This window comes from Gopherus evgoodei, unplaced genomic scaffold (assembly GCF_007399415.2).
Source record: "Gopherus evgoodei ecotype Sinaloan lineage unplaced genomic scaffold, rGopEvg1_v1.p scaffold_46_arrow_ctg1, whole genome shotgun sequence".
Classification (NCBI taxonomy): Eukaryota; Metazoa; Chordata; order Testudines; family Testudinidae; genus Gopherus; species Gopherus evgoodei.
This window is the reverse complement of record NW_022060067.1, coordinates 1,845,875-1,917,963: the sequence shown is the minus strand read 5'-3', so window position 1 is coordinate 1,917,963 and position 72,089 is coordinate 1,845,875. Positions and strand designations below refer to the sequence as shown.

General features: G+C 48.1%; 2 non-coding genes across 2 annotated transcripts; both read right to left on the bottom strand.

Moving 5' to 3' along the window:
* Positions 1-21,551: 21,551 nt before the first annotated feature.
* On the bottom strand, positions 21,552-21,624 carry TRNAF-GAA. Its single transcript has one exon. It is a non-coding gene; the product is annotated as a tRNA-Phe (tRNA).
* A 26,125-nt stretch (positions 21,625-47,749) lies between these two features.
* TRNAI-UAU lies at positions 47,750-47,823 on the bottom strand. The gene has a single exon. It is a non-coding gene; the product is annotated as a tRNA-Ile (tRNA).
* Between the last annotated feature and the right edge of the window lie 24,266 nt (positions 47,824-72,089).

Genomic DNA, 72,089 nt, shown 5'->3' with positions numbered 1-72,089 from the left:
TCCTTTGTAAATTCTGCGGAGCCTGATTCGGGATAAGAACTTTCATCTTCTGGTCAAACAGATTGGCAAGCCTAAAACCCATATTAATAATATTAATAATTAATTCATATTAATATTACTAATTAAATTAAATACAATTAAAATTAAACTAATAAATTAAATTTCCACCATATTATCCTAATTAATATTATTAGTATACCCTAAATCAAGCTATATGGGGCAGAGAGTTGGGGTGCAGGGGGATGAGGGCACTGGCTCTGGAGGTGCAGTTCCAGGGTGGGGTTGGAATGAAAGGTTTGGGGTGCAAGAAAGGGCTCAGGGTTAGGGCAGAGAGTTGGGCTGAGGGGGGTGAGGGTTCTGGTTGGGGGTGCGGGTTCTGGAGTGAGGTCAGGGAGGAGGGGATTGAGGTACGAGAGGGGAGTCAGGCTAGGGCAGAGGGTTGTGGTGGGGGAGTGAGGGGTTGGGGTGCAGGCTGCCCCAGGGCTGCAGTGGGGAGAGAGGACTTCTCCCATCCCCCTCTCACCAGAGCAGCTAGGGGCCAGGTGAGAGGCACCTCTCCCCCCCTGCAGGAGCTCCGGTGGGCCTGGGCTGAGGGAGGGGCTCCTCTGGAGGGCCCGGGCTGGGCCAGGCTGGGCCATGGACTCCTCTCTCCCACAGCTCTGGTGTGGCTGGGCTGGGACAGGGGAGGGGCTCCTCTCCCAGCCTGCACTGCCCTGGAGAGCCTGCTGCATGGCCGAGCAGTTACAGGGAACTGAGGTCTTAAACCCAGACAGGTTGAGATCCACTGGTCTAATCTGGAGATGGCTCCTTTCTGAGCTCTCTGCAGTGTCCAGCTCAGAGAGGAGCAGCTAGTAGGAAGGCTCGTGGAGAGGAGCGGCTAGCTGGATGGCTGGTGGAGAGGAGCGGCTAGCTGGATGGCTGGTGGAGAAGAGCAGCCGGTGGTGGAGGCTGCAGCAGAACCCCATGGAGAGGTGTGGCAATCAGCCGTCAACACAAGCAGCAGAACATGTAAAATGCCTCCCCATGCCTCCCCCCGCTTCCAGTCAGGCTGGGAGGTAAAGTCTGCAGATGAACTTCTGAACTCTGGGGCTGCACTGACCAAGGACAGAAACTGTGGGTGGGGTGACTGTTGGTTTGCTGGACTTAAGACCCTGAGGGGAAAAGGACACTGACAAACTTACTTGGGGTGGATCTTTTGCTCATGGTTTTTGTTATGGAGCCTGTTTGTGGCATTTCCCCACATAATGCCACATTGTTTCCCTCCTTTATTAAAAGGCTTTTGCTACACTCAGACTCTGTGCTTGTGAGAGGAGAAGTATTGCCTCTTAGACGCATCCAGGGGGTGGTCTATAATTGTCCCGAGTCAGTGGGTGGAGGCTCACGCTAGTTTTGCATTGTGTTATTGAAACAGAACCCCTAGATACTGACCCCGGTCCTTGTTGCTGTCAATCTGATGGGCAGAAGGGTTCCATTTTGGGGGGCTCGCCCGTGATCCCTGGGTCAGTATCCCTGTCAAGCACCTGTTGAGTGATCCACTACATTGGGAAACTATCGTGTTTCTATTTTGAGGAAATGACTGTTTGTATAATGGCTAATATGTCAGGTTTGTTGGGCCCTGGCTCAACAGCCTCTAGCTCAGGAGCCGCAGTAGTATGTTCAGGTTATTTGCTGGTGAAGAGGAGTTTGAAGCCTGGTTAGAGCACACCATTGAAATGCCGCAGGAGTGGGCTGGACCCGATGCAGATGCCCAATGCAGAAAAGCACAGATGTCTACTAGAGAGCCCTATGGGCCCAGCATTAGATGTGATTTGCACCCTGAAGCTCATTGACCCTGGGGTCAGTGTGAAAGACTGCCTAGAGGCTCTTGATCACACCTTTGGGAGCATAGAGGGCTCTGAAGACAGCTACTGTAAGTTCCTTAATTCTCAGTAGCTAAGGGGTGAGAAAGCTTCTGCCTATATACAGAGGCCGGAGAGATTGCTTCCGAGAGCTGTCATGAGGTGAGCAGTGACTGCTGAGCAGATGGATGAGAAAAGACTGGCTCAAATTGTAAGAGGAACTCAGTATCAGAACCAGATTCTACTTCATCTCCAGCTAAGGGAACAACAGTAACATTCCCCAAGCTGATAAAAGAGGTCAGAGAGGAGGAAGAAAGGCAGGCTGCCAGTGGATTTTAGGAAGCCCAAACATCATAGCCAGCTAGTACAAGACCACTGCAAATGGCCAGTGTACTGATGGTGAGCACCAGAGAGGAACTTGCCTAACAAATGCAGGTTCTGACAGAACTGATAGCTGAACTGCAAAGCATCATTGACCGAGCTAAGACTTCCAGGAATAAGGAGCCTCAGGCTGTTGCAATGCAGAAGTCAGTATCTAGAGCCACCATCCCACGCAGGCAAAGGGAGAAAGGACAATTCTTCTGCTACCAATGTGGTCAGGATGGGTACAGTGCGGCCAAGTGGCATAATGAAGAAAATCCCTCCTTAGTGTATGGAAAGCTGAGGATTAGTTGGGAAAGATCCAGTAACTGTCAGAGGGTCTGGGGATGGGGACAGGCCTGCATGATTTGAAGATTCTCCCAGAAAAGACTGTTCAGCTGGGATTCCCTCCGGACTGATAGGGCCTCAAGCAGAGGTCATGGTGAGGATTGAAGGGGCGGAGTGTAAAGCCGTGCTTGACACTGGATCTCAAGTAACTATTATATTTCAGTCATTCTACCAACAGATGCTTAGGCACCTGCCTATACAGCCACTGACCGGCCTTGGTCAATGTGACCTCATCATGGATGAATACCTCTACCAAGGGTATGTCATAGCGCACCTGGAATTCCCCGAGGAGGTTGCTGGGGTAAGCGAAGAGGTAGACACAGCTGCCCTAATATGCCCTGACCCTAAAGGGACCTCTGATGTGTCTGTGCCGATAGGGACCGATTCCAGTTTCTTCAAGGTATTTGCGGATTATTGCAGATGATGGCTGGGGACCAGTATGTGAAAACCTCTGAATAATCTTATCTCGGGATACCAGCAAGAACAAATCTAAGACTAAGAATAAGGCGAGATCCCCAAAGCCTCCTATGCAGAAACACTATGGTCCCTTTAAATCATTTGGGACAAGACGGGATGAGAGATGTGAAAGGGCTTTTCGGGAAATCATGATTTGCCTGATTCATGTGCCAGTCCTAGTCCTTGCTGACCCAAACAAACCATTTATCCTGCATGCTGATGCCAGTTTGGAGGGTCTGGGAGCAGTCCTGTACCAGGAAGTGGGTGGCAAACGTAAACCTGTAGCCTTTGCCAGCTGAGGACTGTCTGATAGGAAGACTCACTATCCCATCCACAAGCTGGAGTTCTTGGCCTTGAAATGGGCCATCACTGAGAAATTTCGAGACTACTTATATGGTGCTTAGTTTCAAATATGGACAGACAACAGACAACAATCCACTGACTTACATGTTAACAAGTGCTAAGCTGGATGCTGCAGGGCAGAGATGGGTGGCCACTTTTGCTAGCTGTGACTTCAGCATTCAATACCAAGGAGATGGTATAATACAGAGTGTGATTTGTCGGAACCACAAATTCTTGGCTGAGGAGAGGATGTAAGCGGGGTCAGTTTGAACTCTTCCCTGACATCTGTTGGTGATCTGTTGTAAAGGACTTTTGGGGCTGATGTAATTTGCATGGTCACATCCACCCTGCATTGCATGATTGCTTGTCCAAACCATCACTTTGGCTGCTGTGGGATCCCAGTCTCTTTGTTATTAGGGCAGGAGTAATAAAGTGTAGTTATACTGGTTATATGAATCAAGGAAAGTAGAACGGTACTTGGCATTTCATGACTGAGGGACTAACCCTAACCTAAATCACTCTTGCTAGGCAAGACACATGGGTCCTAAAGCATAATGAAATAAAAAAGATAGAATGTAGCTAGTTTTATCTGATTGTATGGGTTTTTTTAAAGAATCCTAAGCATTGAATTCCTTTAATCTCTTCTTAGTGTATAAATAGAGTTAATTTTGATTCTATTAGGTATGAGCTAAAGTTAACTATAAGTTGTTTTTTTCATGTATCTAAGGCTGTGATCAAGTGTATTAATGTTTTTGGTCTTAAAATGAAAACCTTGTCTGTGTCTCTGAGACCTTGAGGTAAAAATATTAGTCCAGTTACATCTTTTCTATGCCACAGAGCTATGTTCACTGATGCTTGGTTCAAGTCTTAAACATATTTTTGGTAACTGGCTCTGTTCTCATATACCCACTGAGAAATGCAAAAATATAGTTATCTGTAAAACTGTTGGGGCTGGGATGTGGCATTCAGCCACAGTTTTACACTCAATTTTGCAGATTAACTTCTAGACTTTAGGGGGCTAAGTAACTTGGGGGGCAAACGAGAACGTTTCAAGCATCACTTCCCATGCTTTTTTCCTTATCTCTCAGCACAGTTATGCTCCTTTTACCTGTCAATACAAAAAAGGAAATCTAAGGTTAAAGCATATTACCAAGTACTACTACAAAAATTCTCACATTCAAAAAATTTTGTCTTTACATACCAGATACAGGAAAGACAGACCACTTAAACTAATAAAAACAAATGTCTGTTCCTTCCCCATTCTCTGGCGGACACCAGACACACCCCCTGCTCTCCAGCAGTCTCTGCCACTGAGGGACAACTTCCCTGACTCTCAACAGACCCCCACCACTGCCTCCCAGGGGCTCCAGCCACCGAGAGGCATCCCCGATGCTCCTGAGGCACAGCGACCGCTGAAAGATGCCCTCACCGCCACCAGCCATGAGCCAGAAAGCAGCCGGGAGGGCCCCAGCACCCCACGAGATGGCTGCTCAGCCCCAGACACCAACCAAAGGGACCCTATGACTCGACCTGATGTCTGCCTAGCTGGACCACCCGACCCCACCTCCCCCGGGGAGAGCAAACCAGCTGGAGAAACCTCTGGTGCCATTGGGACCCCCGCTCCACAGGGGACTGATGAGAACTCATTTACCTGAAATACACTCTTACTGCAGACGTGCTCATTTGCCCCATCTGCGAGCCACCCCAATGCTTTCATCTCCTCGGAGGGGTCACCAGGCATATGAAGAGGTACCACAACGAATCCATCACCTTCAACTATGCCCTCTGCAGCCTGCTCTTCGAATCCCGGAAGAGGTGTAAAGCACACCAGGTCAGCTGCAAGAAAGCCCATGCAGCAGCAGCTCCGGTTCCGGCTCCCAGCCCTCCAGTGCCCCTGCCTGCTACTCCTGTGTCGTGAGGAAACAGGGCGGCCCTGCAAGCTGCTGCCCAGAAGCCCACACCAGTCCCCGGGCCGGTGGACCAGGGCCCCTCTGTCGGGACAGCACATACCACAGCGGGAAAAGTCAACCGAGCCCCTGCCAGCAGGTGACCTGTTGCATCTTCCTAGGTGACCCAGAAGCTCTCTGAGCTGAGACGTCTCAGTGCCTCCTAGACACCAAACCAGTGTGACCCCATCCCAAGAAGGATCCGTGCCCCACCGTGCGTGGCCACCCGAGATTCTGCCTCCGGCAGAACCGACACCGTCCCTCAGACCACACATCGCAAGAAAAGTCAACGCGACTCTTCATCCTTCACTGCGAACCTCACCTGCCAGGGGAAAGGCCACCACACCCTAGACCGCCCCACACACTTCTACCGTCAGAGGAACCAGCGCCTTCCTGATACCCCACATAGCCTTCATCCTGAGAGGATCCGCCGTGGCAAAGGTGCCCCTCAATAAGGCGGAAAACGCTATCCGGCAGCTGGTCAAGAAATGGATGTCCCTGCCCCAGAGAGCCAGCAACGAACTCGTGTACATCACGCACAGGAACGGCGGCGCCAACGTCCCCCGCATGAGAGACTTCTGTGACATTGTGGTCATCACGCACGCCTTCCACCTCCTGTCCTTCCCAGATGCCAAGGTGAAGAACATTGACATGGCAGCCCAGCGCAGCAAATCGGCAGAGCTCCCTCCAACCAGGATGTAGCTACCTTCATGAGCGGCTCCCTGGACGGCAAATTTGCCCAGGACAGAGACGATAGTTTCTTGTCATTGCAGAAGATCAGCTGTTGGCATCCACTCTGGACACTTGATGCCTCTTATTACCTGCCAAGTGAGGGCAGGCGAGTGCACATGCAGCCAGCACTGTTTCAAGACATTCCCGCAGATCCGGTGACCGGCACCTCAGCGAACTCCAAGCATCTGAGGGGAATTACTTTGCAGCAGAGGCAAAACAAGCAGCAGGTCCAATGCTGGCTGGCACCTGGGCTGGCAGACAAGAGCTTTGGGTCTGAAGGAATAGCGCTTGCATACACTTTCTTGTCTTCCTCTAAGAGTTAGCAGGGTGAATTTCTTAGTCACAGCTCAGTGGGTGGGTTTATGCAAATTCTGGACTCTGAGACTTGGAGCTGGGGTGCACAACTTTCAGGGTGCATGCACCACCTCAGCAACTAACCTTTGCTACCTCACTGCAGAACACCCCACCCAGAGCAGCCTTTTACTCATCAGCACCAAACCGTACCAGGACACACATGTAGCTGCTTAAACCTAGGGCCCACAACTTCAGCATAAACAACAATTCAAATACATTCAAACTTGCCTCTGTCTTGACACGCCAGCAAGGCACTCAACCCGACCACAACACAAACATCCATCCTTACCTCCCACACAGTGCTGGCATTTGGGACCCATACTCCTTCATGCTGAGTACTTGCCAGGCGAGGGCAAACCTCTCAGGCCTCAAATGCCAGATACACTTATTTCTGTCCTTGATCCAAAATAAACAGGAAAATACACTTGATTACTCCTGCCCCAAGAACAAAGAGACTGGGGATCCCACAGCAGCTGAAATGACCGTTTGGACAAGCACTCCTATTATGCAATCCAGAGTGGGTGTAACCATGCAAATGAAATCAGCCCCAAAAGACCTTTATAACACATCACCAACAGATGGCAGGGGAGAGTTCATACCGACCCTGCTTAAACTAGATGGTGTGGCAAAAATTCAAAAACACTGAACGTTAAATCTCACCAAACCAGGATCAATCTATTCTCATCATCATATCCACACGTCAGACTCCACACCTGAACGTAGCCGTCATAGGAACAACATATCCTCCTACCTCAGGGCCTGTATGTTGACTGGTTAACCTTTTACCCACAGTCGGGGCTATTGCAGATTATGTGTTCCTCATGCCACCCAATCTTAACCCAACTTCGCACCTCCTCGGTAATCTGTACGTTATTTCCTGATCATCAGAAACTTTGACACCTAAATACTGTACCATAGATTTTTATTCTCTTTTTTTGAACATCATCTTAATAAAATGTTGATATTTCTTTGAGATCCAGGCTCCCGTTCCTCTGCGAGGGGTGTGTGTGTTTGCTCCGGGTTTTAGTTTGCTAACACAGCAAGGGGGCCGATTGAGCCAGACGGATCCAAGTCTGAACCTCATCCCCCACACACTGTAGGCTTAACTGAAAACAGTTTAAGAAGTGCTCCCGTCTCCGGCACTCAACTACCCAGCTCCCAATGGGGTCCAAACCCCAAACAGATCCTTTTTACCCTGTCTAAGCTGTAAAATCCTATTTACCGGGGCAGCTGCCTAGCAGCTGGTGCATCTGCCTGCCAGCACGAGAGCTTGTAAGGCGCTAATCCAAATAGTGGCAGCTGGGTGGTGGGAGGGGTGAAGAGCCAGCAAAGTGGTGCAGCGGACACAAGCTAAGTTGGTAACCCAGAGGTCAATGGGCCAAAGCCATTCCATGCTACATGAGCACTTGTCTCTTTTCCCTCTGGGCCTTCAAGCAATCAAAACTCTCTGGCTTGTCACCCCAGCTCTGTCTGCCATGCGCCTGGGCAGCAGCAGGACTGCCTCAGGAGAGCATCTCCCACCCTAATTTTGTGAGGCCATTATCTCTTGTAGTGGAAAGAAAATAGAATTGTGGTTGGACTTTTGCTATTCCTGTTCAGGGAGTCAATGGCTGTGAGGCAGGGGAAGTGTTCTTTCTTCTGCACTGATGCTGCAATTTTTTGTTGTGCCCTTTCTCCTCTGCTTCAAGGCAGGCAGGCAGGCTTGGTGGCTTGAGGAGGTAAGTCAAGCCTGGTTTCTTTTGGCAGACACCTGGTTGAGAACTGGTGCTGTACGGTTCTGTCTTAACTGACCAGGCCTAATGTCTGTTTTCTCATCTCATACTTTGGAAGCCTTTATTTACCCCTTTCCACTGCAAAAACTGATTATTTAGTCCTACTCTTTCTTTCCAAGCTGCTAACCAGTTACTTATCCATGAGAGGGCCCAAGCGTTCTGGAGTAGCTCGTGACTGCGAGTGGCAACCTCAGGGCAGACTGTTGAGAAGCAGGGCACAATCCCCAAACTGGTTGTGTGTTCTAGACTTACATTTCACCAAGTGTCAGATTAGGAATGACATCCCTTTTATGACTTTTTAAACCAAACTTGCTATTTTTGCATCATTTAAGCGTTCTATGCAGAGGACTAGAAATGTTTTTATTAACCTGTATGTTAGATCATTTTAACATTAGCTGGAATCAAAATGTTAAATTAGTTCTTATGACTTTAATAACTGATACTTCCTCTATCTCAGGACTAGCTATTAAATTGATTTTTTGACTGGGGAGATGGAATAGCAACTTCCTCCATCCACTGCACACATCAGCTTGTTATTGTGGCATTGAAACTCCAGGAGCGGTGGACCTCCCTATGGGGATAATGTCATGGTTAAAGAGCAGCAAAGAAAAGTGGTGTTGTTTGTGTTCCCGTTTGGTATGTACTGAGTATGGTTTTCAGTCATTTGTGACTCTTTCTTCAGTTATTAGTAACATCTTATTATTAGGCTTCTGAGTTGACAGGCTGCTCTTGCAGGTTTTACTTTGTCGTTGTTTGTAGGTCAAACAACTGCTTTCTTAGGCCTGGTCTACACTACGCCTTTAAACCGAATTTAGCAGCATTAAACCGAATTAACCCTGCACCAGTCCACACAACGAAGCCCTTTATATTGATATAAAGGGCTCTTTAAACCAATCTCTGTACTCCTCCCCGACGAGGGGAGTAGTGCTGAAATCGGTATTGCCATGTCGGATTAGAGTTAGTATGGCCACAATTCGACAGTATTGGCTTCCGGGTGGTATTCCACAGTGCACCCTTGTGACCGCTCTGGAAAGCAATCTGAACTCGGATGCACTGGCCAGGTAGACAGGAAAAGCCCCGCAAACTTTTGAATTTCATTTCTTGTTTGCCCGGTGTGGAGCTCTGATCAGCACGGATTGCGATGCAGTCCCAAAACCAAAAAGAGCTCCAGCATAGACCGTACAGGAGATACTGGATCTGATCGCTGTATGGGGAGACAAATCTGTTCTATCAGAGCTCCATTACAGAAGACAAAATGACAAAGCATTTGAAAAAATCTCCAGGCTACGATAGACAGAGGCCACAGCAGGGACTCAGCACAGTGCTGCATGACAAGTGTAACGGAAAGCCAAAGAATCAATTGGACGCTCATGGAGGGAGGGAGGGGGTACTAAGGACTCCAGCTATCCCACAGTCCCAGCAGTCTTCGAAAAGCATTTGCATTCTTGACTGAGCTCCCAATGCCTGAAGGGTCAAAAACATTTTCCCAGGGGATTTCTGGGTGTATGTTGTCAATTTACAACCTTCTCCTCCCCCACCCCACCCCCAAAAGAAAAAGGAAAAAAATAATTTCTCGCCTATTTTTCAATGTCATCCTATGTCCACTGCATGCTGCTGGTAGACAGGGTGCTGCAGAGCTGACTACCAGTCTCCCCTTCCTGGTGGCAGATGGTGAAAAGTGGTGGATAGTCATTGCTATCATCAGCTGGTGAGTGCTCCTGGCTGGCCTTGGTGAGGTTGGCCAGCGGTTCCTGGATAAAAATGGGAATGATTCCCAGTTGTTCCTGGCAGATGGTACAAAAGGCTTGGTAATGGTCCTCATAATAGCAGCTGGAGACTGAGCTCCATCAGACCCCCTCCCTTTCATGTCTATAGAAGATTCTGTACTCCCTGGACTATCATAGCAGCCCTCCTCTCCCCCCAACCCTTTAATGTCCTGCCTGGACTATGATAGCAGATGGAGCCTGCCTCCCCCTCATTTTATCTCACTAAAAACTCAGTGTTTCTTATTACTTCATCACACAAATGGGGGAACACTGCCACTGTAGCCCAGGAGGGTTAGGGGAGGAGGGAAGCCTCAAGTGGGGTGTTTGCACAGGCAGTTTCTAGAATGGCTTGCAGCTCATCATTTCCACAGGATCTCTGGGGCTCTGAACCCGTGCAGCTGTTCTTTCTGGTTCTCTAGTACACTTGCCCCATATTCTTGGCAGGACTGACTCTATTTTTAGACAAAAAATAAAGAAGGGAATGACCAGGGGCATCATTCCGATTTTAATCTATGCATTCCCAGCCAAGTTCAGCAAGGCCAGCCTGGAGCACCCATGACAACAGTAGACAGTACAAAAGGATTGATAACCATCATTACTAACTTCTAATGGTGCAAAATGACTGATAATCATCATTGCATTACCAACTTACAACAGCAGATAGTGCAATAGGGATGGTAACCATCTCTGCTACCTTGCAAAAGCAAATGAATGCTGCTGTGTAGCACTGCAGTACCGTGTCTGTCAGCAGCATCCAGTACACATACGGTGATAGTGACAAGGCAAAACAGGCTCCATGGTTGCCATGCTATGGAGTCTGCCAGGGCAATCCAGGGAAAAAGGGCACAAAATGATTGTCTGCTGTTGCTTTCATGGATGAAGGATTGAGTGACGATATCAATCCCAGAATCAGCTACAACACTGTTTTTGCCCCATCATGCCTTGGAATCTCAACCCACAATTCCAATGGGTGAGGGAAACTGCAGAAACTATGGAATAGCTATGGGATAGCTACCCACAGTGCAATGCTCCGGAAATTGACGCTAGCCTTGGTACATGGACACACACTGCCAAATTAATGTGCTTAGCGTAGCCGCCTGCACTTGACTTTATACAATGTTTTACAAAATTGGTTTCTGTAAAATCGGAATAATCTCGTCGTGTAGACATACCCTTAGTCTATTCTGTGTAGGTTCTTAAACCGCTCTCCTTAGTCTACCTTCCAGAATTAATTGCATGATTTGGATCATTCTTTCCCTCATCTCCCCACAGAAAAGAAATTTTCCATCCCTTTCCCGTTGGGAAAATGCCATCGTTTTAACTTAGGAAACAGTCTCTGTAAATGTTTTGCCCAGATGAGGGATAGTTCATAGGAGCAGATAAGGAGGACTGTTGTGGCCCTTTGAGTCACATTCCTAGCATTTAAGACTGGAAGGAACCAGCCGATCACCTCGGAGGGACTGGGGTGCACCAATGTCTGAGCCCTACCATGGCAAGGAATTGATTTGATGCCATTGACCATACGTTTGAGGTAGTTCTGCAGGAAAGGAGCAGAAAAGTAACTTATTGCCTTTTGGCAGCAGAAGGTGCATTATGATTGATAGCTATCATTGTCATACCTTTAGGTGCTCTTTTAGTCAATCTCGGTGAGGTCAGTTGGGGCACCTGGGCAAACATGGGAGTGACTCAGCCAGGTCATTCCCATCTTCTGTCAAGCACCCAGGAGATGATGATGACCAGCAGTCATACTGCACCGTCTTCTGGTGAGCAACCAGGAGATGACAATGGCTAGCAGTTGTACTACTAGCCTAAGATGTAAAAGCTAGATGGGTTAAAACAAGAAATTGACCTGATTTGTTCTGTGAAATCAATGGCCTGCTAAACCCAGGTTTTGAGTTCAATCCTTGAGTGGACCATTCTGTGTGACAGTTGTTTGTGTTTCTCCTTGATGCAAAGCAACCCAATTTGTTGATTTTAATTCCTTGTAAGCCATGCTATCAGTCGCCCCTCCCTCCATCAGAGCAGTGGCAGACAATTTTTTCGTGCCTTTTTTCAGCGCAGAATCAGAAGCTGAAAAAGCAAAACCAGACAAGGAGGCGACAGCAGTGCGGTGACGAGAGTGATGAGGACATAGACATGGTCATAGACTTCTCACAAAGTACGGGCCTGGCAATGTGCCCTGGCAATGTGCACATCATGCTGATGAGCTCTGCACGGTCACCTGTGCTGATCAACTCTCCATGCTGGCCAAACAGGAAATGAAATTCAAAAGTTCGCGGGCCTTTTCCTGTCTACCTGGCCAGTGCATCTGAGTTGAGAGCGCTGTCCAGAGCGGTCACAATGGAGCACTCTGGGTTAGCTCCCGGAGGCCAATACCATTGAATTGCACTCACACTACCCTAAATTCGACCTAGCAAGGCCGATTTCAGTGCTAATCCCCTAGTTGGAAGTGGAGTAAAGAAATCGATTTAAAGAGCCCTTTAAGTTGAAAAAAGGGCTTCGTCGTGTGGATGGGTCCAGCGTTAAATCGAGGTAACGCTTTTAAATTAATCCTAAAGTCATAGTGTAGACCAGGCCTCAGAGGGATTTTATAGCTACTGGCTGGCTGGGTGTCCAAAAAAGGGAGCTACTCGCCCCCACCCCCTTCCATTTATCACACTTGGTAACTATTAAATAGAAGCACAGAATCATAGATTGAATTGCTGAATCTCCTGCAGGCCTTCCTAACGGCACAGCAGGGCTGCTCTTGGTTCTGTACAATGTTGTTTTGTTTAGCAGTGACTGTGAAGGCACTTCCAGCCATTTGGCAGTGGGAACTCTGGTATTAAGTGGACACCCTATCCTGGCTGTGTATGGCTGTATTGCTTGTAGATTTATATATTCTGTATTGATGTTACCAAATGGAGTATTTTGTAGCTGTCTGCTATAATTTCTTTAACTTGTATGAAATATGAATATGCTCCCTCAGACTTAACCACCTGCCTTTCACACACGCCCTGCCCCTCACTCTCTGGGGTTGGAACAAGCCAGCGACATATGTGTCCATTGGCTTTTTTTTATTTAATTACTTCTTATTGTTAAATTATTTATAAATGTTTTTTAAATTTCATTGCACTGCATTTTCTTCCTGCCACTGTCACCTGGCAGCTAAGGGATGTGAGATTCTCCTCCAATGCATTTCTGCCCACGGAAAAAGAAGAAAAATCACACTTCAGCACCTTTGGAAATAAAAACAACCTGGAAACAAAGCAGCTGTCTCCTCAGTGTGAAGTTTGTGTCTCTTTTGGTGCAGTTGATGTGTGTGCAGCATGTGTGGTGGACAGGGGCACAGTGTGCTCCCATGGGAATTCACCACCCTTGGTGCAGGATTTGACTTATTCCTGGAGTGAATGTAGCACTGTGGAGTGTCAGGCACAGGCTGCATGACCCCCTCCATTTATCCTTGGTGCAGATACAGCCCACACAGCACTAGTGCAACCTCCTCTCCCGCTGCCCTCCACCATCATCTGCACAGCCCACCTATCAGGGCAGGAGAGAAATGTTGCTCCATGGATCCTGGTTCTCAGATGGGACTGCCCTGGGATGGGGGTGTGTGGTTGCATCCATTAGGTCACCAGACTGAGCCTTCTAATATCCTTCGTGATTGTTCCCAAGATCCAGGACTTTGTGCTCAAACATCTCCCAGCTTCCTTGGTGAAAATAAGGCCAAGGTTTCCTTGCAATATATAGGAAGAAAGTAGATTTTCACCCCAGATAGGACTCAAACCCACAATCTCTGGCTTCGGAAGCCAATGCCTTATCCATTAGGGCCCTGATGTACAGCTGTTGAAGAGATGGAAATTCCCTCTCAGAAATGCACATTCCTCATATTTGCTTTGACACCAAATAGCTCCTTTATGTGCCTTACAGAAATGTCTGCAGCCCCTGGCAGTGAGGCTACTGGGCAGGTTGCTGACACAGATGAGCACCACCTTTCAGTCAGCCATCTTTAGAGAAGAACCCCATCCTAGAGTCACCCCTCCCTCCTTCAGCACATCCACATCTGTGGCTCTGAGCGGCAGTAGGATGATTAGGGGGCAAATCCGGGGCTGGAAGGTGGGTAAGGTTGGCCTGTAAGGAGTAACCAGGTGGGGCAGACACAGGGGGAGGCTGTGAGCTGCTGGTCGGTTGCTGGGATCAGAGCTCTAGATCAAAGCTGCACAACGACCTGACACCCAGGGTTATAGGACAGATATAGTGACCCCCTTACTGGCCTTGGGGAACCCCAGACCCTTGTTACTAAGGGCATTGAGGAGTCTCTGTCCATTAATAACTTCTGGGAGCTCCCCAGCAGGCTGTGGGCGTCAGCCACCTCCTGCCTCACAGGTTAGACTCTTGGTGCTGTGCCAGCTTCTCCCTCGCTTGAGGGCCCAGTGTAGGAAGAAGGAAGCCTGGTGCTGGCAGAAAGGGGTTTTGATCGACCTCTGTGTTATGGGCACAGCACACAGACGCTGTGTCACTCTGCTGGCTTCTCTTCAGCAGCACCTAGCGGCCCTGGCTCCAGGCTAGTGCCTTGCGAGCTCTGGCACTGGCAGGAAGTGCTGCAGGGTGCTGGGCAGCGGCCCTGGCAAACAGCTGCTGGTAGGTGTCTCTGTGGTATCATGGGTCAGTGAGTACAGCTGTTAATGGAAAGGAGGAAGGGTTATGCTCCCCCAGGGATGCCACTGAAGGCTCCTCGTGGGCTCCTCAGGGTCTGCTGGGAGCCATGATGTTCCCCTTTTGCCGCCTCGAAGGCTCCCTCCTGGACACAGTGGGTTCACCTGCTGTCTACAAGAGTGTGGGGGCCGCGCTGCAAAAGCCCATCTCCCGGCAGCCATGCTGGAGGCTCGGGCTTAATCCTCAAGGCCGAGCACAAAACCTTCAGCCGGGAACGTTTCGCTCCTTCCCGCCTCCGCCCAAGGAGCAAGGGAGAAGTGGATGAGAGACGCCGGCTCAAAGAGCCTCCCTCCCACTTCCCTGTAGGCTGTGCAAAGCCCTTGACCTGCCTCATGCCTCGTCAGGAAAGCGTGGCCATGCTGCCCAAGCCTGAGTCACATCCGCAGCCTGGCCCACCTCAGGTGATGGAGCGCAGAGCCACACGAGTCAATGGCAGGTCGAGTCGGGAGCCTCGGCTCTTTCCCCTGACAGCCACACAGGGCTGCCTAGCATCCCGAGAGTCTCCCTTGTGTTCTCCTGCAGCAGCCGCCTGCCGGTGTGGATGGGAAGAGGGAACAAGGAAGCACTGTGGCCTCATTGCGGGACAGGAGGCCCTCACCCTGCCCAGGCCTGCCTCTTGCCTTCAGCCCTGGCAGCCAGAGGTGCCGGGGAGCTCCCTGGCAGGCAGTCGCCTCAGCCAGGAAATAAGGAAAATGCGATGAATAAAGAAGTCAGGAAATAACAAGGAAATGAAGAGGTTTGTCAAACGGGTTTCTGCCCGATTTACCATCTTCTCAGCTACCGCTCAAAGTTAAAGAACTAAAGTCAACCTATTGGCATAAGTACAGATGGTTAGATGGGAATTAAAAGGAGCTCCTGTCGCAAGTGTTAGGTGCCTGCAAGCAGCATGCAGACCGTTTAAAAACACTGCAATTAGAGGCTCAGATGAAACATTTGCCCTAAATCAGAAACGACAATAGGAGGACCAGCAGAACGCCACTCTAGGTAAACGTCGGAGTAATGGAGGCAGTTAGAGGCAAAAAGTCATCCCTCAAAATTTGGTAATCAAATCCTAGTGAGGATAATAGGAAGGTGCATAAACTCTGGCCTGTTAAGTGTCAAAGTGTAACAAGTCAGGCCAAGGAAGAATCTGAGAAGCAATATGTTAAAGACAGAAAAGCTAAGCATAAATCCAGTAAATGCGAGTCCTGGTCTGTCCCTGCAGAAACGTGAACCCGCTCTGTGGCTGGAGTGAGCTCCTCTAAGCTGACCTCACTACAGACCTGTGCCAGGTAGTGCTCATTGTAAAAATGTTTCCTCTGACGGTTGGAAAAATGGGACCAGCGGTCCTCAGGCCGGCTGACACAATTAAAATCCTCCCGCCAACAACAAACATCATGCAGTCCAGAGGAAGGGAGCCTATAATTTTCCCTCTCATGCATTTACTGGGGACCATACACACTAATATAGCAGTAACCAGTGCCACAGAGCACAAAGTCTACCAGTAATGCCCTCTCTGGTCGGAGCTCCACCACCTTCTGTACTCGCACCACAAATGTGAAAAACAAGACTCCAGCCCCATCATTCTTCCCTGGCCAGGAGGCCCTTCCTCCAATCACCCTCTGCCTATTGACCTACCCTAGAGTTGTTAATGTGCATTTCCTGAACACCCACCATGTCCAAGTCCAAGTCCAAGTCCAACTGCTCCAAGGCACTGAACCTCAAGCACCTCCTCCTGGGCCCCCAAATCCCTTCCCCCTTCTCACAGCAATTTTCACAGACGCTCCTTCCCTGCTACTGCACTTGCTCAGCTGCACAGAGGAGTTTTCATCCCCAATCCCTGCCTGTCACTGCCCAGCAGCCCTCTGGCACCATTCCTGAGGGTCACCTTGCCTTGCTCTCTTCCTGCCATGTTGGGAAAGACAGCTCTCATCGTTATAGATTCATAGATTCATAGATTCGAAGGTCAGAAGGGACCAATGTGATCATCTAGCCGACCCCCTGCACAAAGCAGGCCACAGAACCCTGCCCATCCACTTCTATAACAAACCCCTAACCTATGCCTGAGTTATTGAAGTCTTCAAATTGTGGTTTGAAGACCTAAAGCTGCAGAGAATGCACCAGCAAGTGACCCATGCCCCACGCTGCAGGGGAAGGTGAAAAACCTCCAGGGCCTCTGCCAATCTGCCCTGGAGGAAAATTCCCTCCCGACCCCAAATATGGCGATCAGCTAAACCCTGAGCATGTGGGCAAGACTCACCAGCCAGCACTCAGAAAAGAATTCTCTGCAGTAACTCAGATCCCATCCCATCCAACATCCCATCACCGCCCACATGGCATACTTATCTGCTGATAATCAAAGATCAATTGCCAAAATTAGGCTCTCCCATCATACCATCCCTTCCATAAACTTATCAAGCTTAATCTTAAAGCCAGATGTGTCTTTTGCCCCCACTACTCCCCTTGGAAAGATGTTCCAGAACTTCAGTCTTCTAATGGTTAGAAACCTTCGTCTAATTTCAAGTCTAAACTTCCTAGTGTCCAGTTTATACCCATTCATTCTTGTATCTACATTGGTACTAAGTTTAGGTAATTCCTCTCCCTCCCTAATATTAATCCCTCTGATATATTTATAAAGAGCAAGCAAATCCCCCCTCAGCCTTCTTTTGGCTAGACTAAACAAGCCAAGCTCTTTGAGTTTCCTTTCATGAGGCAGGTTTTCCATTCCTCGGATCATCCTAGTAACCCGTCTCTGAACCTGTTCCAGTTTGAATTCATCCTTCTTAAACATGGGAGACTAGAACTGCACACAGTATTCCAAGTGGGGTCTCACCAGCGCCTTATATAATGGTACTAACACCTCCTTATCTTTGCTGGAAATACCTCGCCTGATGCATCCTAAAACCACATTAGCTTTTTTCATGGCCATATCATATTGGCGGCTCATAGTCATCCTGTGATCTACCAATACCCCAAGGTCCTTCTCCTCCTCTGTTGCTTCCAACTGATGCATCTCCAATGTATATCTAAAATTCTTATTATTAATCCCTAAGTGCATGACCTTGCACTTTTCACTATTAAATTTCATCCTATTATTATTACTCCAGTTTACAAGGTAATCCAGATCTTCCTGTATGATATCCCGGTCCTTCTCAATGTTAGCAATACCCCCCAGCTTCGTGTCATCCACAAACTTTATTAGCACATTCCCGCTTTTTGTGCCAAAGTCGGTAATAAAAAGGTTAAATAAGATTAGTCCCAGAACCGATCCTTGAGGAACTCCACTAGTAAGCTCCTTCCAGCCTGACAGTTCACCCTTCAGTACGACCTGTTGTAGTCTCCCAGTTCCTTATCCACCTTTCAGTTCTCATATTGATCCCCATCTTTTCCAATTTGACTAATAATTCCGCATGTGGAACCGTGTCAAATGCCTTACTGAAATCGAGGTAAATTAGGTCTACCGCATTTCCTTTGTCTAAATAATCTGTCACCTTCTCAAAGACGGAGATCAGGTTGGTTTGGCACGATCTGCCTTTAGTAAAACCATGTTGTACTTTGTCCCAATTACCATTGACCTCAATGTCCTTAACTATTTTCTCCTTCAAAATTTTTTCCAAGAACTTACATACTACAGATGTCAAACTAACAGGTCTATAGTTACGTGGATCACTCTTTCTCCCTTTCTTAAAGATAGGAACTACGTTAGCAATTCTCCAGTCATATGGTACAACCCCTGAGTTTATCGATTCATTAAAAATTCTCTCTAACAGGCTTGCAATTTCATGCACCAGTTCCTTTAATATTCTCCGATGAAGATTGTCCGGGCCCTCTGATTTTGTCCAATTAAGTTGTTCAAGTATAGCTTCTACCTCAGATGTGGTAATATCCACCTCCATATCCTCATTCCCGTTTGTCATCCTTCCATTACCCCTAAGCTCCCCATTAGCCTTATTAAAGACTGAGGCAAAGAACTTATTTAGGTATTGGGCCATGCCTGGGTTATCCTTAACCTCCTTTCCATTCTCAGTGTGTAGCGGTCCCACTTCTTCTTTCTTTGTTTTCTTCTTATTTATATGGCTATAGAACCTTTTACTATTGGTTTTAATTCCCTTTGCAAGGTTCAACTCTACTTGGCTTTTAGCCTTTCTCACTTTATCCCTACGTCTTCTGACCTCACTAAGGTAGCTTTCCTTGCTAATCCCACCCTTCTTCCACTCCTTGCAGGCTTTCTGCTTTTTCTTAATCACCTCTCTGAGATGCTTGCTCATCCAGTTTGGTCTACAAATCCTGCCTATGGTTTGTTTCCCCTTTCTTGGGATGCAGGCATCTGATAGTTTCTGCAGCTGTGACTTAAAGTAATTCCAGGCCTCTTCCGCATTTAGATCCACAAGTTCTTCAGTCGAATCCACTTCCCTAACTAATTTCCTTAATTCCTTAAAGTTAGCCCTTTTGAAATAAAAAACCCTAGTCCCAGATCTATTTTTGTTTATCCTTCCATCTAGTTTGAACTGAATTAGCTCATGATCACTCGAACCAAGGCTGTCCCCTACAATCATTTCTTCTATGAGGTCCTCACTGCTCACCAAAACCAAATCTAAAATGGCATCCCCTCTTGTTGGTTCTTCAACTACTTGGTGAAGGAATAAATCAGCTATCACATCCAGAAAAATCTGATCCCTACTATTCTTGCTAGCATTTGTACTCCAGTCTATATCTGGGAAGTTAAAGTCTCCCATGATCACACATTTCCCATTAGTGTTTACTTCCTTAAAAACATTAAAGAAGTCTCTATTCATATCCAAATCAGATCCCGGCGGTCTGTAGCACACCCCAAGCACTATCTCAGGGGAGGCTCTAGTAGCTTTCTTTCCCAGTGTGACTTTTGCCCAGACAGACTCTGTCTTGTCCATTCCATCACTTCTTATTTCTTTACAGTTAACCTCCTCATTGACGTACAATGCTGCTCCACCACCTTTGCCTTTATTTCTATCTTTCCTAAACAGCACAGAGCCTTCAATACCTGTACTCCAGTCATGACTACTATTCCACCACGTTTCTTTTATCCCTATCATATCTGGTTTCACTTCCTGCACCAGTAGCTCTAGTTCCTCCATTTTGTTCCCTAGGCTCCTCGCATTAGTGTACAGACATCTTAATTTTTGCCGTTTGGCTTCACTCACATTCTGTACCCTGTTAGGCACGGACATTCTACCACCAACATCACCTGTTAGTCTTTTATCTACACTACCCTTCCTCCTTATGCCAATTCTTCTGTCCACGGCTGTATCCCCTCTTACTTTGTTTACTTCCCTCTCAAGGTTAAATTCTGGCGTGGAGATCTCCCGAACATCTCCCAACCATCTCCCCCAAATTTCTAGTTTAAAGCTCTCTTAATCAGGTCGGCAAGCCTCCATCCTAGAAGTCTATTTCCCTCCTTGCTCAGGTGAAGTCCATCCCGAGAGAACAGTCTTCTGTCTGTAAATGCTTCCCAATGGCCGTACATCCCAAAGACCTCCTTATAGCACCACTGCCTGAGCCATCTGTTGATTGCCATAATCTTGTCACACCTTTGTCGCCCTTCTCTAGGAACCGGCAGAATCCCACTGAAGATCACCTGAGCCTCGATTTCCTTAAGCGTCTTACCCAGTCTGGCATAGTCTCCCTTGATACATTCCAGAGAGTATCTAGCCGTATCATTCGCTCCCACATGAAGGACAATCAACGGATTCTTCCCTGCTCCCGCCAGTATCCTTTTCAGCCTCAGGTCCACATCCTGTATCTTAGCACCCGGCATACAGCACACCCTTCTGTTCTCCCGATCAGCTCTAGTTACAGGCCTGTCTATTCTTCTCAGTAAGGAGTCCCCAATAACGTAGACCTGCCTTTTCCTGGTGACAGTGCGCTTCTCCGGTCTCTCTCCCGCACCCACTGGCTGCAAGTCCTCTCGATTCCTATTCCCCCTTGCAATCCGCCTGGGGCTTATATTTGGTGTTGCCTCCATTGACTCCTACCCTCCTCTTGCAGGACTATCAGCTCTTCTCTTTTTCCTTGCCCTCTCTCCTTCAGCGACCACCTGCTGTGGCCCTTCTTCATTTTCCAACTCTGCAAACCTGTTCCTGTGTTCTATTTCTCCTTCACTGGCCCGTCTTTTCCTCTACCTGGTTCTCTTAGTCACATGCTTCCACCATCCACTTTCCTCCCCCAGCAGTCTCTCCTCTGAATTCTTTGGTCCTGCTTCCATCTGCACATCTGAGCTTATCTCTTCAGCCCCCTCGTGTCTGTGCTCCATTGTCTGCTCAAACCCCCTTCTGAACTCAACCAGAGTTTGCACCTGCATCTCCAGTCCTTGGATCTTCTATTCCATCAGCTCTATCAGGCGGCACTTCATGCAGACAAAGCTCTTTTCAGGCTCCCCTCCAGGATCATGTACATGCCACAGCTTCCACATCTAGTTATCCTCATTGTGTCTTTCACTGCTGCCTCTGTATCAGTCATGGCCTTCCCACCTGACGCCTGGTAGTCAACACAACACAAGCCCCCAGCAGGCACCAGACCACCACCCTATCCCTTGAGTTGCTTGTCTGTTCCTCTGTCTTAGTCTCCCCTGCAACCTCCTCCTGGAAACTCCCCTGTTTACAGCTCTGTTTGCTGGCTTCTGTGCTGCTGCCTGACTGGCTGGCTCCTTATATAGGACCCCTAATCAGGGCTCTGCTGCAGAAGCCCATTCGTTGTTTTCCTAATGCAGAGCCCAAGATCAGAGATTCACCTTCAGTGCTATCCAGAAGGGAGGCAAGTCAGGCAATTTGCCCCAGGCCCTGCAGGGGGCCCATGAGAATACAGTATTGCAACTTTTTTTTAATGCAAAGGGCCCCCAAAATTGCTTTGTCTTTGATCACTTTGGGGGCAGGTACCACTGTGCTGCCAGAGAACAAGCTGTCACTGCACAAAGAGAATGAAAGAACTTGCCAAAGCCTAGGATTGAACTAGGGACCATTAGCTCTTCAGTCTAATGCTCTCCTAACTGAGCTACTTTGGCAGCTGTATGGGGTGTTTTTTGGCCTATTGATTCTCTGTCCAGGATGTTCTTGCAGCAGTTGCACACAAAAAGGACATCATCTTGAGCGGCACATGAAGACAAGACTCGCTTTTGCCTGCCTTGCTCGACTTGACTTGCTTCCTCACTCTGTTCCTGCCCTAGTGCCCAGGTTTACCTGGTGGTGGAAAGGGACTGGGGGCCACTGGCGCAGGGAGAAAGTTGAGCTGGACTCTGAGCTAGACTAGACCCTGGCAGTGAGAGTCTGGCCACCACTTGCGGCCCCACCCTGTTGTCCCGGCTTCCCTCACTGGACGTCATTTTGGGAAAGAAGTGGGACATCTGCCTCCTCTCCCCGATTTTCACTCTGCAGAGGAGTGCAAACAGGAAAATGAACGGCTGCTCCACACCCCCTCCGGAGGAACCCGACACCATTAGCTGTGGTGAGTTAGAAGTGGCTGTTGACTGGCAGGGCCTGTCCCCAAGCAGCTGGAACAGCAGCTGACACCTCCCCCTTGGCTCCAGGCTGTGGGAAATGCTCATTGCCTGGCTGCATGGGCGGATGCTGCTCCGTGCTCTGGAGAGCGTCTGTATTGCTCTGTCAACCCCCCGTCTTCACTGAGCCAGTCTGGTAAGGTCTCAAGTGCCTCCTCCGGCCTGGCAGCTGAGAGTCTGTGCAGACATCAACCTCCTGCCAGCCCCACAGGCAGCAGCAGCGCCAGCCCCCCCAGCACCACAGGGGCACTCAATGCACTTCCTGTGGGGAAATGGCTCCTTAGTGTCCAGCTGCTAGAGTGAGAGCCAGGGGAGAGGAGTGTCTGGCTCACCTTGGGGGAGAGAAGAGACCTGATGAGTGTGGATCTCCCTCTGTCTCCCCCGCAATGCTGGTCAGTTTTATTGTCACTGTGATAGTCAGCGTTTCCCTTCAAGGCCGGCCCTAGAGGGATCTGGGGTTTGGGACAAATCCCCCCTTTCCTCCCCAGGCCCTGCCCCCACTCCACCCCTTCTCTCAAGCCCCCACCCTTGTCCCATCTATTCCCAGCTTGCATCATTCCTCTCCCTCTCCCACCTCTTCCCGTCCCTGCTCCTCCCCCTCCCCACCCAGTGCCTCCTGCATCCCACTGAACAGCTGATCACTGGCAAGTGGGAAGTGCTGAAGGGGAAGAGGAGGAGCTTTTCGGCAAGGCCTGTATTAGGGGGGAGCTGGCTGCCAGTGGGTGCTGAGAACCTATTTTTTCTCTGTTGGTTCTGCAGCCCCATAGCTCCCATGGAGTCGCTGACTTGGCTCCTTTCGCACTCTAGAGAGAGGAGCAGAACCAGGGCTATGGCTGATCTATGGGGCACCATGTGAGTGGCAGAGGCTTCAGGTGCTGAGAGTTTGCCTGATCCCTCAGGGACACAGTGTGACGTGGTGTCCCAGGGATCTCTATGAAAGGAGCAGAACAGGATTTACTTGGGGTGGGGAGAGAATTGAAAGTGTCTCAGTGCGTTGTACAGAGATATTGCCTGGGTTAGAGACTGGTTAAAACGCAGGCCTCACTGTGAGCAGGATTCGAACCTGCACAGGGGAACCCTATTGGATTTCAACTCTAATGCCTTAACCACTCAGGCATCAGTGCAAAAATGCCCCCATGCCAGAGAAACTGGTAAAGAATCACAATGTCCAGCCTTGAAGTCATCTGAACTACAGAATTCCCACAGCAAACCTGGCTCCCAAAGCGCAGGGGGGATTTGGGTTTGTTCTCTTTGCTTAGCCATGTGCAGTCTCATAGAGAGATTACTAGTTAAATTGGAAAAGATGGGGATCAATATGAAAATTGAAAGGTGCATAAGGAACTGGTTAAAGGGGAGACTACAACCGGTAGTGCTGAAGGGTGAACTGTCAGGCTGGAAGGAGGTTACTAGTGGAGTTCCTCAAGGATCGGTTTTGGGACCAATCTTATTTAACCTTTTTATTATTGACCTTGGCACAAAAAACGGGAATGTGCTAATAAAGTTTGCGGATGACACGAAGCTGGGGGGTATTGCTAACATGGAGAAGGACCAGGATATCATACAGGAAGATCTGGATGACCTTGTAAACTGGAGTAATAGTAATAGGATGAAATTTAATAGTGAAAAGTGCAAGGTCATGCACTTAGGGATTAATAATAAGAATTTTAGATATACATTGCGGACGCATCAGTTGGAAGCAACAGAGGAGGAGAAGGACCTTGGAGTATTGGTTGATCACAGGTTGACTATGAGCTGCCAGTGTGATATGGCCGTTAAAAAAGCTAATGCGGTTTTAGGATGCATCAGGTGAGGTATTTCCAGCAAAGATAAGGAGGTGTTAGTACCGTTATATAAGGCACTAGTGAGACCTCATCTGGAATACTGTGTGCAGTTCTGGCCTCCCATGTTTAAGAAGGATGAATTCAAACTGGAACAGATTCAGAGACGGGCTATTAGGATGATCCGAGGAATGGAAAACCTGTCATATGAAAGGAGACTCAAAGAGCTTGGCTTGTTTAGTCTTGCCAAAAGAAGACTTGGGGGGATATGCTTGCTCTTTATAAATATATCAGAGAGATTAATATTAGGGAGGGAGAGGAATTATTTAAACTTAGTACCAATGTAGATACAAGAACAAATGGGTATAAACTGGACACTAGGAAGTTTAGACTTGAAATTAGACGAAGGTTTCTAACCATTAGAGGAGTGAAGTTCTGGAACAGCTTTCCAAGGGGAGTAGTGGGGGCAAAAGACATATCTGGCTTTAAGACTAAGCTTGATAAGTTTATGGAAGGGATGGTATGATGGGATAGCTTAATTTTGGCAATTGATCTTTGATTATCAGCAGATAAGTATGTCATGTGGGCGGTGATGGGATGTTGGATGGGATGGGATCTGAGTTACTGCAGCGAATTCTTTCCTGCTGGCTGGTGAGTCTTGCCCGCATGCTTAGGGTTTAGCTGATCGCCATATTTGGGATCGGGAAGGAATTTTCCTCCAGGGCAGATTGGCAGAGGCCCTGGAGGTTTTTCACCTTCCCCTGCAGCATGCGGCATGGGTCACTTGCTGGTGCATTCTCTGCAGCTTGAGGTCTTCAAAACACAATTTGAAGACTTCAATAACTTGGACATAGGTTAGGGGTTTGTTATAGAAGTGGATGGGTAGGGTTCTGTGGCCTGCTTTGTGTGGGAGGTCAGACTAGATGATCACATTGGTCCCTTCTGACCTTAAAGTCTATGAGTCTATGAGAGCGCTTTTAAAAGTCTCCCCTCCCACAGAGCGGAAATGGGAAATGATTCTCAACTTGAAACTTGATGTGAATGAGGATGTTTGGACCACAGGGCCAGGGACTGATCTTTGCTAGAGAAACCAGTGACACATGGAACCAGGCTAAGGAAAATGTCTCCTGGAGTCAGTAACTGGATAAGCAGCAGTATTGTTCAGAGAAATGTCTCACAAGAAGAGTCAGCACATTAGTGGTTCGGTAGCAGAAGTCACAGCTACAGCAGAGGAGGTCTAGCTTTGGTTTGTGGCCAACAAAGGGATGAGTTTTATTGTCTCAAAATTTCAGAAGAAAAATTCAGACCCAAACTGTGTGTGGTGGGGGTTTCTCTGGTTTAGTTTGTTTTTCTCATTTTCTCTTGATCATTTTTCTGGGAAAACTATTTGGACAAGGCAAGGAAGAGTCAGAACAATTACAAATCTCCATGGGAGTGAGGGAGTCTCTCAGCGCCGCGGGAGAGGGTAGGAGATTTTCATGGAGGGGAGTTGAGGAGATAAATGAGAAACTTTTGCACTAGTAGAGGAAGCGGCTTGGCAGGTTCATTTTTACCAAGTGAACCCCCCCACACACACATACATTGCTCCCCTGCTGCTGCTGCCCCAGCTCAAAGCCCACTGTCACCCCCAGCATGTGACCTACAGCTTCCCACTGACAAAGCCCTTATTTATCAGAGACATAATCCCCTCTTCTTCCCCTTCTCCCAGATGAGCCCTCCCCCCACAGAGCCCAGGACAACCCCGACCCAGCCATACTGGGAGGTTGAGCTTAACCTTCAAGACCGAGCGCAAAACCCTCAGCCGGGCACGTTTCGCTCCCTTCTCACCTCGGCCCAAGCGACAAGGGAGAAACGGATGAGACACGCCGGCTGGAAGACGCCTCCCTCCCACTTCTCTATAGCCTTCTGTGATGTTATTAATATGAACTGGGACCGTAGAGATCATTGTTGCCACCACTGTTATATATGTGCAGCAAATATTGTGCAAAGGTTGGCGTGTGAGGTGTCTATGACAAAGTTATGATTTGCTGGTTATAATTATGCTGGCTGTTTGTGTGTCCCATTTTTGTATTTGAAGTTCTGAATATGGGCTATGTATTGTATCTCAAATGTATTTGATTCCAAGTGGGCTCAGTGTCGTCAGCCCCCAACTCCTTCAGGAGTCCATAGCAAAGAGACCCCCCCCACTGTCCTGGACTCCCTGGGAGGTGCCTCCCCCCCCCGCCCAATGGAGCACCAAGGATTAAAGTGGCAGCATCTGTGTCAGTGGGGTTCAGTGGCTCAGGCAAGACGCCTGAGCTGAGGACCTGCCCCCATAGCACTGCTCAAGGGCCTGGGCCTGGGGTGTTCACAGCCCCCTCCTCACCCCTCCCTGAGCCCAGCCTGGCTCCTCACCTGGAACAAAGCAGAACTCCATCATCCATGCTGCTGTCCAAATCCCAGGCGCAGCTGCTGTTCCATGGGGAGTGGGCCCAGCTGCTGGGGCTGGGAGAGGGATCCTCCACCTCCTGCTTTGGGAAGGCTGGAAGGTCCACACTGACCGGGCAGGGTGATGCCTCCTGCTGGAAATTGGGGCTGGGCTTCTTGGCCCACTGCTGCCCACACAACAAGCCCCAGAGCCACGCTGCCCAGTTCTGTTCCTGGTCTGGGTCCTGCCTGCCCAGCTGCATCCTGTCCCAGCTCCATTTTGACCTGGCCAGTGCCACTCCCACCTCAGCGCTTGCGCTGGGAGCAGGTTTCCTCTTCCAGAAGGCTGGGCACTTCCACCTCCTGGCCCGGCTGGGAGCTCCTTCCCCGCCAGTGGGGATGGAGGGGCCGCTCCGCTCCTGGGGAAGATGGCAGCTGCTTCTCTCAGGCTCTGGGGCCACCTGCAGAGCCTTCTTCCTGAACATCCTCAGGAGCCTGGCCATCCTGGAACCAAGCGGGGAGCAGGCGTGAGTCTGGGGTCAAGGCACCCTCTCACTAACCAGCCTGTTTGGTCCCTCCCCATCCCTGCTCCATCCAGAGCATCTCCTCCTCCCCCCACAGGGGTGCAGGGAGTGCAAGCTACACTCACTGGCAGGAGTTCATTGCATGATCTGCTCCCCCTCAACCTTCCCCCTCGTCATCCCTGGGGCTGCAAGAACCGGGGAGTCTTGTCCTTTTTGAGCACTGGGGACAGTCACAAAGACCATCGGTCACTTTGGACAAGCAGCTCCCTCCTGCCAGCCCAGGACACACTCACACCTCCTCCCTCCCAACCCCCGCCCGGGCTACAGAAGGAACAGAACCCAGGAGTCCAGACTTCTCCTGGGAAACCATTCCCCACTTCAAAGTCCCTAGACATAGCAAGGCCAGGGCCGCCTCGTTTCCCATTGATTTCCATGCTCAGCACCTCCCCGGGTCTGCCCCAGCTCAGAGACTCTCAGTCTGGGCAACAGTTTCTCAGAAGGGAAGGGCTGGGAGCCCCATTGCTGGGACCTTGCCAAACACACAGGAGACGGCTCTGGAGAAGCCCCTTCCCAGTCTGAGAGTGAGGGGCTCCTGGGGGCTGTTTGCAAATCCAATCTCCTTTGGGAGAGATCCTCTCCCCCTCTTTCTGCCTCTCCCCAGACAGACAGCGGATGCCACCAAGGAACCCTAATGCCACTCACTTGCTCTGGTGACTGATCGAAGGATGGAGGATGTTCAGTGTCATCCCTCATCCTTCTCCTCACTCTCCAAGCCCAAGGCAGGCTGGAGAGGGTGGTGGTGACCTGAGGAGTTACCCTGCCCAGCCAGCAGGCAGGGTGATGACACTGGGTGATTGGCTGGCTGGGAAAACAAGAGTCTGTCTTATTGCCAGGGGAAGGAGAAATTTGGACAGCAGCAGGGGGTGCAGAACATCACCCTAGTGCGGGGGTGACAGCGTCTCCGGGATCCTGAAATCCAAGCACTTTACACACCTTCCTGGAGCCTCCCCCTGGGCTGTCAGAACTGTGACTCCAATCCTACTGATGAGAAACAGGCCTGGGAAAGGGAAGCTACTGACTCAGGGTCACACGAAGTGTCAGAAGTATAGATGGGACCCAGAAGTCCTTCTTTCCAGGCCCCTTCGCTAACCACTACTGCACAATCCTTCCCACAGCTGGCAATTACAAGCAGGTCCTCATGGCCGCTTCCCTTGCCTTTGAGAGGGCGTGTGCTCCGCTGGAGTCACCGGACCAGGGGATTGGGAGTGAGGACTCCTGAGTTCCATTGCTGGGGATTTCATACTTTCTCTCTATTGGAAAGTGCTGGGAGAATCCCCCAGCCATAGCTGCTGTGACAGTGCTAAGCAGCATCTGACCATTCAAGGACGGAGCGCACTGCCCAGGAAGAGGAGTGTTTGGCTCAGCTCAGTCTAGAGAGAGGGGCCCAGCCATGGAGTTTGGCTCAAGGAGACCAATTCTCCAATTTGTTAAAGGTGTTTTGAATTCCAATCCTTTGCTCATTTGCAAATTTTAGAAGCATGCTCTCCAGTCCATTTTCCAAATCAGTAACGAAAATATTGAATAGTACCGGACCCCGGACTGATCCCTGCTGGACCCAACAGGTACACCCTCTTTGTTGGATAGCCAAACATGGAGAAGGGCTCTTGGAGTCTTGGTTTTCAACCAGCTCTGCACCCACATCACACTGAATGCGTTCAGACCGCATTTCACTCATTTGCTTGTGAGACTGTCCTATGGGACTGTGTCAAAAGCCTTAGGGTATGGCTACACTTTGAAGTGTGATTGTGGTCAGAGCGGCAGCGCTGGGAGAGAGCTCTCCCAGCACTGCATGTAAACCACATCCTTTACGTGTGTAGCTTGCAGCCCTGGAAGCCGCTCTCCCAGCGCTGCGGCACTGATTACACTGAGGCTTTACAGCGCTGTATCTTGCAGCACTCAGGGGAGTGTTTTTTCACACCCCTGAGTGCAAAAGTTGAATTTGAGACACTGAATGACCTAAATAAAGTGCTCTCACATGAGCTCCAGACCAACAACAGTGCACAGGAATTATTCAGCAAGTATCTGAGAACTGCAGTGTTAGAGAGAATCATGAACTGCTCAGAGACAATTAATGCAGAGAAGCAGGAAAATTTGTCAAACATATAAGTGGTTATGACTTATTTACTTGGTTTTAAAAGAGAACAAGGACCTGAGTCTCCTCCCTGTCAATAACCCCCTGCTCAGCCAATCAGGGTACAGACTGAGGACGGGAGGCTAGGGGTTCTCACCAGAGAGTCCAAATGATGGCCCAGGTCACCGGTGAGGATCACTGTCCAAGCACTATTTCAGCCCCACATTTTTGAGTGGACTTCCCACAGTGGGAGCTGCCGAGCACTCCCCTGCAACACACACACACACACACACACACACACACACACACACACACACACACACACACACACACACACACACACACACACACACACACACACACACACCTCCTGGTGTTGGCAGGGGAACAGGGGAAAGGGCAAAAGAAGCAAGATTCAAAGAGAAAAGAGGAAGGGATAGATGGAGGAAAAGGTGAAACAAAAAGGACAAACCCTAATGTCCCGAGTGATTTTAAGGGGCAAAATCCCAGATGCAGAATAAAATTCGGCCTCCTTAAGCTCGTGTTTTCCATGCCTAGAATTCAATTTTCATCAGATGGATTAGACTGAACATGTTTCCAACCTCGATGAGGCTCTTACCTTCTAAACAGGGATGGCTGTTTTCTAGTAAAATCAGGAAAAGGGAAGGGGAAGGCTCGAAAGAAGTTCCTCCTGACACTCATGAACCCGAATACTCTCTCAGTCCTCAAAGAGAGACCTGGAGAAGGAGACTTGCTGAAGCAAAGCCACAGGGGTCTCTGAGGTTTCCCCGGCCCCTTTCCCCTGTCCTGCCTAGCTGATATCAGCATCTCTCTGTGAGGTCACCACCTTCCCACCACCTTTGACCAATAGTCTGAGGTCCTGAAAAAGGCCTTTGTGAATGTCACTGCCACACCCCTCCCTTGCTGTGCTAATGTCCTGCCCCTAGCCAGACACTTTGGAGGTTTGAGCTACTCCCTGTTCATCAACCCAGTCAAGGAGCTTTCGTTCTAGGAAGCAAGCTGGCTAGACAGGAAAACATCAGATGCTGCTCCCAATGCTACACTCAGTTTTTCAGAAATTGGTCAACTTTATGGCCAGAAGAGACCATAAGAGCATGTAATCTGACCCCCTGCATAACAGAGGCCTCCTGTATGACACAAGAGCTACTTTTGGGGCAAACACATTCCAGAAAGGCATCTAGTCTTCATTAAGTGACATCAGGAGATGACTAATCCATCACTTTCCTTGGTAGCTTGTTCCTGTAGTGAATCATCCTTGCTGTTGAATATTTGTGTCTTAGTTGTAATATGAATTTGTCTCTTTTCACCATCCAGCCATTGGGTCTTGTTATGCCTTTCTCTTCTAGATTAAAGAGCCCTTTCATACCCAACCTTTTCTCTCCATTAAGGCACTTAAACACTTCAATGAAGTCACCTTTCAATCTTCTTTTGATAAGCGAAACAGGTTGAGCTCGTTCAATAGCTCACTAGAAGGCATTTTTCTCCAGCCTTCAGAACATTTGTTGGCTCTTTAGTCATCAGAGCTTGAGGAACTCAGAAGGTCCTCATGGAAACCACAACCTAGCAGGATATCCTCAGGCGAAAGAGAGAAAATATATGCACCGAGTGTGGAAAAACCTTCTCTTTCAGCTCAACCCTTTCTGTACATCAGAGAATCCACACAGCCCTTAAGCTCTGGTTTTGCCCTCTCCCAACTGGGGTAGGGCTCAGGCTTTGTCTCTCCTGCCTCTGCTCAGTGTGGAGAACATAACGGCCATACCAGGTCAGACCAAAGGTTCATCTAGCCCAATATCTGTCTGCCAACAGTAGCCAATGCCAGGTGCCCCAGAGGGAGTGAACCTAATAGGCAATGATCAAGTGATCTCTCTCCTGCCATCCATCTGTATCCTCTGACAAACAGAGGCTAGGGACACCATTTCTTACCCATCCTGGCTAATAGCCATTTATGGACTTAACCTCCATGAATTTATCCAGTTCTCTTTTAAATGCTTTTATAATCCTAGCCTTCACAACCTCCTCAGGTAAGGAGTTCCACAAGTTGACTGTGTGCTGAATGAAGAAGAACTTCCTTTTATTCGTTTTAAACCTGCTGTGCATTAATTTCATTTGGTGGCCCCTAGTTCTTATATTATGGGAATAAGTAAATAACTTTTCCTTATCCATTTTCTCAACATCACTCATGATTTTATATACCTCTATCATATCCCCCCTTAGTCTCCTCTTTTCCAAGCTGAAGAGGCCTAGCCTCTTTAATCTTTCCTCATATGGGACCCTCTCCAAACCCCTAATCATTTTAGTTGCCCTTTTCTGAACCTTTTCTAGTGCTAGAATATCTTTTTTAAGGAGAGGAGACCACATCTGTACACTGTATTCGAGATGTGGGGGTACCATGGTTTTATATAAGGGCAATAATATATTCTCAGTCTTATTTTCTATCCCCTTTTTAATGATTCCTAACATCCTGTTTGCTTTTTTGACCGCCTCTGCACACTGCGTGGACATCTTCAGAGAACTATCCACGATGACTCCAAGATCTTTTTCCTGACTCGTTTTAGCTAAATTAGCCCCTATCATATTGTATGTATAGTTGGGGTTATTTTTTCCAATGTGCACTACTTTACATTTATCCACATTAAATATCATTTGCCATTTTGTTGCCCAATCACTTAGTTCTGTGAAATCTTTTTGAAGTTCTTCACAATCTGCTTTGTTCTTAACTATCTTGAGTAGTTTAGTATCATCTGCAAACTTTGCCATCTCACTGTTGACCCCTTTCTCCAGATCATTTATGAATAAATTGAATAGTATTGGTCCTCGGACTGACTATTGGGGAACACCACTAGTTACCCCTCTCCATTCTGAGAATTTACCATTAATTCCTACCCTTTGTTCCCTGTCTTTTAACCAGTTCTTAATCAATGAAAGCACCTTTCCTTTTATCCCATGACAGCTTAATTTATGTAAGAGCCTTTGATGAAGGACCTTGTCAAAGGCTTTCTGGAAATCTAAGTATACTATGTCCACTGGATCCCCCTTGTCCACATGTTTGTTGACCCCTTCAAAGAACTCTAATAGATTAGTAAGACACGATTTCCCTTTACAGAAACCATGTTGACTATTGCTCAACAGTTTATGTTTTTCTATGTGTCTGACAATTTTATTCTTAACTATTGTTTCGACTCATTTGCCCGGTACCGACATTAGACTTACCGGTCTGTAATTGCCGGGATCACCTCTAGAGCCCTTTTTAAATATTGGCATTACATTCGCTAACTTCCAGTCATTGGGCACCGAAGCCAATTAAAAGGACAGGTTACAAACCTTAGTTAATAGTTCCGCAACTTCACATCTGAGTTCTTTCAGAACTCTTGGGTGAATGCCATCTGGTCCCGGTGACTTGTTAATGTTGAGTTTATCAATTAATTCCAAAACCTCCTCTAGTAACACTTCAATCTGTGACAGTTCCTCAGATTTGTAACCTACAAAAGCCGGCTCAGGTTTGGGAATCTCCCTAACATCCTCAGCCGTGAAGACTGTAGCAAAGAATCCATTTATTTTCTCTGCAATGACTTTATCGTCTTTAAGGGCTCCATTTGTATCTCGATCATCAAGGGGCCACACTGGTTGTTTAGCAGGCTTCCTGCTTCTGATGTACTTAAAAACATTTTGTTATTACCTTTGGAGTTTTTGGCTAGCCATTCTTCAAACTCCTCTTTGGCTTTTCTTATTACACTCTTGCACTTAATTTGGCAGTGTTTATGCTCCCTTCTATTTGCCTCACTAGGATTTGACTTCCACTTTTTAAAGGAAGTCTTTTTCTCTCTCACTGCTTCTTTTACATAGTTGTTAAGCCCCGGTGGCTCTTTTTTAGTTCTTTTACTGTATTTCTTAATTTGGGGTATACATTGAAGTTGGGCCTCTTTTATGGTGTCGTTAAAAAGCACCCATGCAGCGTGTAGTGATTTCGTTTTAGTCACTGTACCTTTTAACTTTTGTTTAAATAACTAGAGGGGCTTGGTCTCTCTTTCCAGGGCCATGCAGTAAGTTTTTTTTAGCAGAAGGGGACTGTAGTGAAAGGAAGTTTGAGAAACCCTGGCATAGAACCTCTGAATATGCCTAGACTTGGCTCCTTGGGTGATCAGACACTGAAAGTACAGCCATGGAGACACCACACACCAGCCTTGCCCAGCAGGCAAGAATCAAACTTCCACAGAAAGACGCCCGTTGTTTTCTAACCCATCTACCTAAGCACTCAGCCACAACAACTTATCAAAGGGGCTTTTCTACACTATGGTTCTGTTCTCACTGAATGGTCATTTCCCATTGTTTGCTCAGATCAGCATTAGGGGAAATGGTGCCCTGGGCAAAGCTTGTACTTTGGCACTTCCCCATTGCCCCTGGACAATCCCCACTCCCCCTTTACTGCTAGCTCCTGCACTCCCAAAACTTGCATCTCCTTCACACCTAACTTCTGCCCCTTTCTGTGCCCCCTTTGCCTTTAACTCCCTGTGCCACCAGCCATGACCCTCTCCTGCAGCCCCTTCACATGGTTCTAGTGCTGGGGGCCCAGCACTTGTTCTCTCTTTCCCTGGGCTTTGGCATCACTAGACCCTGATTAGTGAGTAGGGTTCAGTGGTCCCCAAAATGTGGGACATGACTCCTAAGAGGCCACAGAGGGACATTCATGGGGGCACCTCAGGGCCTGAGCCAGCCCCATGGAGGGAGCACCACTCAGCCCAACTCTGTCCCAGCTCTTCCCCAACCCCACCGTCAGCCTGGCCGTCTGGCTTCCAGGTCTACCTCAACCCCTTTACCCCTGTCTGCACCCGTCTCCCCAGAAAGCGACAGCCCCACTCCCAGCCACGGTTCTTGACCATGGCTTCCTAGGGTCCACAGCCATGGATAAGAGGGCACAGTGTGAAATGTCTGGAGACCACTGGTTTAGGATGTTGTTCTCAGTCACATCTATGCAGTCCAATAAAAGCTATTCCTCACCCACCCACCCCTCCATCAGGACCGATTAGGTATGTTCTGCTGCCCTTCACTCATGCAGGAAGGACAATAACATTTCATTCCACTCAATCCTAACATGATTTGTAACCCATCACCAGCCAAAACTGGTCATTTTGGGAAAGTGGCCCCATCATACTGCATAGTTAGGCAGAGTAGGTGTGTCTATGCAAACATGGTTTGTTCCTGATGTCTTTCCCCCAGCTCCTCACTAGATGTGAGGGGGGAGCTCATTCAGATCCTGCTTCCACTTAATATTTACAAAGTCCATATTGTCCCTATCTCTGCTGGCTTTAGATGGTTCCTCCTGTCCTTTTCCTGGCAGCTCAAATGAGGTGACTGAGTGGTTAAGGTGATAGACTGCTAATCTATCATGCTCTGCACACAGGGGTTTAAATCCCATCCTCATTGGATGCATTTAGTCTTCACCCTGCTTTTATAGACAACTATCTCACATTTGGCATAATGACAGATCAAACAATGTTGCTTCTTGCAAACAAAAACCTTCTCAGAAACTGCAAACCTCCTTGCTTTAAATAAAATGTCTAAATCCCAGATTTCTTAAAAAATTCTCTAGTCTTGTATTTCTTAGTTTTTATCTCAAAAGGTAACAACCTCATAATCTCCCCCAAATGTCTTGGGACCTCCCCAAATAATTAAAATACCCCCATCCTGAACAAGGTCACAACAGTGAACCAGAGGTAGTGTCTAGGTCAAGCTGTTCTGAAGGAGGCAACTCCAACATTTTCTCCCTGCTTCCCTTGGCAAAGTCCGACTGAGAAAACAAAATTCCCCAAACTGAAAATTTTCTGCTGAAAAACCAATACTAGTCTGTTTGGGGACTTTGGTTTGAATGTATTATTATTATTCTCTTCTGATTTCTGAGTCAGCTCAATCCAGTCTTTGTCCTCCAGTATGTTTCCAGCTGTTGAGTTGTGGGGGAGAGAGGCCAAGTCATGATGTCTCTTCCCCTCTTTCATAGTTTCTTCCAACTTGCTAGGAAGCTCCTTTACTACGATGTGAGTCAAGCAGTGTCCATTGTTGCTGTGTTATCTCGGAGAAGCCTGCATTGTACACAGTTCCTGGGATAGTCTTTGAGAGTGTGGATCCCTTTAATGGGCCAGCATCGAGTCTGGCTCCTCCATTGGTGCACCTGAAAGGCTGGTGGTGGGCATTTCCCAACCTCATAACATATTTCAGTAATGTACACAGAGCAAAACTTCATAACTTCCAAACCAATGCGAGCACACACAATGCAACAAGATATTTATGTTCAACAGATCAAGACTTTTGAAATGATACCTTACAAGGCAGACTTTGTATAAACCATGTCATCATTATATGAGAGTGGTGAACATGAGGCTTGCAGGGTGCTGCTTTGAGCACAGCGTGCCACACCTGGGCTTCCATTGCAATGGGAACATACCCTTAGAGTCCATCTTTTCTGGGATAAAGATGGCAGCAGGGCTGGCCTGGGTCATCTGACATGGGCTCATGGAGCTAAAGCTGAGGGGCTAAAAACTGTGATGCAGATAATTGTGTTCACAATGAAGCCTGGGTTCAGAAACCCTCACCCCTCATGGGGTCTCAGAGGTTGGGCTCAAGTCTGTAGGTCTGCACTGTAATTTTAGTCTTGCAGCACAAGCCCCATAAGCCTGAGTCAGCTGATCTGGGCTTTGAGACAGGTGCCCTGCGTGTTTTAATCACAGTGTAGACATAACATTAGGCTATGTCTCCAGTGCAATGAACACCCTCGGCTGGCCCGGATCATTTTAATCTGGATCATGCAGCTTGGCTTGGAGTAAAGTTGCAGTGTCCGTGTCTGGGCTCAGGCTCAGTCCCCTGCTCTAGGAGCCCAGAAGGTTGGGAGGGAGTTTAGCAAGTGGAAATGGTAAAACCACAGTGGAGTATTACCCTGGACTCATGGCACTTCTCTATTGGTCTGTCTGCTTTGGGGCAGGGACAATAACATGTCCTGCTGCTTTTGTTATTTCCAAGGGCGGTTTAGGATTTTCATTCTCACACACGGTGCACAAAGCAGGACTCAACCCTTGGCGTAGACTAAACAAGCTGCTCACAGATTCTAGAAGCCACAATGAGCATATGGTGTGAGAGCTCAGACCTGCCCCTGTCCCAAAGGGAGGGAGGTGTCTGTCAGTGGACTGGACCACTGACCTATCAGCTCCTAACTCCCAAACTTTCAGTAACTCTATTATCAGTGCCTGTAAATGTAATTTAAACCATACTGGGCTAGACCAAAGGTCCTTTTAGCTCTGAATCTTGTCCTCTGACAGGAGCCAATAGCAGGTGCCCCAAAAGCAACTCAGAAAGGTACCATTGGAACTTGAACCCAAGATCTCCTGTTTACAAAACAGCGGTTTTAGCCAGTTAAGCCACAGTGCCTATGACTGCTGAAGGGATCATGTCTGCATACATGTGGCTCTCTGCCAACCTCCATCTGGGCCTGACAAGCTTTGCTTGTGTTTGGATTCTGTAAAGCACAGGAGCAGGTGAAGGTTTACTCCCAAGGTTCTTTGGACAGGTCTACACTACAAAATTAGATCGGTGTAACTACATTACTCTGGGGTGTAAAAAATGTACCTCCCTTAGCAATGCAGTTATATCAACCTAATCCCAGTGCAGATAGCGCTGTGTCAACAGAAGGGCTACTCCCATCAACATAGCTCGGGGAGGGGCTTGGTTAGTGAAGACCCAGAAAATAGGTGGCTCATGACTCTTGCGTTTGGGGAGGCTGGGCATGAGTGCTGGAATCTTTCTAGAAGTGGGGGGCCCATTGGTGCCCAGTCCATAGCACTGCCTCTCCTCCACCCTTTCTCCTCTCTCTGAGGCCCCACCTGTGCTTCCCCCTTGCTCCTGTTTGGCCACTTCCCACCCGTGCTCTTCCTCTTTGGCTGAGGCCTGCTGGTCCACCTTTCGCTAGCTCCTCTCCTCCCACAAGGCCTCCTCGCGTCTCTCCACCCCCTACACCAAGGCCTTTTTGCCTGCTGTTCATGCCTCTCCACTCCCTACCACAAGGTCTTCCAGCCAGCCACCACCCACACCTCTCTGACCCATCCCTGCAACCTACCCTGCCCACAACCCACACCTCTCTTCCCCTCCCTTGAGACCCACCCTGCCCATCGCTCGCACCTCTCTGCCCCTCCCGAGACCCACCCTGCCCACCACTCGCATGTCTGTGCCCCTCCCCTGAGACCTCCCTGACCCACTACCCCCACCTCTCTGCCCCCACCCCCGAGACCTGAACTGCCCACTGCCCCCACCTCTCTGCCCCCTCCCCCAAGACCAGCCCTGCCCACTGATTGAACCTTTGCCCCTCCCCTGAGACCCACCCTGTCCACGTCTTTCTTCAGTTGTTTGTTGTTATTCCATCAAACATCAAGGATGGAATAAAAAGTTAAGTTTACTCCAGGGTGAGGAGAGAAAAGAGCCACCAACTCCCTGGCATTGCTACTTTAGTTAAAGTGTTTTAATTAATCAGCTATTGAATGTCCACCCTATGCCCCTTGTGTCACGAGAGCACATCCACGCTAGCAGTTCTTGGATGGCCACAGAGAGCAGTGCACTGTGGGTAACTATCCCACTGTGCAACTCGCCGCAGGGTGCTTTGGGAAGGGTTTGCAATGCCTCACGGGCCTGTACAGCATCACATCATGCAGGCTTCTCTATCTCATCATTCCATGGACATCCTACTAGATTCCCAGCTGCTTTTCAACTGCTGTGTGCATGGCGGGGTAGAGACTGTTTGTGTGTGGGGAGAGACAGCGTGTGTGTGTTTGGGAGGGATCAGTGCGTTGAGGTAGGTAGGAGCGGATCATTATTATCCCTACTTGAAAGACGGATAAGCTAAGGCTGAGAAAGGAGAATTGACTTGTCTTAGGCCACACAGCCAACCAGTGGCAGAGTTGAGAATAAGACCCAAGAGCCCTGATTTTCAAATTAACCATCTGATCTTGAATTTCAGACATTGAATGACCTGAATAAAATGCTCTCACATGAGCTCCAGACCAACAACAATTAATGCAGAGAAGCAGCAAAATTCATCAAACATATAAGTGGTTATGACTTATTTACTTGGTTTTAAAAGAGAACAACAAGGACCTGAGTCTCCTCCCTGTCAATAACTCCCTGTTCAGCCAATCAGGGTAGAGACTGAGGACGTGAGGACGAGGGTTCTCACCAGAGAGCCCAAAGGATGGCCCAGGTCACTGGTGGGGATCACTGCCCAAGCACTATTTCAGCCCCACATTATCGGGTGGACCTCCCACAGTGGGAGCTGCCGAGCACTCCCCTGCAACACACACACACACACACACACACACACACACACACACACACACACACACACACACACACACACACACACACAAACCGCTCCTGCTGTTGGGAGGGGAACAGGTGAAAGGACAAAAGAAGCAAGAGACAAAGAGAAAGGACGGAGGGAGGGATGGAGGAAAAGGTGAAACAAAAAGGACAAACTCTAATGTCCCCAGTGATTCTATGGGACAAAATCCCAGGTTCAGAATAAAATTCAGCCTCCTTAAGCTCATGTTTTCCATGTCTAGAATTCAACTGTCACCAGATGGATCAGACTGAACAGGTTTCAAACCCTGAGGAGGCTCTTACCTTCTAAACAGGGGCCTCTCTTTTCTAGTAAAATCACTACAAGGGAAGGAGAAAACTCGAAAGACGTTTCTCCTGGCGCTCACGTACATGAAGCCGAACACTCTCAGTCCTCAAAGAGAGACCTCGAGAAGGAGACTTGCTGAAGCAAAGCCACAGGCGTCTCTGAAGTGTCCCTGGCCCCTCGCCCCTGCCCTGCCTACCTGATGTCAGCATCTCTCTGTGAGGTCACCACCTCCCCACCACCTTTGACCAATAGTCTGAGGTCCTGAAAAAGGCCTTTGTGATGTCACTGCCACACCCCTCCCTTGCTGTGCTAATGTCCTGCCCCTGCCCCAGCACTTTGGGGTTTGAGCTACTCCCTGTAGATCACCCCACTCAAGGAGCATTCGTTCTAGGAAGCAAGCTGGCTAGGCAGGAAAACATCAGATGCTGCTCCCAATGCTACACTCAGTTTTTCAGAAATTAGTTGACTTTATGGCCAAAAAAGACCATTAGAGCATCTAATCTGACCCCCTGCATATCACAGGCCTCCTGTATGACACAAGAGCTACTTTTGGGGCAAACACATTCCAGAAAGGCATCTAGTCTTCATTAAATGACATCAGGAGATGGAGAATCCATCACTTTCCTTGGTAGCTTGTTCCTGTAGTGAATCATCCTTGCTGTTGAATATTTGTGTCTTATTTGTAATATGAATTTGTCTCTTTTCACCTTCCAGCCATTGGGTCTTGTTATGCCTTTATCTGCTTGATTAAAGAGCCCTTTAATACCCAATCTTTTCTCTCCATTAAGGCCCTTCAACACTTCAATGAAGTCACCTTTCAATCTTCTTTTGATAAGCTAAACAGGTTAAGCTCGTTCAATAGCTCACTACAAGGCATATTTCTCCAGCCCTCAGAACTTTTGGTGGCTCTTTGCTGAGCCAGCTCCAATTTCACAACATCTTTTTGAAATGAGGACACCAAAACTGGAGGCAGTATCCAATGTCAGTCTCATTGATGCCGTGTCACTTCATGTGACATTATTGACATAATCTGTAACTGTATAGATCACCATTGTGACCACTGTTTTATATTTGCAGCCAATATTGTAGAAAGGTTGTCGTGTAAGGGGTCTGTGGAGAGGTTCTGATTGGCTGATTATAATGATGCTGTCTCTAGATGTGTATCATTCTTGTAGCTGACATTATGAAAATTGGCTCTATGCTGTCTATATTTCAAACTTGTGCTATACTTCTGGGGAACACCGCAGCCAGACAAGTTGGTGTCAGTTCTGCCTAGCCTGCTTGATGGTCCATTGAGGACCATGAGCTATACAATTGACCCATTGAGAGAAGGCAGATATACCTTGTTCCTCAGCAAAGTATGCAGGACCTGCCTATGGACAGAACTCAGTTTTTTCTATGCCACGTGCTGGATAGAGTGTCCTTGGGACAAAGAAAGCAAAGACCACATGGCAAGAGACTGTAAAAGTCTGATGCCTCATCGCCATCTTGTCTTCAATCCTGCTTCATTCCTCTGGAGGGACTTTGCTACAAACTGAAGCTCTATAGAAAGGACTGAAAGACCCATCCCAGCTGTGGAAGGACTCTGGAGACTTGATTTGAACCTGCAGTTTATTCCATCACTGCTACAAGAGTGAACCAAGAACTTTGCCATTACTGGATGTGAAGGCTTCAAATCCATGTGCATTTTATATAACAACCTGTTATATATTGTTCCAGCTCTTTTCCAGACCCAAAGTCCAGCGCATGGTCAAGAGACCAGAGGCCTAGGAAATCGTGATCAGCTAAGAGAAAGCTGGGGTAAACAGAAAGCTGTGCCTGGTAGGATAGGCCTGGTCAGCAAATTGCAAGGTGCTGAAACTAAGAATTAAAGAATTGTGTCTTCTTCAGAGTTGCATATTGAACAAAGAATCCCTGTTCCTACTGTGTCAGTCTTTTCTGTAGGGAATGTTCTTCCCACAGATCCAACCTTGAGTTTATGAGAAGTTGGCATGTTGGTATTAGATATGGCATCCTTCCACCTCCCTTCCAAGGGACCAATGCCTTGTCTTTAGACACACAGAAAACAATCTTTATTGTCATATACTTTCATTGTTTCTTTGTTTTAACCCCTACGAATGTGCCTGTTGGATAATCAAAGGAGTTGCTCCATTCCTGTGGACCCCAAATCAGAATTCAACATATATATTTTATACTAATAACATTTTATCAAAGTATTCATTAAATGTTAACTTGCTAACTTGAGACCATGGGCGGAGACATTATGTAACCTGTTAACCACTGGCTAATGTGCTTATCTTGTTTTGCTGCAAAACCTATCCTGGGGTGTGGAACTGCCTACCCATCACTTTCCTCCGCCCATGGAAAATCTATATATTCTATTTTAATCAACTGATTGACAGTGTCTCTGAACCTAATAAGCAAGGTGACACTCCACCAGTGCTGTGTGTAATAAACTCCTATGCTTGATCTCTGTACGGTGCTGATTTATGTCCTTCAATGGTGAAGCTAGTAGTTTATAAACTATAATAGCTTTACAAGTCGCTTTCATTGTCTTCAGTATAAGTTACCATCACGTTTATCATAAAAATAAATCAAAGTTTATAAGTTGTTATATAAGGTTATAGGTAAGTTAAGGTTAGTAAAATATAGTTAATCAATGTATTAGTATTACATATAGAATTGTATTTGTTGGGGGTGGTTACAGTACATGTAAAGTTGCTGGGCAATCAGTAATAGTAACGTTGCACATGCTTGTGACTATTTTCAATATTATTTACCTTTTATATGTGCACTTATAGGAACAGGCAGTTAATGCATAATATTACCTGGACTTGTGCTTGTCTCTAGTCTAACTTTCCATTTGTATTAATCCTCACTCAGTGCTGGTCTTTAATTCTGTTTTTCTTATTCTGTCTGTGGTGTCTTTATAGTCGTAAGTCATTAAAAACCTTTCTGGAGGAATAATTAGTTGTTTAATTTCTCTTTTGCAAACACTACTCAACCTCATTACGTCTCTGTTGGGTGGTGGGAAGTAACGATTACCCAGAACCCCACTAATGCCCTGACGTGAGCCCCCCTAGGGCTCTGACATATGCCCCCTCCTTCCATTAATCTCCACAACCACATTCTAGACATGGGCATGGTGACCTTCCTGGGGATCTTGACAGCTTTAGCAGTTTCTTGGTGGCTATTTTCCTGCTCACAGCCACTGTCTTCTTCTCATGCCTTGTCCTGGGGGCCCAGCTGATGGTTGAATGTGAAGGAGCCAAAGTGCTGTTGACTTTAGCCTGCATCAAGTTGCCTTTGCTCATCAGACTCCTGAACCCCAACTGGATGTGATTCTTGTTCTTCTGCACAACATAGCCCCTGGAGAAGAGGGATCTGCAAATGTACATTCATATGATATCTTTATTTAATTGATGAAAACATAAACTAGACACTTTGAGGATTGGAAGTGATTTCAGCTGATGGACAGGTTTGCTAGGTTTTTACGCATTTGGACAGAGAAATGTTGAGTGTTTACATTCATATTAAGCATCCCCGTATAGTGGAGCTCCTGAACATAATGGAGAATGGAAATGAAAATGTTTTCCTTTTTTTTAAAAATGAAAGAAGGTATAAGAGGGCACTTGGGCTAGAACCAAGGGCCATTTGAGCTGCAGTTAACCACTCTAGTACTGAGCTATATCCCCATCACAACAGTCGAATGGAATCATGATCTCCGGGACTTTGACAAACAGATCCTGCTTCATCAGCTCCTTTGCCATTTGCAGACCACAGGTGTTTTAAAAATGGGGTTTGATTAAACTTCATAAATGTGGTAAACACCACAGCTTGCACACCCACCGATATAGCATCTCCCACTGACATAGCTGCCACCTTGTCATAGACAGAGGGTTAAGGGTTAATGTCTCTTTTACCTGTAAAGAGTTAAGAATCTCAGTGAACCTGGCTGACCCCTCACCAGAGGACCAATGGGGGGGCAAGATATTTTCAAATCTTGGTGGAGAGAAGTCTTTGTTTGTGCTGTTTGTTTTGTTCGTTGTTCACTCTTGGGGCTAAGAGGGACCAGACGTGCAACCAGGTCTTTCTCCAATCTTTCTGAAACAGTCTCTCATGTTCAAAATAGTACGTACTAGCTAGAAAAGGTGGATTAGTCTTATGTTTGTTTTCTTAACTTGTGAATGTGTGTTTTGTTGGAAGGATTTTTAACTCTGTTTGCTGTAACTTTGAATCTAAGGCTAGGGGGAGGGAGTCCCTCTAGGCTATATGAATCTGAATACCCTGCAAACATTTTCCATCCTGATTTTACAGAGATAATTTTTGCTTTTATCTTTCTTTAATTAAAAGCTTTCTTTTTAAGAACCTGATTGATTTTTTTCCTCATTTGAGACCCAAGGGGATTGGGTCTGAATTCACCAGGGATGGGTGGGGGGAAAGGACAGGGGGAAGGTTAATTCCTCTCTGTTTTAAGATCCAAGGAGTTTGAATCAGTGTAACCTCTCAGGGTAACCCAGGAGGGGAAAATCTGGGAGGGGGAAAGGAGGGGGGATGGTTTATTTCTCCTGGTTTTAAGACCCAAGGGGTTTGGGACTTGGGCTCCCCAGGGAAGGTTTCGGGGGAACAGAAAGTGTGCCAAACACTATATTTTGGCTGGTGGCAGCACTATCAGATCTCAGCTAGGAATTAAGCTAAGCAGGGTCCATGCAGGTCCCCACTTTTGGACGCTAAAGTTCAAACTGGGGGAAAAATACCTTAACACACCTCTTGGGAAGTGGATTAACTGCACCCACAGGAAAACTCTCTCCCCTCAGCATATAGCAGTGGTTCTCAAGCTGTGGGTCAGGACCCCAAAGTGGGTTGTGACCCTGTTTTAATGGGGTTAGCAAGGCTGGAGTTAGACCTGTTTGGGCCTGAGGCTGAAACCAAAAGTCTGAGCCCCACCACCCTGGGCTGAATCCCTCAAGCTTTGGTTTTGCCCTCCCCCACAGGGGCAGGGCTCAGGCTTTGGTGCCCCACCCCCAGTTTGGGGGGGCTTGGTCCCTCTTTCCAGAGCCATGCAGTAAGTTGTTTTTGGCAGAAGGGGGTTGCAGTGAAAGGAAGTTTGAGAAACCCTGGAATAAAGCATATCCATTACTGAGCTGCAGCAACATAGACTCACCGTTTGAAATGTTGACTTGTCCTTAGTCTCTGAATACATCTAGACTTGGCTCCCTGGGGCACCGTGGGTGATCAGACACTGAAAGTGCAGCCATGGAGACACCACACACCAGCCTTGCCTAGCTGGCAAGAATCAAACCTCCACAAAAAGACACCCATGGTTTCCTAGCCCATCTTCCTAAACCCTCAGCCACAACCACTTAACACAGGGACCTTTCTACACTATGGTTCTGTTCTCACTGAAGGATCATTTCCAATCCTTTGCTCAGACCAGCTTCCCCAGCACACTCACTGCTGTGCAGCTCTGTAGGTGTGGCCATGGCTGAACAGCAAGAATTCCTGCCCATTTCCCTACTGGCTGGAGCATGATTAGAGTGTGTTTGTGGTTAATGATGGTGCTGTAGATTGATCATTCCCTGCCTTGACAATTCAGACAGTCCCTTTTCCCGTCATAGCGCCAGCACCTCTGTGAGTCCAATAACAGTGGCAGGTTTTCTCTGGGCACTGAGATTCTTCAGGGAGTTGATGGCTCCTTTCTTTCTTCACCCTGGAGTAAACTCAGCTTTTTATTCTATCCTTGATGACTCATGGAATAAGAAGAGCAGCATGAAGAGGAGAGGGAATATCTCACTGCCAGGGGAGGAAAGTTGACGCATCCCCTCTGTTTGACCATTGCCATTGCAGGAGAGAAAGTTTCAATGGAATCAATGCCCTGGCTCAGACAAGAGACATAGGGAGGTTTTGCTGTTCATGGATCCATGCAAAGGGAATTGTGTCTCTGTGTGAAAATGGGGAGGGAAATGAAACGCCCACATGGTGGTGCCTAAGGCAGAAGGGACCCCTATAGGATTAGAATAGAATACCTTCTTAAGCAGCATGTTTCTTACTTTGCCAATCGATCAATTTTGATTATTATCGATGGAAATATTTTGCCATTGGGCTGTATGTTTACACAGAAATTGACATTTACCAACAAATACGCAATTCTTCCAGCTCTGCCGCGTCTGCCAGTGGTGAGTTTAGAAGGACAGAGTCACTCTTCCCACTCCCCATGCCAGGCCTGTGCTCTCTAGAGTGCCAGCTTCCCACACAGCTAGGATCCTTCTCTCATCTTCCCTCAGATCTCTGCCCCCCCCACCCAGTGGTGTAGCCAGGTTTTCAGCATAGGGGGAGCAAAAAATATAAAAAAGGCACCCCGCCTAGCCACACCCTCAGACCAGACACGCCTCGCCCACCTTCCCTCTTGCGCTGCTGCCTGTTCCCTGCTCCTGTCCCAGTGCTTGGCTGTGCCTGCACACACAGCTTCCACACCAGCCTGCTGCCCCACAGCTCCTCTGGCTCTGCAGCGGGCAGTGCCAGATGGCAGACATGGCTTCTACGCTGGCTTGCCACCCCACAGCTCTTCCAGCCATGTGGTGGGCAGTGCCAGCCGGCAGGTGCTGCTTCCATGCCAGCCTGCTGCTCCTCTGGCCATGCAGCCAGCAGGGGCTACTTCCATGCCTGCCAGCCTGATGGGAAGTGACTGCTTCTGCTGAATCCTGCCAGCTATGCTACTGCTCCCACCTCCACTTCTGGGATCTCCTCCAATCACTGTCCAACTCCCCTGCTGGCAGGATCTGTTTTTATTCCTTTCACTTCCTGTCTCCCCTCTGAGCAAGAGCTCTAGACTATTCCCACACTGGGCATTGAACCCAAGCCAGCTGTATGAAAACCAGGAATCCTGACCACTAAACCATATGGGACTTGTGCAGTTGCTTATATATTTACACATTCACTAACATATTCACACATTCACATTCATTACTATTTAAAAGTAGCCATTCAAAAAACTTCAAGAACAGACTTCAAAGAGAATCTGCAGAGTTACAATTTATTTGCAAACTTAACACCATTAATTTGATCTTGAATAGGGAGCGGGAGTGGCTGGCTCACTAAAAAAGCAATTTTCCCGCTCTTGGTATTGACACCTCCCCATCAATTATTGGGAGTGGACCACGTCCACCCTGACTGAATTGGCCTTCAACACTGGTTCTCCCCTTGTAAGGTAACTCCCTTCATGTCAAGTTCCAATATATATTTATGCCTCTATCTGCAATTCTCACCCCATGCATCTGGGGAAGTGGGCTTTTGACCCACGAACGCTTATGCCCAAATAAATCTATTAGTGTTTAAGATGTCACCGGACTCCTCTCTGTTTTCGTGAAATAAAAGCAAAACACATTCTAAGCTTCTCTTAACCCTTTCAGTGCCTTTACAGACTTAGATGCTTCTCCCCACAGGCCGGTTGGTTGCTTTTCAGCCAGGCTCTCCCCTTTCATCAGCTCTTCAGTCGCTTGGTGTGGTGGTGTCTGTAGGTGGAGGCAGAAGAGAGAGATGGAGCATAACAAATGTTTCTCCTTTTATCATGTCCTTTCTTCCCCATTGGCTTTGTGGCCCTCTTCAGAGTCAGGTGAGCATCACTGTGTCTCTCCAAGCAAGGTTGAGCAATTCCCCGTGTGTGACCTCATGCAGGTGATGGCTGATTCCCCCAACTTACAGCATAGTGACAACCATACTGCACAATTCTCATAACTTCATATGCATGAATGGTATACGTATATGGGTAGAGAAATGACTTTCAGCAGATCATATCCTTTCCCCTGATACCTTACAAGTCATGCTCTATATCTAAGATCACGATTATATGAAAATGAGAAATATGGGGGTTACAGCCCGCTCCCCCAAAGGTATAGAATGTCACACTGATGTTCTATTTTCATTTGTTATGTAACCAACTTTGACCTCTCTGCCTAACACTTATAATCACTTAAAATCTATTTTTCTGTAGTTAATGAACTTATTTTAATGTTTCATACTTACTTGTGAAATTATCCAAAGTTCTTGGGAAAGCTTCTCAGATTAAAAAGGCTGATGCATGTTCACTTTCTTTTTGAGGAACTGGTGAATTAATTAATGAGCTTGCACTTTTCAAGAGGTTTTGGGCAGTGTAAGACGGTACATTTCTGAGGTGCAAGGCTGAGGGCTGGGGAGATATGCTGGTGTCTCTCTATGTGTAATTGAGGAGTGGCTTGTAGAGCATTCATGCAACTTAGTTGGGTGCATTGCTGCATATTGTTCGCTGAGTGATCACAGCACATGGAGGGGGTTTTGCTGCTTGTTACTAGTGCAACATTGTAAGACACACCCAGGCTGGAGAGATATGAGGACAGAGCAGTTCCACAGTTTGGGATTGTACCCCACAGATCTCACCACACAGAGACCCTGCTGTGACCAGCCGTGGTAATACTGTGCTTAGTGCTCTGCCTTGTAGCTTCAACAGCTGCACATGCAAGATGAGTTACAGTGACCTTGACCTTGTTTCCATGTTTATCCACAGCGTCCTTTTGACAGTTGTCAGCAAAAAGACCTGTTTCTTTTGCGAGCATTTGTATAGCTAGCCAGAGTCAGGCTTTTCCTTTAACAAAAAAGATTGACCTAAAGGGGACAGGAGGGCACATGTTCAGCAAGGCAGCACTGGATGCTGGATCCTGAATCTGCTCTTTATCCAGCAGCTCTCTTGGCAAGCTCTGCCATGGTGCCAAGCTCTGGGACTTCTCCCCTAACTGCTCCATTTTTCAACAATAACATGAAAGGTGAAAGGACAGTAATTCTCCATTTTCTGCAAGCCCTGCAGAAAGCCCCCTAGAATGGGCTCTGTGCATAGATATCCCCAGTGAACTGCATGGGAACATGACACAGGCTCTTGTTCACAGCAATTGCAATCAAAGCAACCTCCTTGCCAATGCCAATAGCCTTTTCATCAACTCCAGACTGAGGATTTGATTCTCTCCAATGCTCCGCTGGAAAGAAGCCTTTTCCTTCACAAGCAATTACTCGGATTGTCAAAGGAGGTCTCTTCTGTTTCCTAGGAAGACACAGGAAAACGTGAACAGAGACAAAAGCTATAAAATAAAGGGACCACTGGGAATTGAACCCAGGATCTCCTGTTTATAAGGCAGGTGCTTTAGCCAGCTAAGCCATGGTGCCTGCATCAATGGTTTGTTTGCAACCATTCCACTTGATGGTCCTAGAGATCACCTTCAAATTCCAAAGTAAAAATATTCCCCATTTCCCTCAAGACTTGCTGACCTTGAGCAGGCTGGCTCAGTGCACAGAAAGCCACAGCTGAGCTGACAGAAGGCTTCTAACATGTGCTTCTCCCACAAGCTGCTGTGATCAGATACTGATTAATGCTCTGTGTTTCAGTCACAGCAACTTCAGTGCAACTCTGAGTCATGGTAACCTTTCCATCAGCTCCAGACTCATCATTTAACACTTTCCAAGACTTAGCTGCAAGGAAGGTTCTCTGTGTCTCGAACAAGCACTTACAAGGATTGGGCAGTGAGGTCTTTTCCTTTCATGAGAAGAAAAAAAAAGGACTCTGACAGACAAACTAGGTTCAGCAAGGAAGAACTGGTAGGTCAAGCCAGGATCTCCTGGTGAGTAGATAGGCTCTTCAGCCAGCTCTTCCCAAAGGTCACTATCTAGAGGCCACTTCCCACAGAGACTGATTATGGTTACAGACCCATCCTGAAATTAGGGCAGGATATTTTAAGCTTATTCTCACAGTAAAATAACACAATTCAACCATGTCGGCACAGAGGAGAAAGCACTCCTTCATTTCATAGTTATTGTACTGATCTCACTGACAAACTCCCTTTTCTCAGTGCTGCTCCCAGCACTTTAGGGAGTTTTTCCTCTTCTCCTTTCCAGCTGTGGTGATGGAACTGCAGCAGCTCCCCAGATGGACAGCTTTGCTCTTTTACTTACAGCCTTCTCTTCTTTGGATGAACCTGTGTTTGCCACTATTTTAATTAATCTCTGAGACCGCAGGTACCAGCAGCTTGTTACAAAGGCTCAATTCCCATTGCCATCAGTGAGAGGTTATCCTGGGCTGCCAGGGCTGCAGGATTTTGCCCATGGTCAGTCAAGGTGCTACAGCAGCTACATTCTTATGTGGTGAGTCCTGCGTCCTATTACCAAACTGCTCTGTCATAGTCTGCAGGGCGGCCTGACTTTTTGAGAATCTGGCAGAAGAAAGACCCTGGAGTGGAGAAGGAAAATGTCCTCAGCAGTCACAGCCGGCAGGAGCAGCAAAGACTGAGTATCAGACACACTTTTTCACCAGGACAGTAAATGTGCACAACCCCCTGATATATTGTCAATTCACTCTCCCTCCCAAGGAAGCCGTATTCTGCTCTCTTAAACTCTCATGGGATGAGAGGGAAGGTCCTCTCATGGATAAATAACTGGTTAAAAGGTAGGAATAAATGGTCAGTTTTCAAAATGGAGAGAGGTAAATAGTGGTGACCCCCAGGGGGTCTGGGACAAGTACATATTCATAAATGATCTGGAAAAAGAGATAAACAGCGGGGTGGCTAAATTTGCAGATGATCCAAGACTACTCAGGAAAGTTAAATCCAAAGTAGCTTGTAAAGAGTTACAAAAAGATCTCACAAAACTGGGTGAAAGGGCAACAAAATGGCAGATTTGTTGATAAATGCAAAGTGATGCACATCGGAAAACATAATCCCAACTATACATATAAAATGACCAGGCCAAAAATAGTTGTTGCCACTCAAGAGAGATCTTGGAGTCACTGCAGATAGTTCTCTGAAAACTCAGGGTGCAACGACGGTCAAAAAAGCAAAGAGAATCTTGGGAATCATTAAGAAAGGGATAGAGAATAAGACAGAAAATATCATATTGCTTATGGCTGACCACATGCATTGGTCTCCCCTCAGGCAGGGGACTTATAGGCCCTTCTGCCAGTTGGTGCTGGCAGCAGCAAGGGCTGGGTTCAATGTCTAGGGGAGGAGAGCAGCAGAGACGCAGGAGGAGAGAGAGCCCTGAGAGGGAAGCAATGAGAGCAGAGTGCAAACCAACCAGCTGAGGGTCTCAGAGGAATCCTGAAATCACTATAGCTGCTGGTCCCATGGTGTAATGGTGTGCACTCTAAATCCTGCAATCTGAGTTCAAACCTCAGTGGGGCTTCCTAGGGCTGCACCGGTTAGCTATAAAGCCTTGGAGCTCAGTATGCTTGATTTCCCTGTTCCTAGGTGCACCAGAATAAGTTTTCTCCTTCCTACTGAGTGACTGACACCTGCTAGGGCTTTGGTTTGGCTGGTTCAATAGGCTGGAACCATAGCATTTATCAGTCTGGCCAGTGATTCATGCGGGTTGATCTGATGGTTGTGTTTCTTGCTGCTTCACCTGATGCTCACAATTTGTTTCTTGTATCTGCAGCTGCCATGCTCTTCCTCTTGCCCACATGGCACTTAAAGGAAGGAGTATCAGGGCCAGGCTTCATAGTCAGGGCTAGGCAGGAGGGAGGAAGGGTCCCAGGCTGGAGCCCAGCACACTTGTCCTGCTCTGGGCTCTAGAGCAAAGGCACCTGGTGCTAAGAGCTCTAAGGGTATGTCTACAGTACGAAATTAATTTGATGTTATTTTATTCGAATTTCCTGAGTCGAGTTCATACATTTGATGTTATGTGTCCCTGCTAAAGCACAGGAATTCGGGGGAGTGAGTCCACAGTACTGAGGTTAGCATTGAATGGCGGAGTGTTGCACTGTGGTAGCCATCCCACAGTTCCCGCAGTCTCTGCCACCCATTGGAATTGTGGGTTAAGCTGCAGTGCATGATGGGGCAAAAATATTCTCACGGATGTTTCTGGATGTGTGTCGTCACCCACTTCTCCCTCCGTGAAAGCTACGGCAGACGTCATGCTGCCAGCAGGCGGTGAAGCACGGTGCACTGCCTGTCTCCTGGTATGTTGCATACACTTGGAATGTCCTCTCCTCTTTCTATCTACTCTTTCAGCTAACCATTATCTGCTGTTTCTCAGCCATAGCGAACAGAGCCGCATAGCTTCCACCGCTTTCTCCAGATTGTCTGTGTTGGGCTCCCATGGAAGTTACAGAAGGCAACAATTACCTGATGTTTCTCGGCCATCGTGAACAGAGCTGCACAGCTTCCACAGCAAACTCTGCAGGTTCAAATCAAGTCTCCGGAGTCCATTCACAGCTGGAATGGGTCATTCAGTCTTTTGTATAGAGCTTCAGTTTGTAGCAAAGTCCCTCCAGAGTAATGAAGCAGGACTGAAGACAAGATGGAGAGGAGGCATCAGCATTTTATAGTCTCTTGCCATGTGGTCTTTGCTTTCTTTGTCCCAAGGACACTCTATCCAGCACGTGGCATAGAAAAACCTTAGAGTTCTGTCCATAGGCAGGTCCCTGCATACCTTGCTGAGTCACAAGGCGTATCTGCCTTCTCTCAATGGGTTGAGTGTATAGATGATGGTCCTTAATGGGACATCAAGCAAGCTAGGCAGAACTGACATCAATTTCTCTGGAGTGTTTCCCAGAAGCATAGCACAAGTTTGAAACACAGACAGTATAGTGTCAATATTCATAACTTCAACTACAAAAATGATACACATCTAGAGATAGCATAATTATAATCAGTCATTCATAATCTCTCCATAGACCCCTTACATGACAACCTTTCTACAATAGTGGCTGCAAATATAGAACTGTGGTCACAATGGTGATCTATACAGTTACAGATTATGTCAATAATGGGGGTGTATGGGGTTGTCAGGGAGGGGGAGTACCTCTGAGAGAGGAGCAGTCGTACTCCTAGGAGTAGCTCATCCACTTTGGTCCCCACTTGACACCCAGTTCTCACCTGTGGCTCCAAATAGCTGTCAGCATGTGACAGTGGCCACACCTCGGAAATCATCTCGACCGACGGGCTAAACCAAGTGAGGGTAGCCAATGATTCTGAGACCCTCGGTGAGTTAGGGTCTCTCTATCCATTGCATGCGAAGGCTGGATCCGGCTGACTGAGGAAACCTGGTTCAATGGTCAGGAAGGCAGTGACAGCAAGCGTTGTGGAACGCTCAAGAGCACGACAAGACATGTAGGCGTCCAGGTCATCCACTGCACCCTGCCCTGTCTCCAGCCATCTCGACTCTTGTCCTGTCGCTGGATACAGATAGGAACTGGGAAGAGAGAGTTAGGTTGACGTTGCTCAACTCTCCCTCACTTTAATCCAATTTATGAGCAAGTCTAGACATCATATCATATCACATCATATCAAGTCCTGTGGCGATGGGCCAGGGACGAAGCAGCAGGTGTGGCTACACTGGGAGATGTAGCCGCAGACCTGCACACAGGCGGCTCAGGTATAATGGTCGTTCCTCACTGACCGAAGCAGCAGTGGAGCTCGGTGTCTTCTTGAGCTACTGAGCAGCCCTATTCAGGATTGCACTGCTCACCTCCGTAGAATGAGGAGGAGGCTAGGAAAGGTGCCCTAAACATTGGCTGCTTCACCTTACCCTGGTCAGCATACCGTGGCTGGCGGGGATCTCATAAAAGCAGTTGAACAAAAACAAAACTTAGAGTGACACCGATCACCAATGGCACATGAAATGTGCGCACGCTACTGGACAACATCATGGCAGACAGACCGGAGAGAAGAACAGCACTTGTAGCCAGGGAGCTCGCACGCTACAACACTGACATTGCAGCCCTTAGCGAAACTCGCCTTGCTAATGAAGGACGGCTGTCCCAGTCAGGTGGAGGCTATACATTCTTCTGGAGTGGCTGCAGCAGTGATGAGTGTCGTGAATCTGGAGTTGGCTTCGCCATCAAGAATCATCTTGTTCGGAAACTTGCCAGTCCTCCCAGGATGTGAATGATCGTCTCATGATAATGCAGCGTCCGCTTCAATAAGGAAAACAAGCTACTTTGATCAGCACATACGCTCCCACAATGACCAACCCAGAGGATATGAAGGATAATTTCTACAAAGAACGAGATGCTCTGCTATCATCAGTGCACTGCACAGACAAGCTGATCCTGCTTGGCGATTTTAACGCAAGAGTCGGATGCGATGCCACAGCCTGGGAAGGAGTCATTGGGTAAAATGAAATGGGAAAGTGTAACAGCAATGGCCTGTTACTGCTGAAAACTTGTGAAGCACATGACATTCTGATCACCAATATGGTCTTCCGCCTCCCTACCCGTAACAGGACTTCGTGGATGCATCCCTGTTCCAAGCACTGGCATCTGATCAACTATGTCACCATCAGGAGAAGGGACAGACAAGATGTCATGGTTACAAAAGCTATGTGCGGTGCTGACTGTTGGACAGATCACAGACTCATAGTATCTAAAATGAAGCTCCATATCATGCCAAAGAGATGACCACAAGGCTGTAAGGCTCTCAAAAGGATCAACGTGTCGAAGCTGAAGAACAGCTGCATCACTGAAAATCTAGCAGAAGACCTAGAGAATGAGCTTGCTGATCTTCGTATTGAGGATGACGCTGAGAAAGACTGGGAGCAATTCAGCAACACTGTCCATACAGCTGCATTGAAGGTATTGGGGTCCTCCACACGCAGGCGGAAAGACAGGTTTGACTAAAATGATGCAGAATTCCAGGCCTTACTTGATGAGAAGCACCGCCTGCATCGTGCATATCAGAAAGATCCATCCTCAGCGGCAAAGAAGGCTGCCTTTATCAACGCTTGCCGAACAGTACAGAACCGACTGCGCAAAATGCAGGACTTGTGGCTGAGTGCCAAAGCAGATGAAATACAAGTGTATGCGGACAGGAATGACTATAAGCAGTTCTATGAAGCCCTCAATACACTCTATGGTCCACAGTCTTCTGGCAGCTTTCCCCTCCTGAACTCTGATGGCACTGTGCTCCTTACAGAAAAGCCACAGATTCTCCAGAGATGGGCAGAACATTTTGAAGCAGTTCTCAACTGCCCCTCAGTCATCAACGATGAGGCCATTGACAAGATGCCCCAGGTTCCAGTCAATGACTCCATGGATGCTTCACCAGAAGAGGACGAAGTGAAGAAAGCCATCAACCTGTTGTCAAGTGGCAAAGCCCCAGGGTCAGATCCCATACCAGCAGAGGTGTACAAAGTTGGTGATCCCGTGCTGCTACGGAAACTCACTGAGCTGTTTCAGTCCTTCTGGAAGCAGGGATCCATTCCACAGAAATTTAGAGATGCGTCCATCGTGCACCTCTATAAGAGGAAGGGCAGTAGCCAGGTATGCAACAATCACCGTGGAATCTCATTGCTCTCTACAGGGGGGAAAGTTCTTGCACGGGTTCTGTTGAACCGATTGGTCACTCACCTGGAGCAGGGCTTATTGCCAGAATCACAGTGCGGCTTCCGCAAGGGACGTGGGACTATTGACATGATCTTCACTGCGCGTCACCTACAGGAGAAATGTCAAGATCAGAATCGTGAACTCTACATAACTTTTGTGGACCTCACAAAAGCATTCGACTTTGTCAGTCGCCAGGGCCTGTGGAGGATCATGCTGAAATTCGGCTGTCCAGACAGATTCATACGAGTGCTATGTCAATTTCATCAAGGTATGATGGCTCGTGTCCTGGATGATGGTGAAACATCTGAGGCCTTCCCAGTCACTAACGACATCAAGCAAGGGTGTGTTTTAGCACCCACTTTGTTCAGCATGATATTCTCTGCCACTTTGACTGATGCCTTTCAACACTGCACGGAAGGAGTGGGCCTGAAGTACAGAACTGATGGGAAACTATTCAATCTAAGGTGACTGTGTGCCATCACTAAGGTGAAGGAAACTGCACTTCGAGACTTTCTCTTTGCTGATGATTGTGCTCTGAATGCTAGTACAGAGCCAGAAATGCAAGCCAGTATGGACAAGTTTTCATCTGCATGCAACAACTTCAGTCTCGCCATTAACATCAAGAAGACTGAGCTCATGCACCAGCCAGCTCCCCAGGCTCCGTACTCAGAGCCATCCATCAGTGTAAGTGGACAGAGACTTCAGGCAGTGGACCACTTCACGTGCCTGGGCAGTACCCTTTCCTGAGCAGTGTCAATCAATGATGAAGTAAACTGCAGAATTGCTAAAGCCAGCTCTGCATTTGGCCGATTGCGCTCCAACGTCTGGGAACGTCGAGGGATCAGCATACCAACGAAGCTGAAGATCTACCGAGCAATTGTGCTTCCAACTCTGCTGTACGCCTGCGAGACGTGGACTGTTTATTGGAGTCATGCATGAAGGCTCAATCACTTCCACATTTCCTGTCTGCGAAAGCTTCTAAAAATCAGATGGCAGGACAAAGTGCCCAATACTGAAGTCCTTACCAGAGCCAGTCTGCTGTCAGTTCACGCACTACTGAGGAGAGCCCAGACCAGATGGGCCGGACATGTTGTGAGAATGTCAGAATGTGCGCATTTTTAAACAACTCTTCTACAGAGAACTCACCCAGGGAAAGTGCTCCCATGGAGGAAAAAAGAAGTGGTTCAAGGACACGCTGAAGATCTCTCTGAAGTCCCTCGAGATTAACACTGCCACATGGGAAACCCTCGCACTGAACTGTCCGGCATGGTGCAGCCTCATTCACACAGGCAGCAATAACTCTGAAGAGAGGTGTACTGCTGAGGCTGAAAGAAAGGGTGAGCTGCGCAAGTCCAGAGCTGTCCGCACATCATTGACAGTGCCATCACATGTCTGCCCGATGTGTGACAGGATGTTCGAAGCCTGAATTGAACTGATCCTTCATCTTCAGACGCACAGAGCCTGGTCATAGAATGAATGAGTTGTTGAGGTCTTCATCGACAACGATGGATGAACATCATCATGTTAATAATATCACAGAAGGTGACACGGCATCAGTGAGACTGATATTGGAATATTGCCTCCAGTTTTGGCGTCCTCATTTCAAAAAGTTGTTGTGAAATTGGAGCAGGGGCACCAAAGAGCCAACAAATGTTCTGAGGGTTGGAGAAAAATGCCTTCTAGTGAGCTATTGAAAGAGCTCAACCTGTTCAGCTTACCAAAAGAAGATTGAAAGGTGACTTCATTGAAGTGTTGAAGTGCCTTAATGGAGAGAAAAGATTGGGTATTAAAGGGCTCTTTAATCTAGCAGAGAAAGACCCAATGGCTGGAAGGTGAAAAAAGACAAATTCATATTACACATAAGACACAAATATTCAACAGCAAGGATGATTCACCACAGGAACAAGCTACCAAGGAAAGTGGTGGATTCTCCATCTCTTGATGTCATTTAATGAAGACTAGATGCCTTTCTGGAATGTATTTGCCCTAAAAGTAGCTATTGCGTCATACAGGAGGCCTGTGAAATGATCAAACCTCCGCTTCTAGGGAAGATAGCAGCTGCTTCCCTCAGGCTCTGGGGCCACCTGCAGAGCCTTCTTCCTGAACATCCTCAGGAGCCTGGCCATCCTGGAACTGAGCGGGGAGCAGGCGTGAGTCTGGGGTCAAGGCAGCCTCTCACTAACCAACCTGTTTGGTCCCTCCCCATCCCTGCCACAGACAGAGCAGCTCCTCCTCCCACCACAGGGGTGCAGGGAGTGCAGGCTACACACACTGGCAGGAGTTCATTGTATGATCTGCTCCCCCTCAACATTCCCCCTCCTCATCCCTGGGGCTGCAAGAACCGGGGAGTCTCGTCCTTTTTGAGCACTGGGCTCAGTCACAAAGAGCATCGGTCACTTTGGACAAGTAGCTCCCTCCTGCCAGCCCAGGACACACTCACCCCCCGCCCCATTCCCCACCCAGGCTAGAGAAGGAACAGAACCCAGGAGTCCAGACTTCTCCTGGGAAACCATTCCCCACTTCAAAGTCCCTAGGCATAGCAAGGCCAGGGCCCCCTCATTTCCCACTGATTTCCATGCTCAGCAGCTCTGGAGAAGCCCCTCCCCAGTCTGAGAGTGAGGGGCTCCTGGGGGCTGTTTGCAAATCCAATCTCTTTTGGGAGAGATTCTCTCCCCCTCTTTCTGCCTCTCCCCAGACAGACAGCAGATGCCACCGAGGAACGCTAATGCCACTCACCTGCTCTGGTGATGGAGCGATGGATGGAGGATGTTCAGTGTCGTCCCTCGCCCTTCTCCTCACTCTCCAAGCCCAAGGCAGGCTGGAGAGGGTGGTGGTGACCTGAGGAGTTACCCTGCCCAGCCAGCAGGCAGGGTGATGACACTGGGCGATCAGCTGGCTGGGAAAACAAGTCTGTCTTATTGCCAGGGAAAGGAGAAACGTGGCCAGCAGCATGGGGTGCAGAACATCACTCTAGTGCGGGGCTGACAAGTCCTCCGGGATCCTGAAATTCCAGCAATTTACACACCTTCCTGGAGCCTCCCAACCCCCCTGGGCTGTCGGGACTGCGACCTCAACCCTACTGATGAGAAACAGGCCTAGGGAGAGGAAGCTACTGGCTAAGGGTCACACCAAGTGTCAGAAGGATGGATGGGACCCAGCAGTCCTTCTTTCCAGGCCCCTTCGCTAACCACTCCTGCACACTCCACCTGGGGTTTCACTTCACCCCAGTCTAGAGAGAGGGGCCCAGCCATGGAGTTTGGCTCAAGACCAATTCTTCAATTTGTTAAGGGCGTTTTTAATTCCAATCCTGTGCTCCAAAGTGCCTGGTGTCAATTGCAAATTTTAGAAGCATGCCCTCCACTCCATTTTCCAAATCAGTAATGAAAATATTGACTAGTACCGGATCCCGGACTGATCCCTGCTGGACCCAACAGGTGCGCCCTCTCAATTAGACAGCCAAAGATGGAGAAGGACTCTGGGAGTCTGGGCTTTTAACCAGCTCTGCACCCACATCACACTGATTCCGTCTAGACCGCATTTCCCTCGTTTACTTGTGAGACTGTCCTACGGGACTGTGTCAAAAGCCTTAGTAACACCGAGATAGATCCCATCTACTGTTTACCCACCTCTACTAGGCCCGGAACCCTGCCGAAGAAGGAAAGAGGATTGGTTTGGAATGATTTGTTCTTGACAAATCCATGCTTACTAGTCCTAAGAACCAAAGTATCCTGTAGGTGCCACTGACAAACTGAGTGTTTAAGAATGTATTCCAGTATTTCTCCAGTTGTGGAAGTGAGGCTAACTAGTCTGAAAGTCCCAGGAGTCTCTTTGTCCCCTTTTAAAAATAGGTCCTGTCTTGTTCATGGATGGGCAGATGTTCTTTTTCAGGGATCTGAGACGAGAACTGGGGCACAATACCTGGTTTTTTAAGGCCACAAAAACAGAGGCAGGAACCTCTTCTTTCCTGCTGGCAAAGAACCCCAGGTACCTAAGAGACAGGGACTCACATTCCTGAATGGGCTTTAAAAAAGGCAATGATTAAAAAGTTTGGCCCCAACCATTTCTTGTTTCCACAGACTAGACATTTTAGCAATCTTTAGAATTCCTTGGTGCTAAACACCGTGAAATTCCCATTTCTCCTTCACAGAGGGCTTTAACGCCCCTTATCTCACTCAGGCTCACAACTGCCCAGAGTTTGAGAATTGTCCCTGTTCCCATTGGACAGATGGGGAGAAGCCTGAGGTACAGAGAAAGGAAATGACCTACCCAAGGGCCTACACAGCAAGGCGGTGGCAGCGCCAGAAAGAAAAGGCACAAGTCCTGACTCCTGTTCTAACAAACAGCAACCCCCCCAAAGGTAGGGATAGAGCCCAGGAATCGAGATAGTGGGGAAATTTAATTGAAACCATTTCAGTCAGAATATCCCATTCAGACTAAACCAGTTTGTTTCTCAAAATCAAAACAAGTGGGATGAAAGTTCTCTGTAAAAATATTTTGTTGCAAAACAAAAGCATCTCCTGTTTGTCATAGTCTGTTAAATAGTTTCTTCGCACACAAAGGGGAGACACTTAGATCTCAAAAATTAGATAACATGCTTCAGTCTGAGCTAAGTAGTTCCTGCTCTTAATTTCAAAATAAAAAAATACAAATGAAAAAGACTATTTCAGCCATTCTATTATGTCATAATCTGCTCTGAGTAAACGTGATAGGACACCTCATAATACGCACTACTCCTAGTGACATTCTCAGATGGATCCCTATCCTCCACCTATCGTGAGGTAGGTAGGAACGGATCATTATTATCCCTACTTGAAAGTAGGAGAAGCTAAGGCTGAGAAAGGAGAATTGACTTGTCTTAGGTCACACAGCCAACCAGTGGCAGAGTTGGGAATAGGACTCAAGAGCCCTGATTTTCAAGCTAACCATCAGATCTTGAATTTCAGACATTGAATGACCTGAATAAAGTGCTCTCATATGAGCTCCAGACCAACAACTGTGCACAAGAATTATTCAGCAAGTATTTGAGGAGAACTGTAATGTTAGAGAGAATCATGAACTGCTCAGAGACAGTTAATGCAGAAAGCAGCAAAATTTGTCAAATATATGACTGGTTATGATTTATTTACTTGGTTTTAAAAGAGAACAACAAGGACCTGAGTCTCCTCCCTGTCAATAACCACCTGCTCAGCCAATAAGGGTAGAGACTGAGCACGGGAGGCTGAGGGTTCTCATCAGAGAGCCCAAAGGATGGCCCAGGTCACCAGTGGGGATCACTGCCTGAGCACTATTTCATCCCCACATTTTTGGTTGGACCTCCCCCAGTGGGAGCTGCTGAGCACTCCCCTGAAACACACACACACACACATACACCTCCTGGTGTTGGGAGGGGAACAGGAGGAAGGACAAAAGAAGCACTTCCACCAATGTATTATACACCATCATATGCCAGCAATGCCCCTCTGCTATGTACATCGGCCAAACTGGACAGTCTCTACGGAAAAGGATAAATGGACACAAATCAGATATTAGGAATGGCAATATACAAAAACCTGTAGGAGAACACTTCAACCTCCCTGGCCACACTATAGCAGACCTTAAGGTGGCCATCCTGCAGCAAAAAATTTTCAAGACCAGACTTCAAGGAGAAACTGCTGAGCTTCAGTTCATCTGCAAATTTGACACCATCAACTCAGGGTTAAACAAAGACTGTGAATGGCTTGCAAACTACAAAACCAGTTTCTCCTCCCTTGGTTTTCACACCTCAGCTTCTAGAACAGGGCCTCATCCTCCCTGATTGAAATAAACTCGTTATCTCTAGCTTGCTTGCATATATATACCCACCCCTGGACATTTCCACTACATGCATCTGATGAAGTGGGTATTCACCCACAAAAGCTCATGCTCCAAAATGTCTGTTAGTTTATAAGGTGCCAAAGGATTCTTTGCTGCTTCTACAGATCCAGACTAACACGGCTACCGCTCTGATATAAGAGAGAAAGAGAAAGGAGGGAGGGAGGGATGGAGGAAAAGGTGAAACAAAATGGACAAACCCTAGTGTCCCCAGTGTTTCTAAGGGAAAAAATCCCAGGTGCAGAATAAAATTCTGCCTCCTTAAGCTCGTGTTTTCCATGCCTAGAATTCAACTGTCACCAAATTGCTCAGACTGAACAGGTTTCAAACCCTGAGGAGGCACTTACCTTCTAAACAGGGGCTCCTGTTTTCTAGTAAAATTAGGAAAAGGGAAGGGGAAAACTAGAAAGAGGTTCCTCCTGGCGCTCACGTACCTGAACCCAAATACTCTCTCAGTCCTCAAAGAGAGACCTCAAGAAGGAGACTTGCTGAAGCAAAGCCATAGGGAAGTCTGAGGTTTCCCTGACCCCTCGCTCCTCTCTTGCCTGCTTGATGTCAGCATCTCTCTTTGAGGTCACCACCTCCCCACCACCTTTGACCAATAGTCTGAGGTCCTGAAAAAGACCTTTGTGATGTCACTGCCACATCCCTCCCTTGCTGTGCTAATATCCTGCCCCTGCCAAGGAACTTTGAAGGTTTGAGCTACTCCCTGTGGATCACCCCACTCAAGGAGCGTTCGTTCTAGGCAGCAAGCCTGCTAGACAGGAAAACATGAGACGCTGCTCCCAATGCTACACTCAGTTTTTCAGAAATTAGTCGACTTTATGGCCAGAAAAGACCATTAGAGCATCTAATCTGACCCCCTGCATATCACAGGCCTCCTGTATGACACAAGAGCTACTTATGGGGCAAACACATTCCAGAAAGGCATCTAGTCTTCATTAAATGACATCAGGAGATGGAGAATCCATCACTTTCCTTGGTAGCTTGTTCCTGTAATGAATCATCCTCGCTGTTGACTATTTGTGTCTTAGTTGTAATATGAATTTGTCTCTTTTCACCTTTCAGCCATTGGGTCTTGTTATGCCTTTCTCTGCTAGATTAAAAAGCCCTTTGATACCCAGTCTTTTCTCTCCATTAAGGCCCTTCAACACTTCAATGAAGTCACCTTTCAGTCTTCTTTTAATAAGCTAAACAGGCTGAGCTCGTTCAGTAGCTCACTAGAAGTCATTTTTCTCCAGCCCTCAGAACATTTGTTGGCTCTTTGGTCATCAGACTCCTGAACTGCAGTTGGATGTGGTTCTTGTTCTTCTGCCCAGCATAGCTCCTGGAGAAGAGGGAGCTGCAAATGTACATTCATATGATACCTTTGTTTAACGGATGAAAACATAAACTAGACACTTAGAGGATTGGAACTGATTTCAGCTGATGGACAGCTTTCCGAGATTTTTATGCATTTGAACATCAAAATGTTGAGTGTTTACATTCATTTCAAGCATCCCCATATAGTGGAGCTCCTGAACATAAGGGAGAATGGAAATGAAAATGTTTTCCTTTTTTTAAAAAAAAAGAAGGAAGGTTGTAAGAGAACACAGGGTTTTGAACCAAGAACCATTTGATTAGCAATCAAGTACTCTACCACTGAGCTATACTCCCATGACAACAGTAACATGCAATCATGGATTCCAGGACTTTGAAAGACATACCCTGCTTCATTGAGGTCCTTTGCCATTCCCAGACCACAGGTGGTTTTAGAAATGAGGTTTCATTAAACTTCTTAAATGTGGTAAACACCACAGCTTGCACATCCACCGATATAGCTTCTCCCACTGACATATCTGCCACCTCTTGGGAAGTGGATTAACTACACCCACAGGAGAAAACTCTCCCATCAGCATAGAGCAGTCGTTCTCAAACTGTGAGTCAAGACCCCAAAGTGGGTCAAAACCCTGTTTTAATGGGGTCGCCAGGGCTGGCATTAAAATTGTTGAGGCCTGCGGCTGAAGCCAAAAGTCTGAGTCCCAACACCTAAGGCTGAATCCCCCAAGCTCTGGTTTTGCCTTCCCCCAACTGGGATAGGGCTTAGTCTCCCCAGCCTCTGCCCAGTGGGGAAGGGCTTGGCCCCTTTTTCCAGGGCTATGTAGTAAGTGTTTTTTGGCAGAAGGGGGTTGTAGTGAAAGGAAGTTGAGAAACTCTGGCATAGAGCCTCTGAATATGTCTAGACTTGGCTCCCTGTGGCACTGTGAGTGATCAGATGCTGAAAGTACAGCCATGAAGACACCACACACCAGCCTTGCCTAGCAGGCAAAATCAAACCTCCACAGAAAGACACCCAGTGTTTTTTAACCCATCTCCCTAAGCACTCAGGCACAACCACTTAACAAAGGGGCCTTTCTACACTATGGTTCTGTTCTCACTGAATGGTCATTTCCTATTGTTTGCTCAGACCAGCATTAAGGAAAATGGTGCCCTGGGCAAAGCTTGTACTTTGGCACTTCCCCATTGCCCCTGGATGATCCCCACTCCCCCTTTACTGCTAGCTTCTGCACTCCCAAACCTTGCACCTCCTTCACCCCTAACTTTTGCCCCCTCCTGTGCTGCCTTTGCCCTTAACTCCCTGTGCCATTAGCCATGACACTCTCCTGCAGCCCCTTCACATGGTTCCAGTGCTGGGGGCCCAGCACTTGTTCTCACTTTCTCAGGGCTTTGGCATCACTAGCTCTTGATTTGTGAGTAGGGTTCAGTGGTTCCCAAAATGTGGGGCATGACTCCTAGGGGGACACAGAGGAACATTAATGGGAGCACCTCAGGGGCTGAGCCAGCCCCCATGGATGGAGCGCCATTCAGCCCATCTCTGTCCCAGCTCTTCCCGAACCCCACCCTCAGCCTGGGCCTCTGGCTCCCAGCTTGGCCTCGACCCCCTTACCCTTACCCTCTGCACCTCTCTCTTCAGCAAGCAACAGCCCCATTCCCAGCATCAGTTCTTGACCATGGCTTCAGAGGGTCCATAGCCCTGGATAAGAAGGCGCAGTGTGAAATGTGTGGGATCACTGTTCTAGGATGATGTTCTCAATCACTTCTCTGCAGTCCAATAAAAGCTATTCCTCACCCACCTACCCTTCCATCAGGACTGACTAGGTATGTTCTGCTGCCCTTCACTCATGCAGGAAGGATAATAACATTTTATTCCACTCAATCCTAAAGTGATTTGTAACGAGCCAAAATTGGTCATTTTGGGAAAGTGGCCCCATCATGGTGCATCGCTAGGCAGAGTAGGTGTGTCTATGCAAACACGGTCTGTTCCTGAAGCCTTTCTCCCAGCTCTTCACTAGATGTGAGGGGGAAGATCAATCAGCCCCTGCTTCCACTTAATATTTAAAAACTCTATTGTCTCTATCTCTGCTGGCCTTAGATTTCGCCTACTGTCTCTTTCTTAGCAGCTCAGATGAGGTGGCCAAGTAGTTAACGTTATGGATTGCTAATCTGTTGTGCCTGCATGCGTGGATTCAAATCCTCTCTGTACTTGATGCATTTAGTGTTTACCCACCCTTCCTTTATAGACATCTATCTCCCTTTTCTGTACAATGACAGACCAAACAATGTTGCTTCTTGCAAACAAAAACCTTCTCAGAAACTCAGACCCCCGCTTGATTTAAATAAAATGTCTAAATCCCAGATTTCTAAAAAAAAAAAATTCTCTAGTCCTGTATTTATTAGTTTTTGTCTCTAAAGGTAACATCCTCATCATCTCCCCAAGCACCCTGAGACCTGTCCAAATTATTAAAATACCCTCAACTAGAGCAAGGCCAGAACAGTGAACCAGAGCTAGTGTCTAGGCCAAGCTGTTCTGAAAGAGACAACTCCAACATTTTCTCCCTGCTTCCCTCGGCTAGGTCTCACTGAGAAAACAAAGTTCCCCAAACTGAAAATTTTCTGCTGAGAAACCAATACTAGTCTGTTTGGGGACTTTGGTTTGAAAGTATTTATTATTATTATTATTATTCTCTTCTGATTTCTGAATCAGTTCAGTATTTGTCCTCCAGGTGTGTTTCCAGCTGTTGAGTTGTGGGGAAGAGACGCCAAGTCATGATGTCTCTTCCCCTCTTTCATAGTTTCTTCCGACTTGCTAGGAAGCTCCTTTGCTATCATGTGAGTCAAGCAGTGTCCATTGTCTCTGTGCTATCTTGGAGAAGCCTGCATTGGACACGGTTCCTGGGATAGTCTTTGGGAGTGTGGATACCTTCAATGGGCCAGCAGTGAGCCTGGCTCCGCCATTGTCGCACCTGAAAGGCTGGTGGTGGGCATTTCCCAACCTCATAACATATCTCAGTAATGCTCACAGAGCAAAACTTCATAACTTCCCAACCAATGAGAGCACACACATTCCAACAAGATATTAACGTTCAACAGATCAAGACTTTTGAAATCATAACTCACAAGACAGACTTTGTACAAACCATGTCATCATTATATGAGAGTGGTGAATATGGGGCTTCCAGGTGCTGCTTTGAGCACAGCGTGCCACATCTGGGCTTACATTACAACGGAGAGGTACCCTTAGAGTCCATCTCTCCTGGGATAAAGATGGCAGCAGGGCTGACCTGTGTCATCTAACTTGGTCTCATGGACGTAAAGCTGAGGGGCTACAAACTGTGGTGCAGATATTTGTGTTCGCGCTGAAGCCAGGTTCAGAAACCCTCACCCCTTGTGGGGCCTCAGAGGTTGGGCTCAAGCCCATATGTCTGCACTGTAATTTTATAGAGGTTGAGAGGGAATTTAGCGAGTGGAAATGGTAAAACCCCATTGAGGGGACTGGACCACTGACCTATCAGCTCTTAACACGCAAACTTTCAGTAACACTATTATCATTGACTGTGAGTGTAATTTAAAACATAGGTCCACCTAGCTCTGAAACCTTGTCTTCTGACAGTGGCCAGTACCAGGTGCCCCACAAGCCACTCTCTAAGGCACCACTCGGAGCTGAACCCAGGATCTCCTGTTTATAGAGCAGGGGCCTTAACCATCTAAGCCATGGTACTTGCTGTTACCTAAAACATAGTGTCTGCCCACACCTGAATCTCTGACAAGCCCCACTGGGCCCTGACAAGCATCTCTCATGTTTGGCTTCTGTAAAGCAGAGGAGCAGGTGAAGTTTTGCTCCCAAGGTGCATGTATGATTCTTTGGACAGGTCTACACTAAGAGATTAGTTTGGTGTAATTACATTACTTAGGCTGGCAATGCAGTTCTATCAACCTAATCCCAGTGTAGATAGTGGCTCAGCTGTTAGAACTTTCTGGAGCTATGAAAAGGGAGGTGCCCAGTCTCTGTAGCAGGAATGCAGGGCAGTTGAGTTCACGGCAGGCATTATGGGATACTGGTGGAGGCCGGTTATGGTGATATAATGACCAGCAGCATTTACACTGATAATTTGTCACTTTAAGTTTGCTGCACAAAGCTCTAGGCCTCTAGTTGAGGTAGTTTTATTTTGTCACCAAAACAGGCAATTTTGTCACCAGACATGGCATTGCAGTGTGTGCACCAGCCAAAAGCTGCTGACCGAGGGAGCATTGTTTGTTTTTCACACACCTGAGCAATATAATGATGCTGAAATAACTTTGTAGTGCAGAGCTGGCCAAAGATTCACACACACACACACACACACAACTTGCAAGGAAAACTCGCCTGCTCCTCTGCTTTGCAGAATCCGAACACATGCAAAGCTTTCCAGGCCCTGGTGGCGATAGCAGGGAGTCAGGTGTGGGCAGACACTGTGTTTTAACCATAGGCAGGCACCATGACTTAGCTGGTTAAAGCACCTGCCTTATAAACATAAGCTCCTGGGTTCAACTCCCAGTGGTGCCTTGTTGATTAACTCTTGGGGCACCTGGTGTCAGCTGCTGTTAGAGAACAGAACTAGATGGGCCTTTGGTCTGGCCCAGTATGGCTGTTTAAATTATACTCACAGGCACTGATAACAGAATTACTGAAAGTTTGGGAGTTTAGAGCTGAGAGGTCAGTGGTCCAGCCTGTCACAGATGATCTCCCTCCCTCTGGGACAGGGGCAGGTCTGGGCTTTCAGACCAAATGCTCATTGTGGCTGCCAGAATCTGTGAGTAGCTCATTTAGTTTGTACCAAGGATTGAGTCCTGCTTCCTGCACTATGTGCGAGAATGAAAATCCTAAACCACCCTTTGAAATAACAAATGCAGCAGGACGTGTTATTGTCCCGGCCTCAAAGCAGACAGGCCAATGGAGAAATACCATTGAGTCCAGGGTAATACTGCACTGCCATTTTACCTTTTTTGCTTGCTAAACACATTTCCAACCTTGAGGACTCCCAGAGCCCGATATTGAGCTTGAGCTGAGATGTCTACAGTGCAAATTTATCACCCCATGGCCCTAGCCTGAGAGCCTGCACTGGCACGAGACAGCCGTGGATGTTTCATTGCAGAGTGGACATAGCCTAGCATTATGTCTACACTGCCATTAACACGCCCAAGTCACTATTCTCAAACCCTGGGTCAGTTGATTCAGGCTTGTGGGGCTTGTGCTGCAGGGTTATAAAAATACAATGTAGACACTTGGGCTTGAGCCCAGCCTCTGAAACCCCACCTGGGGTGAGGGTCTCCAAGCCTGGGCTCCAGTCTGAGCCCCAGGATCCCAAATCAAATCATCCAGGCCAGCGGGATTTTATCACAGTATAGATGCACTCTTAGGGTATGTCTACATTGCAATGTAAGCCCACGGTTAGGAGAAGTCATGTCAGCAGCCCCAACACATAAACATAAACCATGAGAAAAAGACCCACCCCCAAATAAGCTGGACAGTGTCCTTTTCCCTAAGATTCATAAGTCCAGCAACCAAAAGTCCTTTAACATGAGCCTCTGCTCTCCACTCACAGCTGATGTCCTTAGTCAGTGCAAGTCCAGAGATGCCTCTGTAGAGTTCACCTGCCACCCTGGGTGGAAAAGGGGGAAAATAAGAAGGCACCATACTACATGGTGATGGGGGTTGAGTGCAGAAGGTAAGGGTCATAGTTCTCAGGGCTGGTTGGTGAATGTACAGGTGTTGGAGGCAGCTGGTGGTGGTAAGAACCTGGATGTTGGGGAAGGGGGTTTTGAGCTGACATTGGGGCACAAGGGAAAGAGCTTTGGGAAGCGGGGGGTGGCGCGGTAATGCTCTGCCTGCATGACTATGAGCACCTGGATAGAGTCCACTTGGCACGCCAGGATGCTTATCAGCAGCTTGGTGCTTTTCTTCCCGGCCGCTGCGTTTCTCTGGTGGATACTGCTTTCCCTTTCCCTCCAGTCCGGCACTTTTTGATTCTCTCTGGCAGAGTGATCCATAACTGTTTGCAGCAGGTCATCTTTGCTTTTTCGCGGCTTCTTCCAGAGGTTTTGGAGTCATTGGGCTGTTGATAACACGGGCAGCCGAGAACTCAGGGTTGCTTGTGGAAAAGCAAAAAAGGCAACACTTAACAGAGGCAGCATTGTTTATATCTCAGACAGTTATTCCCACACAGTGAAGGAGTTTACAGTCTTCACTTTAGCATAATTTTCTCATACCAAAGAGAGCACATATAACCCACAGGAGCCCCGAAATGGTGAGTAAGGGGGACTGATTGCTTCAGGGCTGTGCAGGGGTTTCTGTGCATTGGGGAAAGCAAACTGCTGCAGGGGCACCTACACTGAACACTCTCCCAACATTTTCCACAGGAGTTGATCCTGGAAGATATCTCGCTGCTGTGGGTCATCTGGGAAGAGTGGGAGGGTCTTCTACAGCAATGCAGATTCCGCCCTGACCCCTATGTCCAGCTTGCCTGTGTGCAGCAATGGTCCCCTCACTCCTTGCGGCACAATGGCATGGACGCGTTAGCCTGACTGGGACAAGGACCACAGTGGCTCTCCCTATAAACTTGCGCAAGCGCACTGCCCACGCTCTGGCTGAAACTTTTGAAGAGGTTACCAAGGCTGATTACCGCGATGTGATAGACCACATCAAGTATTGCGAGGTCTTGGGGGAAGAGGGAGCGTAGGAGCAGGGCCTTGGGGAGAAGGGGGGGCAGGGGTGTGGCCTCGAGTGGAAGGGATGGGGCTACTGTTCAGGCTCTGGTGGCCGCCACTTTTAGGCAGGACTGCCTGTGGGGGGACAAGTGAGGCAATTTGCTCCAGGCCCTGACCCCGCAGGGGCCCACAAGTCCTGGCCAAGAATCCCTTCCCTGGCTAGAGGCGCCTTTTTAATTTTTACTCACCTGGCAGTGGTCCGGGTCTTTGGCGGCACTTCAGTGGCACGTCCTTCAGCGCTGCCGAAGACGCAGAGTGAGTGAATGACCTGCTGCCATTGAAGACTAGGATGCCGTCCAGTGAGTACAAGCACCACAGTGGGTGGCTCCTTTTTTTATGTCCACTCCCAGGCTTTGCCTCAGGTCCCCGAATCCTCTGGGTGGCCCTGCTTTTAGTGAGCCTTTTCCGCTCCTGGTGGGACCACAAGACGTCCCAGAAAAGAGAGGGTGGCAAGCAGAGCGGTGACAGGGTAGAACGGCAAGTGGCCAGCAATGTGGCCAGACAGGGGAGGGAGAAAGGGGCTTTTCCCCCAGAAGGTGAGAGGTGAACTCTGGGTTTTCATTGACCCAAGACAGCAGCTGTGGGTGAGGTGCAATGAAGGGAGGGGCACATCCACAGAGCTTTTAGTGTCTGGATTTAAGAGCCCGAGGCAAAAGGCCACTGCCCAGCACGCTGTGGGGCAGGTGTTTTGCTCATAGTGTTGTGTTATGAATCCTCGTGGTATTTTCTCAAGTTAATACAAGGTGATTTTCCTCCTTTTTATTAAAGTTTCTTTTCTACACTCAGTGTTTGTGAGTGGGGAGAGTATCACCTCTTAGAGGCACCCAGTGGCCAGGGTTAGTTTCCCCAGGTTACTGGGTGGGGGCTTAGGCAGATTGTATGTTGTATGGTTGAAGAGGAGCCCCAAGCACCCAGACAGGGAATTGTAACTTCAACCTTCAGAGTAAGAGCCAGAGGTGATGCCAGCTGAGCTAGCCAGGCCACCTAAACGTATTAACACCTTTCATAGCAAGAGCAAACACCGGGTATTTCTGTGCTTCTCAGTAGCTGAGAAAGAGCTTCTTGGGGGATCTATCTCCTGCCCCACTGCCAAAAGGAGCCCCTTGAGTGGGAACAGTCAGAGGCCCCACCTGCTTTACAACCACCTTCTGATGCTAGCTGCAGAACGAATGCTGGTCTGTGCGTGACCTTCAGTGGATGTTTGGCATGACAGGGAGCAGGCTGGCCGGGTGTCTTTGTGGCTGTCTGCTGGCCACACATAGGCATGGTTCTCCCCTCCTCTTGCCCTGTACTTGGTTTCTCTGTGGCTTTTAAGCCTTCCCGTGGAGCTGTCAGCAGTAGCTACCTCTGCTCTAGGTGCTCAGAGCAGGAAAGGTGTGTTGGGCTCCAGTCTAGGACACTTCTTCCCTCCTGCCTAGCCCTAACTATGAAGCCTGGCCCTGGCACTCCTTCCTTTAAATGGACAAGAGAAAGAGTGTGGCAGATGCAGAGACCAAAGGTGAAGCAGTGAGAAATAACCATATGATCAACCTGCAGGAATCTCTAGCTAGAGTGTTAAGTTCTAGGACCCCAACCTTTAGCGGCCAATCCATTGAACCAGCTGGACCAAAGACCTATCTCCAGTGGGCATCAGTCACCCAGCAGGAAGGAAAAAACTCACTCCAGTTCACCTTGACAGAGATAGTTAAGCACATTGAGCTCCAGGGCTTTGCAACAAACCAACATATATCCAAGAGGTCCCACTGAGATTTGAACTCAGACTCGAGGATTCAGAGTCCTAAGTGCTGCCTATTACACCATGGGACCTGCTGCTAGCTTATTTTCTTGACCCCTGTGACTCTTGGCTCGTTTGCACTCTGCACTTATTGCTTTCCACCAGTGGCTTCATCTCAAAGGACTCTTCTCCTCCAGCGACTATAGTCCTGCACTATCAGATCCACGGGTCCTGCTCTGAGTCCCTGCATATCCCTGCTTGGTCCCCATTTCCTCCCAGGCCACAAAAATGTCAGGGGAGGCCACCCCTCCCTTCACTCCTGCTCCTGCTCAAATCAGCCAGCTGCAGACTCATCTCCTGGAACTTGGCCAGCTGTCGCTTGATCCGGTCGTACAGTCACACGCTGACTGGCTCCACAGTCTGGATGATCTTGTGGAAATCCCAAAGATGATGCTGCAGGACTTGGCACCATTGGTTTCTTTAATGTTGTGGTGTTTCCTCAGCCACCTGAACAAAGCCTCCAACTCCTCCCTCACTGACTCCCATCAATCCCCCTGATTGCCATAGGACCCTCTGATGCTTTTTGTTCTACCAACACCACCAGGCCATGCCACCCTGCTCCTTTATCTTGCAAGCTCTGGATGTTCAGCTTCCAATATTCTCTGCTGTGGGTCAGGGAATTGCCCATATTGAGCACACGGTGAGAGTTGCGGGATCCGAACAGTCCATTGGCACCACCCTGCACTGGGCTGTCGATGTCTTCTCCTTCACGTAAATCTGGTCAATGCGATTCCTGGTCTGTCCCAGCAGAAAGGTGTACTCCCTTTGTGGCTGGTGTGAGCTCAGGTCGAAGGAATAGGAGGTTACTGCCTGCCCTCCACTGGTTCCACTGTGCAGAAACAAGTCCTCTAAGCCTACCTCGCTACAGACCTGCACCAGGTAATGGTCATTGTAAAAATGTTTCCTCTGACGGTCGGGAAAATGGGACCAGCAGTCCTCAGGCCGGCTGACACAATTAAAATCCACCCCCTCAACACCAAACACCGTGCAGCCCAGAGGAAGGGAGCCAGTTCCTACTATAGATCTTTCCTTTCACACCTTAACTGGGAACCATAAACACTAATATAGCGGTAACCAGTGCCGTGGAGCACAGAGTCCAACAGAAATTAGCTCCCTGGTTCGAGCTCTACCACTTTCTGGACTTGCACCACGAATGTGAAGAACAAGTATCCAACCCCATCGTTCTTCCCTGGCCCAGAGGACCAGAAAGACAGGCCCTTCCTCCAGTCACCCTCTGCCCTTCGAGCTTCCCTAACGTCATTTATGTGCATTTCCTGAACGCCCACTATCTCCAAGTCCAGCTGCTCCAAGGCGCTGAGTATCAAACACCTCCTCCTGGCCCCTGAATCCCTGTTACATTCCATGTGGCCACTTTAACAGATGCCCCTTCCCCAGTACTGCTCTTCCTCTGCTTTGCAGAGGAGCTTTTCCTCCCCAGTCCCTGCCCCATCTGGCTTCATTTCTGAGGACCGCACTGCCTCACTCTCTTCTCACCATATTGGGGCGACCAATAACTTATGTAGAAGAGACAGCTCCTGTCCCTCGTTGTTAAAGGTCAGGTGGGCCAACTAAGGGGCAGAAGCCCACAGTATCTTTTCCTATTGCAGAGCCCGAGACCTGGGATTTGCAGGCACCGCTGTGCTCCCACAAAACAAGCCACCCCTGGACAAAGATGAATGAAAAGGCTTTTAGACCCTCAGTCTAACGCTCTCTCAACTGAGTTACTTTGGCAGTTGCATAGCACCTCTTTGGACTGCTGCTTCTCTGTCCAAGATGTTTTTGCAGCAGTTGCACGCAAAAAGGACGTCATTGTGAGTGGCCCATGAAGACAAGACTTGCTTTAGCCTGCCTTATTCAGCTTGACTTTCTGCCTCACCCCGTTCCTGTCTGAACCCTGGGTTGACCTGGTGGTGGAAGGGGACTGGGGGCCAGTGGTGCAGGGAAGAAGTTGAGCTGGACCCTGAACTAGACTAGACCCTGGCTGTGAGAGTCTGGCCACCACTTGCCACCCCACCCTGTTGTCCTGGCTTCCCCCACTGGGCGTCATTTTGGGAGGGAAGTGGGGCTTCTGCTTCCCCTCCTTGATTTTCACATGGCAGAGGAGTGTGAACAGGAAAATGAATGGCTGCTCCACACTCCCACCAGAGGAACTCGACGCCCTTAGCTGTGGTGAGTAAGAAGTGGCTGTTGGCTGACAGGGCCTGTCCCCAAGGAGCTGGAACAGCAGCTGCTGCCTCCCCCTCGGCTCCAGGTTGTGGGAAATGCTCATTGCCTGGCTGCATGGGCGGATGCTGCTCTGTGCTCTGGAGAGCGTCTGTATTGTTCTGTCAACCCCCCGTCTTCACTGAGCCAGTCTGGTAAGGTCTCAAGTGCTCCCTCCGGCCTGGCAGCTGAGAGTCTGTGCAGACATCAACTCCCTGCCAGCCCCAC